Consider the following 72,089-nt stretch of genomic DNA (forward strand, 5'->3'; position numbering starts at 1 on the left):
CTTTGCCCACAATACAAAGTACGGTTCTTCATTAACATTCACTGATTTGAAAAAAGGAGTGACTTTTTTTGTTTGGTTGGTTTTTAAGACACAGGGTGGCTTATTATTGTAACTTGAAACTCAATTCAAATTAAGGACATCCTAATAGGTGATTACAAGGATATCTTGCAGGAAGCTTCATCTCCCTACCATGGGCATGAATGCAAATAGTCATCTTCCTTTATACCTGTAGAGAGAAAGGTGAGTTTTCCAAAAAACAACTCATATTTTCTATTTGAAGAATCCTTTTCTGTAGGTGACCCTCCTCTTTCTTTTACAGTCTTTTTGACTATAGTGGAATTTACATGGCTAAATTGGATTAGATGGATAAGCACTGTTTGGTTTAGGATTCAATTAGCTGTGGATGCATTGACAACACGCGGCATGTAAGTGTCCTAGGATGTCCGGTCACTCACATGTGGCTGGCAGATGAGATGCAGAAGATATGTGCTTTTCCGGAGCAACAGAAAACTTATTCAACCTCATAAGTTATAGACATCTGGGTCTTAGCATCAGAATCACTCCTTTAATATCCTAGTCATATAAATACTGCTCAAGCATACACTAATCATATACTATTTGCATAACAACCTACTCAGCAATATATGTTGCTATAGCAGTGTTATGTGATTGATTTAGGGGGAAAATAGCCTTTAGATTTTGTAATATTTTAATTTAGCCAGAGTTCCCACAAGATGTGGTGGTTGTCCTAGATATGACTGAAATATAAAAGACTTTCTCATGCTTTACATAATAAACTATTTTCTCCTTTAAATCCTTATAGGAAAAAATAGTGAGAGAAGCCATAAATAGGTGATGCAGCTTTCATAAAACACATTGACCCTTTCTTTTGTTTTGTTGATCCTTCAGATGTACGAAAGTTTTGGCAACATAGTCCGTGCAATACAGATGACTTCCCTGGTGAAATTCTGACTGCCATCAAGAAGTACTGCTGGGAGCTCTTGGTCGCTGCTGAATGGGACACAAAAAGCAAATTTTTAACATGAAATCCCTGTATGAGAGCAATGAAAGTTCAAATAAAAAGGATTTGCTTTTGCAGTAATGCCTGTTTGATTTCATTTGTTTTGGTGTCCTATTCTTCTAAGTCAGCACGGTGAATTTCACTGCCAATTAGGAAAATTCTTTCTCCATTTAACATTAAATATCTTTTAGGCACAGTAGAATCTAAATAGTTTTGTAAGCTAAAAATGTGTCCTTGTCCAGTTATAAACAGGTTTTCTCATGCATTAGAGAAGGCATAACTTCCTTTTACAGTACATTTCATTGTACTTCTGAGTTGTGCTTCTATGTTATTCAATATAAAACCAGTTCCTTTTCTGGTGCCTAAAAACTAGTATGTTCTGAAGTGAACATATTATGAAAACCTTTGCCTGTGTTAGGAAGTTTATTTCAATTCATTCAAGAAATAAATATTTTATTGTGAATTAAGGAAAACTGTACCATTTTTAGGAAATCTTGGAGGAAGCTTTCTCCTCTAGTCAATATTGTTTTGCTACTCATCAAATCACCCAATGCTTTAGTATTTAAAAAAACAAACAGAGGGGTATGTATTGAACCTATGTATACAGAGACTTTTTGTCAAATACTGAATAGTCCAGAAAGAAATTAACAAAATATTTTAGAATTTTTTCACTTTCTGACTTTAAAAAAAAATATTTAGGTAGAATGTTACAGACATTTTTGAACAATAAAATTTGAAATGAAGTACTATTCAATTTCAGTATATACCTTACAACACCAGGTAGAACACTGGAGAAAATAAAATCTGGATTATATTCCAAATATTTGCTTCTGATTATCTACATGTAAAACTCATGTATTCAGATGCAGTGGATGTCCTGCCCTGAACCATTTTGGTTTGTTAGAAACGTTGGATCGTAATTCTCCAGATTGTTTCATTTTGGTGCTTTTTTGATGTTGGTCTACAGGTCCTTACATGAAAAAATTAGCACGAGGATTGTTCCAGAGTAATTTATTTGCAACAATTACAAGAGAAATGAATATTCCTAAGAGTTCCTCAGCCATAGCTTTACTTCCTTATGTGTTGTAAAAGGCCCCAGTTTTGGTACATGCTTACAGAGCTCCACACTTGTGCAGAAGTCATTTTTCCTGGTGTGGGCATGATGATGTAGAAACCAGGTTCCCCAGCAATGTAACATACAAGCATTTACACAGTAGAACAAACCCAACTTGTTGCTGTCATTTTAGAAAATCAATAAAATAATATTATTATATTTCATTTGTCACTGCAAATTCATAACAACACTACTTAACATTTATCTAGTGTATTTACAAATGAGTTACATTCCAAAGCACTTCATAAACTTTAAATAATTAATGTCACTTGTAGAAGGAAATAAAGTTTGGGTTTTTTTTACTTCATGACATTTACAAATCAACACAGCAATTGTAACATACAGATGCCTCATGCATTGCAAAAAAATCTTGTGATGCTCTTATTTAGCTGGTTTTCAGATATATATTTCTCTATATCTCTAATTTTAGACACAATGGTTTTTAAAGATTAAAAAAAAAAAAGAGTTCTTATTTTCTATACAATACATTTATTCAATGGATATATATCTCCACACAGGTAATTCAGCTTTTTGGTTTCTGGATAGGCTAGTGAATATTGAAGTCTTCTTTACTATTTTTTCCATGTTTTTGTGGGTAGTATATTCTGGTATTAACACATAACTGCACTAAAATGTCACAAAACTAGTGTTAAAGATTGAAAAAAGTGCCAAGATACTAATAAATATATCTCTCCTTATCCAGATGCAAGTGAGAAATCTTTCAAAGTCAGAAAAGGGGTTATAAACAAGGCAATACTGCAAGAGTTTTGTAGACATGCATTTTCTTCTAATGCATCATGTTAGCAATTAGATATGTTAGTAGGTCTTTTTCTTTACATGCAAAGCTATTTAAAAGGAAATCTAGTGATGTGGACTTTGAGCCAGAAATGTATTTGACTATCTTTATGTCTGAAAGCATCTGAGGATTCCCAGTTGAGGTCAGTGAGCCAAAACATATATTGCAGTCCAGAATGGAGACTCTTGCTTTGTTTGAATCACTTAGTTGATAACCATAATTCATGAAGTGGATATGAAAAGCAGTAACATGTCTTATACATGTTCAATAAAACATTGAATTTTCAACCCCTAAATTTTGGGCATGCTTTCTCAAATAATATTTTAAAGACACTTAAAACTTATTCTAGTTAAAAGTTATTTTAATCAATAACTTAAGCCAGTATCAATATTGTGATTGAGGTACTATCAGAGGCATTGTGGCAGCTTGTACTACAGATAAAATCATCATTGCCAGCACAACCGTTTTACAGCTAAAAGTCGTGCAATTTTGAGGAAAACCACATTTTATTAAATATAATTTTTACACAAACCTTGATACATTGCTTTACTCATTAAATAAGAAATTTGCTCAGGCACAGTGCATAACTAAACATTCCTGAGCTGTATCTACTCGATCATTTCACTTATTTTGCAAGATGGAATTTAAATCAGTTTAGTTATGAACACTAATTTGTTTTTCTAAATGCTTATGCTTTTTCATGCCACTGTGTCAGAAGACATTCTTCACATTTGGCTATTCAAGTTAATTTCTAATTAATCAAGCTCAAATATACACAATCATGTCCAGCGAGCTGCCAGACATTAGCACTGTTTTGTCATAGAATCATAGAATGTGTAGCTTAGAAGGGACCTTTAAAGGTCATCTAGTCCAACCCCCCTGCAATAACCAGGGACGTCTTCACTAGATCAGGTCACTCAGAGCCCCATCAAGACTCACCTTGAATATCGCCAGGGATGGGGTCTCCACCACCTCTCTGGGAAACCCGTTCCTGTGCTCTACCACCCTCATATTGAAGAATTTTTTCCTAACATCCAACCTAAATCTCCCCTTTTCAAGTTTAAAACCATTGGCCCTTATCCTACTGCTACATGCCCTCCTGAGCAGCTCTTCCACAGCTTTCTTATAGGCACCTTTCAGGTACTGGAAGGCTGCTATAACACTGCCCCAGAGCCTTCTCTTCTCCAAGCTGAACAAGCCCAACTCTCTCAGCCCGTCTGCATAGGAGAGGTTCTCATATATGAGTACTCCCAAATCCTTTTCCTTAGGGTTGCTTTCAAGCACTACATCTCCTAACCTTTATGGATAATGGGGATTGTCCCAACCCAGGTGTAGGACCCTGTACTTGGCTTTGTTGAACCTCATGAGATTCACCTGGGTCCACTTCTCCAGCCTCTCCAGGTCCCTCTGGACGGTCTCCTGTCCCTCTGGCACATTAACTTCAGCACTCATCTTGGTGTCATCAGTAAATTTGCTGAGGGTGCTCTCAATCCCACTGTCAATATCATTAATAAAGATATTGAACAGCACCAGTCCCAGCACAGACCCTTGAGGAACTCTGCTTGTCACCATCTTCCATCTGGACTTGGAGCCACTGACCACTCCCCTCTGAATGCGATCATTCAGTCAATTCCTTATCCACTGAACAGTTCACTCAAATCCACGTCTCCAACTTAGAGAGAAGTATATTGTGGGGGACAGAAATCCAGCAGATGGCTGCATATGAGCTGCTTTAGGCATAAGGCTGCTTCTGTGCTGCCATTTTGACATGGAAAAGCATCTTACTAAGCAAAGACAGGTAGCCTTCATCTGGCAAAAGGTAATGTTTTTAGTATTAAAACAGATGGTACTACCTTTAGGTAGCTTTGACACTAGACCTCATTTCTACCCTTATCCCCAGGATGTATGGCTGATTATAACAAAACAGTGTGAATCATTGTGGATCCAATACAATATCCAAAACTGAAAAAGTCTTCTGGAATACCCATGCGAGCAAGATGTGTAGAATTGAACACTACTAAATAGAGAATCATAGGATTATCTTCCTCTGTAAATTTTAAAAGTCTTTTACAGCTGTTCCCATACACCCTTTGGTTTCTTGCCATCTTTTCTAACTGTTGAAACTATTTATAATTCCTAGTTAAATTCCAGGAAATGCTTCAAATATATATATATATATGTAATTGCTTTCTGTTGCAGTTTTGTGAGGCTGTGCTGCTGAGACAGTTTCTTTAAGCAGCAGTTAAGAGTCTTCTGCCAGTCTAAACTATAAACAATGAGCAATTCAAGGCCAAAGTCGCGGCCCGAGAGATAGTCAAGCGCCTCTGAGAATCACATAGAGGAGAAAACAACCCGGGAGCAGCTGCATTTTGCCACTGGAGAAGGGAGCGAGAAGATGAAACGAGCTGTGCAGACACCAAGGCCAGAAAAGGGCGGGGGACAAGGCAGCCCAGGTGCCGGAGAGAAAGATGACCCTGTAGCCCATGGAGAAACCCATGGAAAAGACCGAAACCCCACCTGCAGCCCGTGGAGGGGCTTCACGCTGGATGGAGCAGGTGGAGACATAGAGGAGATGCTGTGACCCTACGGTGGAACAAACCCCTGCCAGCACTTGCAGCCATGAGGAGGAACAGAGACACAGAGGTGAGTGAGAGAGAGATTTGCACCGGAACAGGTTTGCTGGGGGAGGCTGGTGACCCCATAGAGGACTGGGACTGAGAAACATTGTGATTTATGACTGCCCGCCATAGCAGTAACCCACGCCACGGCAGCTGGTGAATAGATAAAGCCCTGGGGAAAGGATTCACGTTGGAGAAGTTCATAGAGGACTATCTCTTGTGGGTGAGACCCCACTGTGCAGCAGGAGGAGGGTGTGGAATGAATGCGCCCACCCTCCGCCCCTGGCCGAGAGGGAAACCAACTTGCAAAGGGCTGACCGAAGCCCCCATCTCCCAGTCCCTGCCCCCCTGTACTGTGAGCAGGGGGAAGAAGGGAGTGAAATCATGACTAGAGTGAAGTCTGTTAAGAAGGGAGAGGGGAGGGAGGTTAGAGGTGTTTTAAGATCTGGAAAAAGAAAACAGCTCATGAAGAAGCAACCGAGAACCCCATTTTCCCAGTCCCTGCCCCCTGTACTGTGAGCAGTGGGAAGAAGGGAGCAAGATCATGGCTAAAGGGAAGGCTGCTTAGAATGGAGGGGCGGGGGGAAGGTGCTACCGAGATCCCCATTTTCCCCACTCCCTGCCCCCCCTGTACTGCAAACAGGGGAGAAGAAGGGAGCAAAATCCTGACTAAAGCCTGCTAAGAAGAGAGTGGTGGGGGGAAAGTGTTTTAAGATCTGGTCACACTCCCAAATCCGTTTTTTTTTCACTGTTCTTTGTAGTTGTAGTGTAGTGTAGTAAAGGAGTAGTTTCTCTCTTCTTCACTTTGTGTTGAGTCTATTTTGCTCACGTCGTTGATGACAGAATGATCTCTCCCTGTCCTTATTTTGACTCCTGAGCCTCTTAATATATATATTTTCTCCCCTGTCCAACTAAGGGGAGTAGTAGACTGACTTTGGTGGACATCTGGCCTCCAGCCAGGATGAAACCACCACACTTTCATATTATTTAATTGCGGATAACTGTTATATAGTATAATATATTTTGATAAATATAACAATAGTGAGCCACATTGTTAAACAGCACTTTTAATAGAACACTTTAAGACATTTAATATTTTTAGAAAGAAAGTCTGTCAGTGATCAACATTCTGAGTTATAAACAATGCAGAAAACCTGCCTTCCTGTTAATAAGACTAGCATATGAGTGGATTAAAATAAATTATCAGTTTCATCATTAGGCTTCAGCCTGAGGACAATGTTCCACTGGCTTAAAGGTTTATGTCTAGCTACATTTTTCATTTTTAAACAAGCTGTCAAGGCTGAATGCAAAGATTCAGGAAATGCCTTAGGGTCTTAACCCACCTGATCATTATACACCAGAAACTGGCCAAGCCAGAAGCCATTATTACTCAAACAAAATTAATTACTGAAAAGTTGTTTTCTGGTTTTACATATTGCCTAGAGAAAAAGTAGATGCATTTCCTCAGCAAGCTTGGAGGAAAAAAAAAAAAAAATTAAAAAAAAAATAGCCTGGTGTGTTCTTTGACGTTTGAAGCCTTTCCACCTGCTGGAAACAAAGAGGTAGATATGCTAACAACAACAAAAAAGGTATCCTGTTTTACAGCCTCTGATGTGTGACTGCAACATATGTTCCCTGTTCGGTGAGATAAGGAAGTGGTTGTTCTGCCCAGGGGGAATGTGGGGGCTGTCCGTGGTGCTGAAACACAGGAGTGAGCGCGGCTTGAGCCGTTCCTGCCTGGATCTGAGATGGAAAACTGCGAGCCTATCTTCAGATCTGAAATAGCAGGGAAAGCCTGGACTGTGCGGACTTCTCCAAGTCAGACATGAATAATGCATAGAAGCGTTTGTGCGCTTTTTCTTTGCGTGTTTGTTTTTGCTAAGGCTGAAATAAAAGCTTGCGGTCTCTTAAATGAGATCAGCCATTTGCTTCCGTTTACACATAGGTACTGCTTTCGGGAGTTTTTTATATATTTACATAATTAAATTTTAATATGTGAAAATGCCTTTCTTGATGCAATACTTCAGCAGATTAAGGAATATTTCCTTATTTTTATTTTTAGCCTATGTAAATACATTGAATGTAAGATAAATAAATAATGAATTCTGTAGACAGTTCAGCGCTCCAGCCTTCACTGAAATCCCTATTTGATTAAGATGTCATGGATCACATGCTGCAGTCAATTAATCTTACCACTTTCTTTGCAGCCAAAACAACACAGTATAATATTTGGCTTTTAATACAAAATAGATGTTTAAAAAATAATAACTAACATGTAACCCCCATGCTGAAAAACCCTTTGATCCAGGAATAATGTGATCTAAAGGCCACCTGGAAGGACAGACCCTGAAGTTACTGTTTGTATTTATTGTTGACTTTTACAAGCGTGTACAATTAGGGTACTATCATACCAAGATGACAGAAATAACTTTGAAAACTTCCAGTGCAATTCCATTTTATTTTCATTTGGTTTAGTTCTGTTGCTTAAAAGTGTCACTTGCTCTCCAAATTCTGTACAAATACATTCTGCACTATAAAATATGGAGTTGCATTACTATTGGCTGTTCAATTTCAAAGAGCAGTTCTCCATCTCCATAAATATTTCATAAACAAGTTTGTGAGAAAAATTCCTGAAAATAAATCTTGTTTATTCATTAACTTAATAGTAGAAATTAAATAATCCATTTAACTTAATCTTCTATAAACAGGAAGGTTAAAAAAAAACCAAAAACAAAGCCTTTGTTAAGCATTACCTATCGAAATATACAATTAAGAACAAATTAATATCAGACCTAAAATTGAACTTTTGATTAATTGCTGATATCTTTTCTGTGTGCAGATACTTATTATAAATCTGTGCCATAAGGTTAGCAGTCATAAACAATGTAATTTAGTTGAACATGTCATAGTGTAAAAAGAAATATCTACTTACTTTGTCAAAATTAATTATTGTTCTGGTTGTGCAGTAAGTTCTAATAAACTGATGTCTGAACTAAGAGGAGTAAATCCTAGGAAAAATATTGCTGTTCTGCTAATTTCAAAAGGCTGGGACTTTTTTGTCTGCCTTTCACTATAGGTATTGTCAGGTTTACAAATAAGATCTTCAAAAGCCAAGAGGTATCTTGTTCCACTGATACTGTGGAACTCTGAAACCTCATAATTCTGGAAAAAACCAGACATATTTTATTAAATTATTTTCTTTATAGCTTGGGACATTATCCATCAGACACATAAGAAATCTTAAATGCAATATAAAAGAATACATAGAAATACATACTTCTTTGCAAAATGCTTACACATAAGGCAAAATCAGCCACTATTTTCTTGCTATGGTATGTGTAAAAATACAGGGTATTTTGCTCAGACACCCTGATTTCAATGGAAGTTGATTTTTTATTTCTATTTTTTTCTCTGTAAATATTTTTTTCTTCCTTTCTTTACAGTAAAGTATAACAAAACCAATGTAAGCACATTTCAGGATGACCTGAGAAGCATCTCATTCTGAAAAATACTGTTATCGCATACAAATACTGATGGTATCGGTACCTTCCTCAATCATTGTCAAGTTAAACTAAGAGTTGGTTCTTCCCTCCTCTTTTCTTTTTCTCAATGTATTCCTTGCAGATCAGATATTCAGAAACTTTTTGCAGTAAATGTGGCAAACACCAATCTTGATAGTGGTAGATCCCAGAACTGTGTAAAGTCATGTATCATTTTGAAGTCAGTTTGAAAGCTGCAGGCTGAAAAAAAAACCCACTATTTAAGCCTGTTTGGACTATTTTAGACTACTTTGACTATGAAAGTAAACATCAGTTCATCTACCGTTACATGTGATCCTGCCGAGGACTTGTACATGTTACTACAATTATACTAATAAATACAATCAGCATGATTGAATATACTTCCCATAGGTGTTATACTGAGTGCCAGGAATCTAAATGGATTCAGATTCATTCTTTTAGCTAATTTATATTCTTCATAGAACTTTTTAATTATATCATATTGTCACATAACAAGAAAACGCAATTATTTATGTATTTGTTAATTCATTTTATCATTAAATAAAGCATTGTGACTAAGCTACCATACTTATTTCAGGATTTTTTTTTTCAATCACACAGACTCATTCCATGTACTTAGAATATCAGATAGTATTAATTTATATGGTCATGCATTCTTTTACAATCTATAACTGACATCACATCTACATTTATCTATCTGAATATGCTAAATCTCAAGCACTGCCATCAGTGTACCCACAACTTTGCAAATTCCTGCAAGAGTTTAAGCTCCCACAGCGAAGCAGAAGCAATACTCTTTGTTCCCACAGTGCTGTCCAAAGTGAAAGACACTAGTACTGTTGGGTTTCTTTGGTTGGTTGTTGGTTTTTTTTTTCCTGGAATTATTTTATGTGACTTTAGTACTGAATCAAATGTTAATCAGTAATAAAGTGAATACATTTTGACAGCTCCTTAAAATTCTCAGGACTGTTCCTCCAAAATGAAACCATATTGCTCACATAAATTGAACTCTATCTGACAGCTTGCTGACTTTCTGTCAAGGAACATAAACTCACTTCTGGGGGAGCTGAAGTTTAAAGAATAAAAAAAGCACAGTACTGAGTTTTTTAAAATGTACATAGCAGTCTTGGATTTCCCCAAGAATTTGCATACATGCATCTATACAGAATTTGGGTACACCTTTGTGTGAGTTTTCAAACATATGAGTGCTCAAAGGCTAGGCTTTAGACAAGATATTATAACAATTTTATCACCTATATTAGTAAAGTCAAATAATTTACTCAAAAATATTTTAAATAGTTTGCACTGAATGCACAACACGTATTGTGGATATGTTACAGAGGCATGTTACATGCACAACATATACTGTGGATATGTTACAGAGGCAATCTGACCTGCTTAGACAGCCAATATGCCTTTTAAGGGCATAAGAGCCACAGCATCTTATGGGAGACCTTTGAGACTATTTACCCATAAATCTGGGTGATACCAAAGAACACAGTCTACTGAAATTCCAGCTCTCTTGCTTTCATTTCACCTGCAATAGATACATTTTAGTTCAAACTAACAAATACATAAATCATTATAGTAGCAAAGGTATTCAGCATCCAGAATTCCAAAGTAGGCACAAACATAAAATTATACAGTGACACCAAAACACCATTCATAAAGGAACAAAGCATTTGTGCCAGGAGAACTTTTATTCAGTGATGCGCCCTACTATAATAAAATAGTGGATTCTTTTACATTGAGAAACAGCTCTGTCCTTTCAATTGTTTGAGGCACAATGATCTGAGCTGCAGGCTTCTGTGTCAGTCATGACTCTGTTGCTGTCTTTTATGTTTGGTGATGCTGCAAGCCTACATACAGCTTACTATGGAAAAAAATACAAAGCATTACTATTACTTCCCCCTATTACTGTTGTTTGAACATCCAATATCCTCTCAATTCACAGCATTCAAAGTATATTAATATTTTTGCTTACATGACATAGTAGCTACTGCTACATTTTAATAATCAAAATAATTCAGATGGCTATAAATAATAATGATGACAGTGGCAAACAATTCATCTGCATTTCAATTTGAATGCTAGCCTCAAACCAAACTGTCCTTAAAAACATCCAGTACCGATGGATGGATGGATGGATGGATGGATGGATGGATGGATGGATGCATGGATGGATGGATGGATAGCAAAAAACCAAGCAACATCTCAGGCAAAAGTTAGGAATTACAATTCTTGGTGAAATAGATAACAAATCAGTAAGTCAGGTGATAGTGAAAAAGTGAAACAGTAGAAGAATCATAGAATCATAGAATGGTCTGGGTTGGAAGGGACCCCAAGGATTATAAAGCTCCAACCCCCCTGCCAGAGGCAGGGCCACCAACCTCAGGCCTGGATCTACACAAGGTTTTCAAGGGCCCCAACCAACCTGGCCTTGAACACTTCCAGGGATGGGGCATCCACTACTTCTCTGGGCAGCCTGTTCCAGCACTTCACCACTCTTTCCATAAAAAACTTTCCCCTAATATCTAATCTAAACCTTCCTTCCTTCAGTGTTAATCCATTCCCCCTTGTCCTGCTATTGTCTACCCTTTTAAAAAGCTGATTCCCCTCCTGTTTGTATGTTCCCTTCAGGTACTGGAAGGCTGCAATGAGGTCCCCCCGCAGCCTTCTCTTCTCCAACCTGAACAAGCCCAGCTCCCTCAGCCTCTCTTCATAGGGCAGGTGCTCCAGCCCTCTAATCATCTTTGTGGCCCTCCTCTGAACCCTCTTCAACAGTTCAAAATCTTTCCTGTGTTGGTGCCCCCAGATCTGGACACAGCACTCCAGATGGGATCTCACAAAGGCAGAGTAGAGAGGGACAATCACCTCCCTGTCCCTGCTGGCCACCCATCTTCTGATGGAGCCCAGGATACCATTGGCCCTACGAGCTGCAAGAGCACACTGCTGGCTCATGTTAAGTTTCTCATCCACCAGAATCCCCAAGTCCTTCTCAGCAGGGCTACTCTCAAGGAGCTCTTCTCCCAGTCTGTATCTGTGTCTGGGATTCTTCCAACCCAAGTGCAAGGCCTCGCACTTTGCAGTGTTGAACCTCATTAGGTTCCCCCGGGCCCATCTTTCCAGCCTGTCAAGACCCCTCTTTATGGCTTCCTTTCCTTCTGGGGTGTCAACCACACCACTCAGCTTGGTGTCATCTGCAAATTTGCTGAGGATGCACTCAATTCCATCATCGATGTCATTGATAAAGATATTAAAGAGCACTGGTCCCAAGACAGACCCTTGGGGGACCCCGCTTGTCACCGGCCTCCACCTGGACATAGACCCATTGACCACCACCCTTTGGCTACAGTCTGTTAACCAGTTTCTTATCCACTGGATGGTCCACCCATCAAATCTGCAATTTAGAGATAAGGATGTGGGGGCCACTGTGTCCAAGGCCTTGCACAAGTCCAGGTAGATGACATTGGTTGCCTTCCATTTATCTACTGATGCTGTCACTCCATCATAGAAAGTCACCAGATTGGTGAGGCACGACCTTCCCTTGGTGAAGCCGTGCTGGCTGTCCCGGATCACATGCTCTTCCCTCATGTGCTCCAACATGTCATCCAGGAGGATCTGTTCCATGATCTTCCCAGGCTCACCGGCCTGTAATTCCCTGGGTCTTCCTTGCTCCCTTTCTTATAAATGGGAGAGACGTGACATTTGCCCTCCCAAGTAACCATTACATGTGATGGAGCCCTGCTTTCCTGGGAATGGCTGAACACCTGTCTGCCTATGGGAAATGGTTAACAGATTCCTTGTCTTACTTTGTTTGCACACAGTTTTTTTCATTACCTATTAAGCACTCAACCCATGTGTTTTCTCAGTTTTGCTCTTCGGATTCTCTCCCCTATACCACTATAGGTGTATAAGGGAGCAGTTGTGTGGTGCTTAGTTGAGGGCTGGAGTTAAATCACAGAAGCATTGCTGTGAGTATGAAATCGAGGTATACCTAATCAAATGAATCAAGGTTAAGTGTGAAAATACCTGTAGAGTTACAGAACTTTAAAGAAATCCTTTTGGATAGAATTCTGACAACACAAAAACCAAAAATAGGCTGCTCTTATATTTCCAACTATAAATAATGCTTAACAGATAGACAGTAGTTGTGTAGTAAAGAGAGCAAAGAAAGGCAAAAAGTTAAATTCTATTTATAAACTCCAACAGTACAGCTCCTCTTTAATAAAAAATGTAGGGTACGAGATCCACTGCAGCCATTAGAGTTTCATGGAAAAACATAGCAATTTTCTTCTTCCCTCAATCAATTCGCAGAGCTGCCCTGACCAGACATTTGCATTTCATGAGTAAGAAAAAATGTCAGAAGTGTTGTTATACTAATTCCCACAGGGTTCCTATAAAAAAAAAAAAAATCAGACCCACACGTAGCTTAAAATGAATCACTGAATCTCAGATGCATAGCTCTCTGCCAAAGAATCTTCATTCAATGGAGTTTGCTAAGAAATTCAGAAGAATCTTATATAGGTATTTCTGGAAGAAAAAGTATCAGATCATAGAATTATAGAATCACAGTGTGTTTTGGGTTAGAATGGATGTCAAAGAGGGTTTTGACAAATTTCTGGGCAACCTGTGCCAATGCATCACCACCCTCACAGGGAAGAATTTATTCCTCGTATCTGAATCTACCTTTTAACACCCTTTAGAAGTTTAAACCCAGTCCCTCTCCAGCTCTCCTATAGGCCCCTCCAGACACCAGAAGGCTTCAATAAAGTCTCCGCAGAGCCTTCTCCAGGCTGAACAAGACCAATTCTCTCAGCCTGTCTTAATAAAAGAGGTGTTCCAGCTCTCTGATCATCTTTGTGTCCCCCCCCTGGACTTTCTATAACAGTTCAATGTCTTATAGATATACTAGGGACCCCAGAGATGGATGCAGTACTCCGGCTGGGGTATCACCAGAGCAGAGAGGGAAGATCACAGAATCACAGAATCACAGAATCACAGAATCACAGAATCTTAGGGGTTGGAAGGGACCTCAAGAGATCATCGGGTCCAACCCCCCTGCCAAAGCAGGCTCCCTATCTCATATTACACAGATAGGCATCCAGACGAGACTTGAATATCTCCAGAGAAGGAGACTCAACCACCTCCCTGGGCAGCCTATTCCACTGCTCCGTCACCCTCACTGTGAAAAAGTTCTTCCGCATGTTGGTGCGGAACTTCCTATGCTCCAGCTTACAGCCATTGCCCCTAGTCCTGTCCCCACAGACCACTGAAAAGAGGCTGGCCAAATCCCCCTGCATCCCAAGTCTAAGATATTTATAAACACTAATTAGGTCTCCCCTAAGCCTTCTTTTCTCCAGGCTGAACAGACCCAGCTTACTCAGCCTTTCCTCATATGGGAGATGTTCCAGGCCCTTAATCATCTTTGTGGCCCTTCTCTGGACTCTCTCCAGGAGATCCCTGTCTTTTTTATACCATGGAGCCCAGAACTGGACACAGTACTCCAGGTGGGGCCTGACCAACGCAGAGTAGAGGGGGAGGATCACTTCCTTCGACCTGCTGGACATACTCTTCCTGATGCATCCCAGGATCCCATTGGCTCTCTTCGCCACCAGTGCGCACTGCTGGCTCATAGCCAACCTGTCATCAACCAGGACCCCCAGGTCCTTCTCCACAGAGCTCCTTTCCAGCAGGTCATCCCCCAGCCTGTACTGATACAGTCGGTTGTTCCTCCCCAGGTGCAAGACTTTACACTTGCTCTTGTTGAACCTCATCTGGTTTCTCCCAGCCCAGCTCTCCAGCCTGTCAAGGTCTCGCTGGATGGCAGCGCAGTGTTCCTGCGTGTCAGCCAATCCTCCCAGCTTTGTATCATCGGCGTACTTGCTGAGGGTGGATGCTATACCCTCATCAAGATCGTCAATGAAGATATTAAACAGGACTGGACCCAACACCGAGCCCTGGGGAACACCACTAGTCACAGGCCTCCATTCAGATTCTACTCCACTGATCACGACCCTCTGAGCCCGGTCCGACAGCCAGTTCTCGACCCACCTCACTGTCCACTCATCTAACCCTTGTTCCCTCAGCTTCTCTATCAGGATGTCGTGGGGGACAGTATCGAAAGCTTTGCTAAAGTCAAGGTAGACGACATCCACTGCTCTCCCTCCGTCCACCCAGTTGGTGATGACATCATAGAAGGCTATGAGATTGGTCGAGCACGATTTCCCCTTGGTGAATCCATGCTGACTACTCCTCATAACCTTCTTCTCTTCCAGTTGTTTGGAGATGGCATCCAAAACAAACTGTTCCATCACCTTTCCAGGGACAGAAGTGAGGCTGACTGACCTGTAGTTACTGGGATCCTCCTTCTTGCCTTTTTTAAAGACTGGAGTCACATTGGCTATTCTCCAATCTTCAGGCACTTCTCCTGTAGTCCAGGACCTATTGAAGATGATAGAGAGTGGCTCCGCAATCACCTCCGCCAGTTCTCTCAGCACACGTGGGTGTATCCCATCTGGACCCATGGATTTGTGTGCATCCAATCCTTTGAGTCGCTCCTGGACTACCCCTACCTCAACTAGAGGTGAGCCGTTCATTCCCCAACCACTGCTACTTTCGCCTAGTATCTGTGGGTCCCGAGAAGCCTTCGGAGTAAAGACCGAGGCAAAGAAGGCATTCAGTATCTCCACCTTCTCATCATCTCCCGTTACCAAGATACCCGCCTCATTTAACAAGGGACCTACATTATCCCTGGTTATCCTTTTACTATTCACATACCTGAAAAAACTCTTTTTATTATCTTTTATGTCCCTTGCCAGCTTAATTTCTAAGCAGGCTTTAGCCCTCCTAGTTACATCCCTGCAGGCCCTGGCAACATCCTTATATTCATCCCATGATCCCAGACCCTGTTTCCACAGTTTATAGGTCTTCTGCTTCCCTTTGAGTTTACTTAAAAGCTCCCTGCTTATCCACGCAGGTCTTCTAGCTCTCCTTCCCGATTTCTTACTCAAAGGGATGCACCTATACTGTGCTTGGAAGAAGTGCTGTTTGAATGTTAGCCAGCTCAAAGATAGCCTCCGTTGACCTCCTCGTCATGCATCTTTTGATGCAGTCCAAGATATGTTTGGCTTTCTGGGCTCCAAGCACGCACATGTTGAGCTAATCAACCAACAGCCCAAAGTCCTTCTCTTCAGGGCTGCTCTCAGAATCACAGAATCACAGAATCACAAGGTTGGAAGAGATCTTGGAAGATCATTGAATCCAACCACTCCCATCCTATGCTAAACCATATCCCTAAGTACCTCATCAACCCTTTTTTTGAACACATCCAGGGATGGTGACTCAACCACCTACCTGGGCAGCCTGTTCCAGGCCCTAACAACTCCTTCAGTAAAATTTTTTTTCTAATATCCAATCTAAACCTGCCCTGGCACAGCTTCATGCCATTTCCCCTTGTTCTATCTTCTGTCTCCTGGCTGAAGACACCATCGCCCACCTCTCTACAACCTCCCTTCAGGTAGTTGTAGGTGGTGATAAGGTCTTCCCTCAGCATCCTCTTCTCCAGGCTAAACATCCCCAGCTCCCTCAGCTGTTCCTCATATGATTTGCTCTCCAGCCCCTTCACCAGCCTGGTTGCCTCTCAATCCATTCTCCACCCAACCTACAGTTGTGCTTGGGATTACTCTCGTCCATGTGCAGGACCTTGAACTTGGCCTTGTTGAACTTCATTCAGTTCACATGGGCCACCTCTCAAGCTTGTCAGGGTCCCTCTGGATGTCATTCCTTCCCCCCAGAGTGTTAACCACACCACACACCCTGGTGTTGTCAGCAAACTTGCTGCAGGTGTACTTGTCTCCCACCAAGTTGCTAACCAGCACTGGTCCCACTACTGAGTCCCGAGGAGAGCCACTCATCACTGGACTCCATTTGGACATTGAGTTGTTGATCACAACACTTTGAATGCAACCATCTGGCCAGTTCCTTATCCACCAAATCCGTCCATCCGTCAAATCCATGTGTCTCCAATTTAGAGACAGGGCTATCATACGTGAAAGTGTTAAATTATGACAATCAGTAAACATTGTAGCAGTTGTTCTGATTTTATATTAATTGAATGACATAAACATTGCTTTATGTTACTGTCACATGATATCTCATCATTCTGTGGGTTTGGTTATTTCCAGAATGGGAAAAAAGACCTGTCTGTGGAAATTCCCAGGGGAAAAAAACACCACCAACTCTTTCACATTCATTCTAAACAAACCAATTTCAGCAATTTATTTATTAGTCTTTTCTGAAGGTGGGAGGATAAGGAAGGGGTGTATGGAAGTATTTAAAAGTACCCTTTGATATCACAACCACCAAGCAAAACTCTTCAGATGTTTGTTAGAATTCTGGGCTTTCTAATTTCTAAGGGTCAAAGAGGGGTTAAAATTCTCCTGCTTTCCACCCAGGTCAGATTTTCTCTGCATGTTAGGGAGATTATTATAGTCTTTCAGATTAAGATACTTTTTTTCCATACCAGTCTGAAGTTTGGTCCTTAATATGATGTAAGTCAAACAAATATTTTCAGTTTAGGCTTTTCACCTTTGCTCTAAATATCATACAAAAGGCTTTTATCTTGCTTTTTTTGTAGACAGGAGAGGCACTGCCTATAGCAAAAAGATTTCACTCTCTTTGAAGCACTCCTTCATGAAGGTGCTTTGTCCTGAATGTACAGAGGTTCATCTTCCTGTCACTATTATTATAGTTCAATTTTTATGATACATTGATTAGCTGAATGTTCTTAGATGTTTCCTATATTTTTCCCAGACAAGATTATATATCATTCTAGTAACTCTTCTTTGTACCATACCTAATCTTTGTATTTTTTAAACATAGTCCAAAACTAGTCAGAGCTGTTTGACCACAATCTTAGAAATAGCATACAGGGAAATAAAAGGAAAAAAAAGAAAAAAATAAAATTGCTGCATATCATGGCTTAACATTTTTCAGACAGTGACATCTGTGACTGTTTGCTCAACTTCTGTGTAGATTTTAGCTAACTCTCCTCATACTAAGGTCTGATGTACCCTGGGAGCAGCACCATTAGGTCCAAGGAAAAGCATCACTTAGAAGAGGTGGCCAGAAAGAGCTGAAGAGACATTATGCATTCATAATCACCTGCAAATTGCTGTCTCCAGCAGCCATTATCTTCTTCTCTGTCAATTTTCTCAGAATCCACTAACTTTTGGAAATTATATAGACCAAACCTCCATGCTGGAGGGTATGAAATATCATCTTACCAAAAAGGTTTTGAAGTGGATAGAACAGCTTCTGGACTGCTGACGCTTTCTTCCTTTCCAATGGGATACAGAGGATTCCCACACCTTGAAGGAGAAGGATAGATGAGCATGGCTAGGTAACTAATCCTTTGTTTTGCTCATAGGTGCATAACATTAAGCATCACGGATTATAAATTATGATATTTTATGTCTTGAAAGGTGAATAAGTGAATCAATGTGTTAGACTAGTCTGGGCAAAATGGGATTGAGCCCCAGTTTGTCATATTTGTTTATTATATTTGTTAATGAACTCATGAAATAAAGTATGAATCACAGATTTTGTTGACTTGTAAATTTCAGAGATGGAAATGGACCTTGACAGAGTGTCTTAAAGTGTGAGTATTTCTAATGGAACATGGACTACAGTGTTTTGGTTAAACATCAGCAGCGGTCTTGAAGTTCTTCTGAAAGCAGTGAAGCAATTCACAAATTTTGATACTTTACTCTTTTTTTACTTTGTGTCTGGTATTTCTACAAAGTTCAGCACAAATCCAGAAAAAGAAATATTTGAAACAGAGAGTAACATTCCATTTTGCAAACATGGAAGCGTCAAGAGAATTCCTCTAGTCTTTGTAAATTTTCCATAAAAATAACATCTCCTCTGAAATTTCATTTAATTGTATGAAAGGAGCTTAAAAATGGCCCCATTACATTCTGTGTTCTGTAAACAATGTACTCTTTGGTTGGCTAAGAATAAAGCGTGAAATGGTTACCTGCAATAAACCTAAAAGACAAGTTTTTCTGCATTATAGTGATGGCAATCTCAGTAGTTTCTTTCTCAGATTAAACACTAAAAATGTTTAGGAATATCCTTGTGTTTGGGATTATTTTCTCATAGGATCAGTTAGAAAATGAAGACCTCAACCTGTAACAAGATTTTACATATGCCTAAAGCAAGTTTAGTTCATTTTTGGACATGCATGATTTGCTTTAATTAGCTAGGCAAAAAGCATAGCAAAAGCTTTGCCAAATTTTCTTTATATTACAGAAAAAAACAAACTTGTTATTTTGTTTTGTTTTGTTTTCCTATTTAGTTGATTTAATTTATCATATCCTGTTTTTTTTAGAATTTTCACCTGAAGTAGCAGCCCTGACTTTTATGTTTATCCAGCTTCTACATCTTTCTTGTGTGTTTAAATTCTCTTTGAGAGAATTCAGAAACAAGCCTGAACATAACACCATTTTGAGTGATTCTATTATGATACAGCTATCTGCTCCTTGATGTCACTTCTGAAATAGAAATGCTTAAAAAATGAGATCAGTTTACATAAAAAAATATCAAGTAGTCAGTGCTGTAGGAAACATCCTGACTTTTTAAGACTACAACACTTTATGCTTTTGAAACAATTCTCTCAGCCTCTATAAGGTATTTGATTAGGTAACACATTTATTTATGTTTGAATTGGCAAATGCAGTCACCCAGATAATTAAGTAGCTGAAAATTATTGATCTGTGGGGCATAATGTTGTCAATGTCAGACATGTTTATTAGAGTAACATTAATACATTCTATTCCCTTGTAAAATTATGTGGTTCGGTCTTAAGACCACATCTCTTTCCAATAGTCTTCAAAGCTTCGATAGAATCATATTTCCTTCTATTTGTGATGAGTGAAGAAACTTACAAATGTTTAATACAAATTTATTTTTAAAGCCTGAAAAATTATCCCTTGATACACACTCAGCATGATACTATATCTTTCATGAGCAGCCTGGCCCTGAATTTCACAGTAGGTTTGCAAAAGATATAGTAGCATCAATTAAGAGGCTTTGGCCATAACGAATATTTACAGCTATTAATATAGACACATAAAAATACTGCTATGAAAATTTCTTTAATGCAATGTTCCAGCAAAGGTACTTGTAATGCTGGTTTGGCACATGTGGTGGTTTGACCCTGGCTGGAGGCCAGATGCCCAGTAAAGCCGCTCTATCACTTCCCTTTTCAGCTGGACAGGGAAGAAAATATATATGGAGAGGCTTAGGAGTCAAGATAAGGACACAGAGAAATCATTCCAAAATTAGTGTCATGGGCAAAACAACTCAACATGAAATAAAAGAAAGAAAACTCTTTAATTTATTACACTACACTGCACATCCAGTGACACCAGAGTTGGATAAAGTGCAAACAGATCTTAAAGAACCTCCCCCCACCCCTCCCTTCTTCACAGACTCAATTTTATTTGTGATTTCTCTCTCTTTTCCCTCCCCAGGGAGGCATAGCAGGGGTGGGGGGTTGTGTGGGATTGGGGGGAGCTATGAAGGTATGAGGGTATTGGTCAGTTCCTCATGAGTTGCTTTGCTTCTTAGCAGGGGAAGAGGAGGGAGGAGATGGGGCATTCCTCACACTCTTCCCCTGCTCTAGCGTGGGATCCCACCCATGGGAGACAGTCTTCCACAAATTTCTCCATCGTGAGTCCTTTCCCACAGAGCTTCAGCTCTTCACCAGCTGCCCCAGCGTGGGTCACTGCTGTGGGTCGCAGTCATAAAATCACAGAATGTCTCTTAGCCTCTCAGGCCCAGACTGCTCCAGCCTGGTCCCCCACAGAGTCACAAGTGTCCCCCCCAACAAACCTGCTTCAGTGTGAGGCCTCTCCACAGGCTGCAGGTGGGATCTCTGCTCCACATCATGTTCCATGGGCTGCAGTGGAATCTTTTTCTCCAGCGCCTGCAGCACCTCCTCCATACTCTTTCACTGCCCTTGGTATCTGCAGCACTTCTTACATTTTCTCACTCCCTTCTCTGGTGGAAAAAAGTGGCTGCTTGTGTTGTTTTCTTCTAAACGTGATTCACAGAGGTGCTGTGACCATTGCTGTTTGGCTGAGGGAAGCTTCTAGCTTCTTCTTGCAGAAGCCACCCCTGTATCTCCCCTTCCTCCACCAGAACCTTGCCACGCAAAACCACAACAGCATGCCACCGTAGATATAGCACATTTTCATCACTAGAAAGAAATTTGAAACTTCATGTTGAAAATAGCCACTGAAAGCAACAGCAAATATTCCTCACTTTCAGGAGGTCTATATTTTGTGACTTTCCATTCAAAATCAGATTACCAGTTATTTACAAAGTATTATTAAAAAAATGCTAATTCAGTTGGGCCATATAGACCAACCAGTTTTTCCAACAGATTTATTCCTTTTGTACATATTTTGTCTCCACATTTCTGCCTTATCACGAACTGTATGACATCAAGCACCATTGTTCTACAGGTTAGCACCCAAACAGTTCTACTAATTTGAAGTAAGGATTATATTTCCACGTGCTGGACTCTATCCCAAGTGATATAAAGAAGGCAAATAGCTGATTATTGTTCACAGTCTTATTAAGTACAAGAATTAAGGAGTGGTAAAAAAGCTCAAGGTTCTGGTTCAAAAGAAAGAGAAGGAAGCTATTCTTCATGTAATTAAGCTGTGGAGCTCCTTGCCAAAGACTGCATGCTAAAAATCCACAGAGGCTCAAGAAGTGCCTGGCTTGAATCATGGAAAAAGATCTGTGGCAGACTACTAAGTGTGAAAACATCTCCATTGAGTCAGAAAGTCCCTGAACTGCAATTTGTTGGAGACTAGAGAAATAGTCAGGGGAATTATTACCTCATACTTGTGCTTATAGTTTTTCGTAGATCTTCACTGCAGACCATTGCCAGAGTCATGATACTGAGCTAAACAAACTTCTAGCCTGAACAACAGCCCATTTTGGTTTTCTTAGCATCAACTGGTACCTACAGTTCTAGTTTTTGTTCTGTTGGGGTAACACTATTGGATAATTAAATTTAATTAATTTTTATAATACTTAAAGTATCAGATACATTCATGCTCTTTAAACACATTCTGTAAAAGATTTTACTTGCATGTCAGTGGCTGAGTATTTTTGACCATTTGATTTTTAACCCATATGATTTTACCATTTTAATTTTTTTAAAATAATTTGTATCATTTCTTCTTGTTTTTCTCAATGCATAGAAGTCTTTCCATGTTTTTTCTCCCCAACAATGGACCTGCAGGTTTTCTTGGTTCTGTACTGTGTTATTCCACAGAAGGTTCATGTGTCTGCAATGGATAAAGGCTTTATTTAAAAAACACACATTTAACAAGTAGCAATTATAGCTGCAACAAAGTTAACAGAATAAAAGCTTCTTTAGCCACCTTTGCCAACCACTTTTGCCAGCAAACTTTCTAAGGCTGGAATGTCTTTCCTCCTTGCAAATGGCTACATTAAGATTCAGGGTTGTTTCAAAGACTTCATTCTTTTTATTATAGGTTAAGATTTAATACAAATTTTAGTGAAATATTCACATCTCAAGTAACATTACAGGCTTGTACATCCAAAATATAGACACTGAAAATGACTGTATCCTCATTTATCTGATTTTTAACACCATAAGCTCCTGTTTTCACTGTGATATACATTTCCACCAGACCACTCAACCTAATATTGAAATGTGGCATGTCTTAAATGTGACAAATTCAACACCCAACACATATATCAATCCTGTCTGTCATTCACAAACTAGGCATCTCTTCCACCTAACTCACCTCTAATGTCTCAGCTAACAGGCATACTCTGAGCACACCTCCTTCCACACAGACACAGATAAGAAGAAAAGTCAGTGACAGTGACTGTTTTTATATACCAACACATCTTGGTATATAGGAGACTTCAGTTTACATTTCTGGTCTGGAATAGACTACTCAAGACTAGAGATTCGCAGATAATTGTTCTATATTCCCATTATACATAGTGAAGTGATAAAGTTTTAAACATTCTACAAAATGTAAGATCACAACCACCTCTTCTTCCTCCATTCTTTTTTGAGAAATTTCAGCACCAAACATGCTTTCAGCCATTGTATGGATGTCCATCTCCTGTCTTTAGCTTTTCCCAGTGGTTATCAGCCGCTCGATGTGTATCAGCTCAGCATTTGCCTGAATTCCGTCCCTTGACTCATCTTCCCCCATGCACTGGAGTTTTTATTCATATAGCATAGCATCTCTAAGTTAGGCATTGTGGTGCTTAAGTCCTCTTCTATGTTGACTTGAGTCCTTACTGTCAAATACTTTCGGTGAAATCAAAATCATTAGCTTTATTCCCTGCTGAGAAATTGCAGCCCAGGTAAAAAATTTTGATCTTTGATTTTCACTCCTGAGTGCACTTAGTTTTCTTAGGCCTGATTCCAGTTTTACCATATAAAATAGAAAAATGGCAAAATGGAAACACCTCTGGAGGCAGCATCAGCCACATACAACATAAGAGTAGACGAGCACTCATTTGCAATAATCTTTATAGGTGTATTCATCTGACATTAGGATGCATTGAGTACTCTATAGCTGAGTCAGACCTAGGTCAAGAATGTAACTTTCTGGCCTTGAAGCTCACAGTATCACAATAATAATATTTTTTTAATTTGTTCCCCACTATTGTTATTTCTTTATCTGTTGGTTGATTTATTAGTTTGGTTTGGTTTTGTTTACTTTGAGTTTATTAGGGGTTTTTTTCCTGAAGAAAGTTAGTACAGTGGTCAGATCACATCTGAGTTGTTCAGTCTGGTTCTAAGTTTAATTATGACTGATAAAGAACGCCACAGAATACGACAGTTTTATGTTGGAGAGGAAAAAGCCATAAAAGCTGAGAATCTAACATCTAGATATAATCTGATTATCAGTTAAATTTAGTCAAAAGACTTCAGCTGCTTTTTGTCTAATAAATAGCTCTGTCCCGTTATTTTTCACCTGCTACAAAAATGTAAAAGCCAAACTCAGAAGCTTTTATGCTCTTTAGACTCACATCTCAGCCTCACTAGTGTCTGCATCAAATTCTCCCACAGAGTTAAGACACAACTTCAGGGTTCTGCCTTCAGATGCTTATTCTTTTATACTCCCAGATGTGAGAGAAGAGTTCACTGATGGGTTTTTCCCCAGCAGGCTAGTTTATCTTTGCTGTGCTCTTACCAAGAAGAAATATACTGCCCTTTTTTAACTAACCTGGAATATAACAATGCTGTGTCTTCAACTTCCTTCCCAAATTTTTCTGGTTGCAACCATCCAGCCAATTCCTTATTGACCAAGTGGTCCATCCATCAAATCCACATCTCTCCAACTCAGAGAGAAGAATATAATATGGGAAAGCATTCAAAATGGGTTTTTTTTGAAAATGAAATTAACAAAAAATTCATACCAAGAAGAAAAATACTTCAGAGTATTAGACAATACTGAACTTTTCCATTTTTTCATCAAGATTACTTTTTTCTTTTATATTTTTTGTCAATATTTCCAGAATAATAACTCCAACAGGCTGACCTGTAAAATTCAGTATTGCTTGCAATATCTACCGTGATTTCACTGCCAAAGACTGTAACTAAATATTTACAATGTTTTCTAATCATACTGCCAGATAACTGCTAGGAAACACTCTGAGTTTGTTTTTCACTTGTGTTATTTATTTGTTGTGTAAAGAATGATTCATGTCATGCCAGTCTGAATTCATACTCAGTTTTGTGATAGATTCTTCTGCACCAAGTAACATCACTGTTCTCTATCGGCTTTAAAACTGGTCTGAGCTAGCACACCTTGAGACAACCCATGCAGCCAATCAAATATATGGCACCTCATGAAGGATTAAGGAAGAAGCGACTCTCCATCCTCATCACTATCTATGACACATTCCTATTTCAGAACATCAGGGACCATGGTACCATATGCCTCATTAAGGTATCTCTTCTTATTCTCTCTTCTCTTTCGGAAAACATGACAGTTGTAGGATACTGTTATATATCCAACAGATAATTGGTACAAGGTTCTAAGTTGTCTTGATCTTACACAGACTTGGAGCTTGTCAGCATACTGTCACTGCATTCCAGCAGAGCTCTTATTAGTTAACTGTGCTTGACAGCACCTCAGAAACTGTGTATTTTAAGTTTAAGCAGCTTGACATGATAAAGGTTATCACTTTCTTTTCCTGGATAATTACTGTCAGCAGTGATAAACATGTATTTCTTCTCAAGTCCATCAGAAGACTGATGGGAATAAGTCAAGAACATGTCTCTTTATAGTTTAAATTTTAAAGTTCTTGACACTTTGAAAAATCACTTATTGTTGAAATCCTTGGCTAATAATCTAATTTTAGGCCTATATATGCACACTTATGTGTATATTTATATATGCATCTTTGCCTTTTTGACTTTTATCTCTCATTTTTCATATTATGAATGAAGACATATTTGAATCAGAGAAAGAATTCCAAGGACCATGATTGGAAATTTTTAAAAATTCCTGTGCTTTATTTATTTATCTATGTTTCACTCTATCTAGTGCTTCAAACCTCAAACATTACAGTTCTTTCCTGTCAGAAATAATCTCACTGCTGCAGGACTTTTTTACTTAATGTCTCTGAAGAAAGATAGAAGGAAGAAACAGGCAAGGTGATCAACAACCTTATATCATTTTTGGAGAAGAGGAGGCTGAAGGGAGACACTATCACCACTTACAACTACCTGAAGAGAGGTTGTAGAGCAGTGGGCGATGGTCTCTTCAGCCTGGTGACAGGAGATAGGACAAGGGGAAATGGCATGAAGCTGGGCCAGGGCAGGTTTAGATTGGATATTAGAAAAAAATTTTTTACTGAAAGAGCTGTCAGGGCCTGGAACAGGCTGCCCAGGGAGGGGGTTGAGTCACCTTCCCTGGATGTATTCAAAAAAAGGGTTGATGAGGTACTTAGGGATATGGTTTAGCATAGGATGGGAATGGGTGGACTTGATGATCTTCAAAAGTCTTTTCCAACCTTGTGATTCTGTGATTCTGTGATTGTGAGTTGCACTGCTGTTTTTTAGGTGCATTGATCTGTACTATAGTCTGATACCTGCATATGGTCATGATCTGTGTAATTAAGCTCAAAATAAAGGGGATCTTTCATTTTATTTTAGTGGGAGGAACAGATGACTGATAGAAGTTGTCACAGGGTTGAACTGCCGAAGGATTGGTCATGTTACTTCAAAAAAGGATGATCAGTCATTCTGCTCTCAGGAAGAGCATTCTGCTGTCATGGAGACCTGCATAAGAATGAAAAGCAACTTATGCAACATTGGTGCAGGAGTTTGATGTGCATTTCCTGAGAAAGCTGAAACTGAGAAAGAATAGTCAGCTTTAGGAATCAAACTTCCAAAGAGAACCAAAAAGTGGATTGATTGAGGCAAATTTGTTCACCTGTCTGCCCTCTGCGTCCAGTTCCCATGGCTTTTAGTCATATGTTTTAGCATGTGCATTGTGTAGGCCTAAAGTATGATGTGTAAAATGAAATTTATGTCATGGCATTATGACCAGTCAGAAATCCATTTGGACAGTTTTAAGTGAAAGATCATGTGACTACAAACTGGTAGATTTTAATAACTCAGTTACTCAAAACAAGGAGGTTCCTTTATGATAAAACAGTCTTTAAAAACATCAAAATGGAATCTCAGGATCCTATACAGCAAACAGAGAGAGAAAAGGGAAATCTCTCTTTCAGCTTATTTTATTGGGGCAGAAATGTGAGAGACAGAGATAGGGGAGAAAGGATAGCACACATATTATGGCGATGACTGATTTAGGAATTACATCTGATGGGAAGGAATAGGTTTAGCTTTCAATATTTTAATGGTGTCTAGGAAACTTCAATAACATGGCATATTTTTAATAACATGTGTGAGTTTCTTTATTTTTTAATATTATTGCGCATGTACTTTCATTTGGTATGGAAGAATTTATAACAAGAAATAAAGCCCAGCCTGTTCTGTATGCAATCTGTTAGTTTTACCTGCTGTGTTTACAGAGTAAACACTGGGTAGTAAAATAAGAACCATTGTCTTTGCTCAGAAATGCTCTCTACAGTCACAGGGGAGTTAAAGAATGAATGAGAGTAGAATTCGCCTCTTAAAGATAGCAAAACTCATGGGATGATGCTCATATCACATATTTTACAGTATATTAAGTATTTCTCATCTACCACTATAAAGAAGCTTGTTCATAGCATATTTGACATTGAAGAAGGCCAAATTAAGTGCCATCAGGGGTTTCCTGAGGGGATTCTTCCATAAAACTGATTATTTTCATAAAAAGCTTAAAATCTAGAGACCTAATGTGAATCCGCTAGCAAAATACTTTAACCAATTCTTTGCTCTGTGGACATGTGCCAATGACTATGAAGTTTTCTTGAGAAGGTAATTAAAATATCTCTGAAAGCAGCTGGCTACACATTTCAACCACTTGATCACAAAGTTCTCTGACAATTTACATAAAGCAGTATTTTAATGGAAACTGAAATTAGCTATTCTCCCTCTACTGTCTGATAACTTCATAAGCCTTGCCTTGTGTATTTGTGCAGTAGGGATTGAGCTGAAATACTTAGCCATTTCGAGGGAGAGATTTTCCTCAATTTTTGCAACATTATAATAACTGTATGTGGTAGTCGAACAGTAACTAGTAAACGAGTGAATTTCAAATAAAATAATAAATACATTGTTAAAAGAAAATATCTTATTTTTTAAGGTGAAATTCATGGATTAAAAAAAATTATCTAAATTTTTTTCACCATAGCATACTCAGAAAATGTTACTTATCTTTCTCTGTTTATTTCCCAGTTTCTTCTGAAATTGAGATGCTTTTTAAAAGCAAAATAAATGCTTTTTAAATTGCAAAATAAATGCAACTATATTTTGATTTGGTTTGATTTATTCCTTTTCTCTCAATATTGAACTAGATTTGAAATAGCAAATATCACAACATGTATACAGAAAGGCCAAATCCAATCCTTATTTTTTCTTTTATATTTTATTGATTTTTTTCACGTAAAAGGTCAAAAATTCCCATGTGCAATGAACATTAATTCAGGCTAATTCATGAATTATTTAAAACAATTTTAAAATAATATATAAAACTCAGAAATACTGAGCCATTAAGTTCTTCTTAGTGATGAACAGTTATTCAAACATGCAATTCTTTCTGATGGGATCACTCAAAAAAAATAATTATATAAACCTAATGCGTTCACAGTCTGGTTCTAAAAGGGGAATATTAAATCAGAATTAATTAAACAATCTTTTTACTAGTAATGGCTAGCTAGCTGTATTGAACAACATAAATTACACTGTTTAAAAACATTTACTGAGGAGAGTGACTTGCAGAAACATTTCTCATGGCCTATGGTTGGGTTTTGGTAAAGTGGCTTGAGATCCCATAAGGCAAGTAACAAAGAAATCCCCAATATCATTATAGACTGGGAGATGAATGACTTGAGAGCATTCCTGGGGAGAAGGGCTTGGGGATACTGGGAGGTGAGAAATTGAACATGAGCCAGCAAATTGTACTTGTAGTCCAGAAAACAAATTGTATCGTGGGCTGCATACAAAGTATGACCAGCAGGTCAAGGGAGATGATTCTGACCCTCTGCTCTCATGAGTACTGCATCCAGCTCTGGGATCTCCAGTACAGGGGAGAGATGGACCTGTCAAAGCAGGTCCAGTGGAGGACTGTGAAAATGGTCAGAGAGTTGGAAGACCTCTTGTATGAAGAAAGGCTGAGAGAGTTTAAGTTGTTCAGGATATCAAGAGAAGGCTCCTTGGACATCTTGTAAAGTCTTTGTTACTGGCCTTTCAATACTTAAAGGGGCCTTACATAAAGGGAAAGTCCTATCTAACTAATGTGATATCTTTCTAAGATAAGGTCACCTGCCTAGTGAATAGAGGAAAGGCAGTAAATGCAGTTTTTTTGAGACCAAAAGACAAATTTGATATGAAATACGAAGACTATTCCAGATTTAGCCACTGGGCATAATCTAAACTTTCTCTTTACCAATAATGTCTTGTCTCCTGGCAAAGTTTTGACATTTGTTACTTTATATGCCTCTCATGCTATAAGTAATTAATTCAATTAAATCATCTAAACAGACAGTAGAGAGCTTTGTGTCAACTTTACAATGTATAATGGACTATGTCATATGTGACAATGCCTACCAGGAAGAGATTCTCATGGGTGTTGAATGCACTTTAGTCATATTTTCAGTAACAAAAAACTACAAAGGAGCGAATAATAAAATTAAATAGATGATACAAAACTCTTAAATTTTAAAAAAGTTACATTAGGTGGAACGAACTATTTAGATCAAGCCCACAGATAAGTATTATTGTTTTTCCAAGCAGGAAAAAAAACTGTTTTATGTGATACAAGAGCAGTGGGGGGTTTTCACTTTGGTCAGGGATCAAAGAATGAATTATTATTCATGCAGCTGTATAAGAAATATTTATTCATGCTATGTAGCTACTCCGTCTGTCCTTGAAGGAGTAAATAAAGATATAGGTGTTCCTAATTCTATTAGGAACATATAGAAGGAATCTTGAATTCTTTAATGTCCATTGATTGATACAGGATTGTAGGTTCTATGAGTCACAGTAAAATTACTGCCACTGTTCTAACAGACGTAACAGGTGCAACTGAAAGGAATAGAGATTTCTTGGATACCATTTCCTACTTGCTATGTTTACATTTAATTATTCCACATCTGATGCTTTGCTCAGAGTTTAAGTTCATGGTCTTGCATCTTGCTGGTAATTTCAGTATAGGAGTACTAGACAACCTCGTGGTTTCATCATAATCACGGTTGGGAAAAAAGATAACTATTTCAATACAGGAACATACTTGGCCTGTTTCACTGCTGTTTCCTAAGCAAAATGTTTTGAATATGCCTATACAGAACTACATAGTCAGCAGCCAACAAAAAGGAAAATGAATTTCATAAACAAATTTGTTCTTTCTCAGATTCTTGTTCTGCCTAACAGACAAAAATATGAGGACAAACACATAAGTTTGTCTTCTGTTGTTATTTTCCTTAAGAAAGTCCAAGGCTTCATGGCAATTAAATTTTTATTATTATATTTGATCACAAGACAGCATAATGACAATATGCTATGGTAAGATCAGAAGGTCATCTAGTTATCTTTCTCTTTCTGACTCAGAATATATAAAAAATTGCTATTACTGGCCTGAAGCAAGAAAGTATGAAATCCTGCTAAGTGACATGCAGCTTAACACCATGCAGATGCTTTCACTCCTCTCCCTGACCAAGGGATGGGTTGAGATAAAGCAGTTTAATAGGATAACAAAGGAAGATCATCATCATCATAATAACAGCAACAATAATAACACAAGTGATGCACAAATGCAATTGCTCACCACATGGGGAAGGAAAATAATATAATCCAAAGTCCAGCCTATTTCTAAGCAGCAAATCTGCCTCCCAGCTAGCTTCCCCAGTTTCACCCAAAGAATGACATTATATGGTAGGGAATATGCCTTTGGTCAACCTGTCTCAGCTGTCCTGGCTGCGCTCTCCCAGCTTCTTGTGCACCAGGCAGGACGCGAGAATCTGAAAGTGCTAGACTTGGTGTCGACACCACCATGACCTAGAAACAACTAAAAACATGAGTGTGTTATTAACATTATTCTCATCCTAGGTCCAAAATGCAGCACTATACTGGCTACTAGAAAGAAAAATTAACTCTTATCTCAGCTGAAACCAAAACAATAATATCTATTTTTTTCTCAGTTCAGACATAAATAATATACAAAGGGAAAAAGTAGATGCATGGTTTATGTACATTCATCCATGACTTCAGTGTCATTTCACTGTACAGTGACACATCACAGCTTTCTTCAATAATCTCTTTCATCATAAAGAACTAGATACTGACTGAGCAAAGTCAGCAAAATCTAGCTTCCTCTGTCTGTACTCCGGAAATAGCCATATTTCTGGGGACCACGGAAAGAAAGTATGAAAAGATTCAGAAATGCTTAATCACCTTGATCAAGTTAATCAAAGGACTAAAGGTTACAGAACAAGCTGTGGGCTGAACAAAGAAGGGACAAATTCCAACAACTCTGTTCCCCATTTCAAGAGCATACACATGCCACCAAGAAAGGAAAGGAATTTACTTTCTGTTATAATGGCATTAATTTCCTAAATTGATGTCAAAGACCAGCAGCTTGTGATTCTTGGATGATTTGAAAAATAGACCCTGTTTTTTTCTCTGTGGTCTAGTGGTAAAAATAAGGCAAAGAATATGAGGAGAAAGAATAGCCTTTATTAAAATGAACCCAAGTATATTGCCTCACCCCATAATCTTGCCCTCTTAATTCATGGATAGTGTGTTCACACTCTGGAATTCAGATGGTTTCTTTTTGCTGCAACTTTACCCCAAGCTAATTGATGCTGCAAATGCTCACTCTCCTGAACTGCAGGATTATGCAAATGTCAATGGATACTTAATAGAGTCTCCATCAAATTCAAGAAGTATAACGCCCAGGGGATTGCACTATCTTAGGGTAAACAGTGAGGTTGTGTCCAGTTGAGTCCATCTCTTATCTTCTGTGACATGTTGCAAAGGCATGGTAAGAAAGCAGCATCAAATTGAAGCAACTATGCCTGATCCAAGTTGATAGCTGCTGTTGCAGTCCAAGGAAAACAGTTGTGCAGGTCTGGCAAGTAGCAGGCAGAAACAGTAGTTAGAAAATGCCTGAGGGAAAGAGGAAAGTTAAAAATTCCTCTGAGAGCTAAAAATGTCTCCCTGCCATTCTAGTGACATTATATAGCATATGAAAAATACCCACATGAGCAAGCCTTCTGTATCACTTGAATTACCACAGGATGCTCAGTAAAGTCATACTGCAAACCCAGTTTCACATTTCCTCACCTTTTGTCCCTTTTCACTCCACCACATTACTGTAGGTGTAGGCTGGACTGAGCATTCAGATGCATAAAGAAAAGTTCTTTAGAAGGTTTTGGACTACTATCATAAAAAAACTGCTGAAGTGCTCTGACAGTCCTCCTTTTCTTGGGCATACAAATATTTCTATGCTTATTTGTAAGAAGATTGAGTTCACGTTACAAAGAAGCTCTTTGCTCACAGAATTTTTATTAAATCCTGTTTTCTGCATGTCGCTCAACACTAAAGGACCTACTTTCTTTGTGTCTGTCATCTATGTCCTGTACTTGTGACAACTTAGGTGTATGCTATTAAATGAAAGTAGGAAAAGTTAATCTATGGTAACAGCTGATAAATGTTTGATATTTAGAATTTCCTGAAAATGCTAAGTTATCTAGACTCCTTTTCAAAATCATTAATGAGATGGACAGGAGCTACGTGACACAGGAGGTTAACTAAAACAACACAGGAAGAATCTATACTCCTGCCCTATATGCTAATCTCCTAAGGACTGGAAAAGTTGTTAAAAATATATCAAGTGAGTAGAGATTGCTACTTCTCTGAACTGATGAATTGGTATCAGAGCAGTAAATGCAAAGACATTGAAAATTGAGTCCTTTCATACACTCCCCTTGAGCCTTTGTCTGCTCCTGAATAATCTTGTTATTTATGCATTGTTGCCAGCTCTTCAATGCCAAAGATCATGCACCATGATAACAAACTATGAATGAGGATTTTTAAAACATTTTCTTTTAAAATTTCTAATCCAAATAATAAATGTTAGGTCTTTTTAATTTCTTTTTGACCCTTGACATTTTCACTATCATGTCTTTGTCCAGAATATGTTGCAAAGAAACTTCTACATTAAGTTTTTTTATACTCCTTTAGTTACCTACATAAAATAGACAAGAGAAAAGAAATACAGCATGAGCAATATTTTACTGATATTTTAGTAAAAGAAATCCATGCTAACATTAGAAAAGAAAAATTGTTCTTCAAATTAGTACTCATTCTCATGTTCAACAAAGCAGGCTTCCAACTCTCTCATTGCAAAGTAAGCAGTGTACAGTTTTTTCTGGAAAGTTACATTTGGGCTATTCATAAATTAAACCCTATAATACGGTAAATGATAAGACATTTACATGGATTGTCCCGGGAATCCTTCCAATTCTGATGGAAGAAAATCTGCTGGTTTAGTATGATGATATATGATTGTGACAGCCTGCTACGATTTCAAATACATTACTGTTTAAAAAACAAAAAAAGAGTAAAAATTGAAGATTACAGAAATGAAAACAATTATAAATTCAAATTTAATTAGGACATTGAATGCAAAACTGTCTTTCAGAATAACATCTTTTCATTTTTTAAGCAAATGTAAATTTTATTTCATTGGATTTTAATTCAAATCAACATAGAAATAAATATCAAAGCCCGTATTTACTAACATCTGAAAATTCCAACATATCACCAGAGCTATAAGGTATGTTTTTTTTCTTTCTAGAACAGATTCTCAACATGTTCAACATCACATTTTTGAGGCAATAATTTAAGTCAAGAATTTGGCCAGGACATTAACTCAGTTTAGTCATAACTTTAAGCTGCATCTATAATTGACAATGTAGAAGGAGACCCATTAAACAACTCAGTCATCACTGAGAAATATTAATATGTCCAAGCTACATTTATCAGAAGTGAAGGATCAGAAACTATCAACACCTGGCCAAAAGTGTGGAAACTGGTGAGTCCAGATGGCTGGGATCTTAACCTCCAGAAGAAAGACGATTAGAGAAAAAGACAAGCTTTCAACAGATGTTATCACTCAAATGAAGGAATTCTTTTTCAATACTGTTTTTCTTAACTTCAACAGAACAACCTATATTAGTAAGTTAAGTGTGATTCAATACAACTGGAAATGGCTAAATCATGAGTCCTTTATAGTACTGTTGAGCATATGGTATTTCCAATTGCTTTCCTCTTTCCTCAGTTTTAATAAATATTTTCAGTAATATTTTTATTTTATATACACAGAGAGTTGTAAACATATTCAGTAGATATAATTTGTAATTTAGCATATAAAATACTTTTAATAATAGCTTTTTATTTATAGAGTTGATGCAAAAAATAAGGAACTAAATAGAAATCAGTAAAAAAATACAACTACTTTACTGAGATCTTCAAAAAGTTGCATGCTAAATTCAAATGTGCACGTCTTTTAAAGAAATATTTATTGGAAAAGGAAATACATTTTATATAGAATGTCTTGTTTCAAAAATTTCAAAAATACTGAAAAATATTATAAAAGCAAATTATTTTCTACTTAGATTGAATACAGTTTTTTAAAAAGAGTTTATTTTTTCAATTTTAATTCCATTTTGCTTGTAGTTGACTGAAAAAGCTTAGTCCTCATCTACCTCAAAGTAGAAATGAATCTAGGTTAAAGAGCATTTTTCTATATACATACAAAAGAGGATGAGAGTCATGAAATATCACAGGGTGAACCTACTTTGAGTTACCATGTGCAGTAGTTCAAATAATACAGCCCCAAATTAATCATCAATACAGGCAAAGACTGTCAGACTACAGAAGTCATAGATTACTTGAGTAGACTCCAGGTGTGTTATGATCCCTTGTGAACATCGAGCTTTGTGAGTGCCTTATCTTGTCTTTCATGAAGAAGTGAGTTTCAGAAGCCAGGTCAGAAGCCTAGTACATCTCATCATCTGCAGAAGCCTACTAATGTGTGTGTCACAAAGAAATCTGCTGAATCACTTGCCAAGAACTGTCAATTTTAGTGTCAGCACCAGATGTCATAGCAGTAAACAAAACACCTCCTTAAACCTGGAAATAACTTTTTATTGATCTTTGTTTAACTTCTTGACAGATCTGGTGCTGCCTTTGATCCCCCTATGACACATTTAATCATAATACTGAGTCTTTGGAATCCTAATCCCTTTTCCATTCATAGGCAAACGTATTTGGATCCACTTGGTAGCCTACAGAGGAAACTGCAGATATCCAATATATAGTTACTTGATTACAAAGTCCCTTGTAGCTCTGTGCAACTATTTCAGCAAATTAAAGACATCAAAGATTTGACAAAATTAAAGTCAATCTTAGACACTATAACTCCAGCAGGATTTACAGTTGTGTTTAACATGTGATGACAAGAATTTGGGCAGAATCAAGTTCCAGTTTACTACTGCTTAACTTAATAGTAGAGGTTCTGGACCTTGTTGAGCTGCTTTTATTATTTTAAAACTAAATAAAGGTAGAAGATTTTTGCATTATACTTCCAAAATAATACATTCTGACATAGGGAGGCAGTTACTATAAAAGAGAAATAAAATGTCTTTGGGGCTTCTCAGTCCTCCACCAGGGCTATAACTGATGCTAGGTGCTCTCATGCTTCAGTGAGAATGGGCACATTTTTCCTATAGGCTTTTTTTGAAAACTCCAAGTTACTGCCACTCTCAGCCTATATGACCAGCCGAGTTTTTAGAACAGAAAAAATAGCTGTTACAATTAGATTGCTTGGCTTCTTATATTCTTTTACATATAAAATTTGATTCAATTAATCATAATGTGGTGGGGCTTTTTTTAAATCAGAGTGCAGAAAGTCGCCTATATCACACTCAGATTTCCACAGCAGCATTAGACACTTTATTTCATAGACTTTGCTTATATACAGCAGTGTGCTTGCATTTTCCAAGATTTCCCCATCTTCCCACTGAGGCACAATAATTGACATTGCAACAATTTACTGCAGAAACATTTGAATTCCAGCTTTTTAGAAACACTAATATTCTTCTAGATCTGTGCCATCACATCAAAGCCAGAATGATTGTGGTCTATGGCTTCAGTGACATCTGTTTTGCACATCATCTGAATGAGATTCCTTGGGTGAAAAATGTACTGCAGTGGACAAGAGCAGCCAAAGCAAAAGTTGTGGGACACAGCAAAAGTTGACAAGAGCTTCTGGCTCCTTTCTGGTTCCTTTTCCAAAACCATCTCTCTGTTTCTACTTGCCAGAGAAATAACATCTGTGGTTCAGGTTAACCTCATCTTAAGCTTATTAGAATCTCTCAAATGGTAAAATGGAAAAATAATTTGTCCACTATTAAGAAATATCCTTACAAAAAGCTCTGGGCACCTTCATAACTGTTTAAAAAAGTTATGTAACTAAATGTGTAAAATACATTTTCAACCTCTGATTACTAGAACAGGTTTAGAAACTCAGCTATCTGAAAAATAGTCATACAACTTTATATTCAACCTCAGTAAGCTCTATCACTACATTATCACTAAAATTTTACAATGCAATATACCCTAGGTGTTTATACCTTATCAGACCCTTCATTTCTTCTTAGCTGACAACTTGCCAATGCAGAGTAGCCAGGATGAGAAATACCCTTCTTGTGTAATTCAGCACAAAGTCATTATGGAATAATATTGGTAAACAAAGAATGCCATAGATCTTGGAAAACCTGAAAGCTGCATCTGCATACTTTGCTTATAAATACCCTTGGGCTTTTTCTACAAACTAGAATCAAATTAGAAAGCAAAGCATTGCAAATTATATAGAAAAGTTCTGCTTCTCACAGTCATCAAACCCATTGAAGCCACAAAGTCACTGAAGCAACTGAAGTCATGGTGATGAAACAATTAGGCAATGTTTTGACACAGAGTGGACACAACCAAATCAGTACACTACCAAAGCTTCATTTTCAGTAGCTGATCCACAAAGAACCCACAAAACCCTTAAGATTCAGCAGTAGCAGCTCAAAAAAGTGTATTGCCTTGAATTTTCCACCAATACATAAATTAAGAGTTTTTGAAGGGAGAGTTTTGCATTTCTCATACTTGATCATTCTTGGTAATGTTGTTTTTGTTTTGATTTGAACCAACAGATGTAAGATCCACAGTGTGTGTATGTCTGCAGCTGCAGATTTTGTGCCTCATGCATATTTCATAAACAACCAGCACTGAAATGAAGAAAAATTGCTTTTTCTGAGTCAATCTGAGGCCACATATTTGTTTAATTTTGGTACACTTCTCCCACGCAAGGAAGTACTCTCAAGGAAAGCAAACAAGGATTTGAGAACATGTGAGATATTTAGATGAGCACAAATATACTAAACAAATCAGACTCTTTTCTAATAAATAGAACAGAGAGCAGGGATTTAAACATATGAAATTGTTGTGGTACCTCATATTGGCTCCCTTTAAATTTTCTTAATAGATTTGAGTTTCTGGTCTTCTCATTATCATGGCCGCAATTCAACAAAGTGCTGAAATACCTGAGTACTCTATGTTGTCATATGGTGAATATCAGTCAGGATATTTTTTAAGTATCTTTGCCACTATCCTTGGAAGTATTAAAGAGATGCATAGATGTGGCACTTAGGGGCATAGTTTTTTAGTGGACGTATCAGGGATATTTTTATGGTTGAACTTAATGATCCTAATTACCTTTTGTAACCTAAATAATTTAATGTTTTTATGATTCTACAATAAAACAAAAATCGGGTTCACCGATGGAGTTTGTGAGAAAAAGTGCCACTGCTGTGAGTGTGTTGGCGCAATCACAAGTTGTCGCGTGCTGGCAGCCTCAGTATTTCTTTCTTAAGAATCTTCAAAGCAAATATATACGTAAGTACCCCACTATTTAATAAAGAATGTTCATAGATGATTCAATTACTATAAAAAAATTCTGTAAAAACATAACAAATGCATTAGAATCTATATTTAGAATTGTTCAAAACCTGAAACACAGGCTTGATTTTTCAACTTTTATATTCTAAACATGCCTAATAACAAAGAAACACATTTCATGAATGTCCTAGAAGAATAAATTAATCATTGGAGGAAAAAAAACACCCTGCTTGAAAACATAAAAACAGAAGAATTCATTACAAAAAAGTTTGTGGTTTGGGGGGGAGGGTGGTTTTTTTTAATTGTGGATGATTCAGTTTACATATCTGGGAACATTTATGTGGAAGTGAACTGAAAAATCTCATATCTGAATTCTCCTCTTCACATAATCAAAGTTTTAGTGTACTTCTTCAAAAGATAAACACTATCCCAGATCTAAGTGGGGAGCAGTATGACCAGGCAAGGAGCACAAATTCTGGTAAAAAAAGACATTGTCCCTAATTAGTCAAAACTCTCTGGTTTTAACAGCTTTCTTTTTGGGACGCATTGGATACCCTGCTTTCTGTCATTGTATGTGTAATTCCCACTCCCAACCCACAGTCCCAATGTTACACCTGTGTCCACTGTCTTCTGCTGCTCTGCCTGTTCCAGAGAGACCCCCGTGACTCCAGTTGCCTGTGTCCATACTCTGGATGCCTACTGTAAAGTTTCAGGCATGGACCCAGAACATTTCCACTTACGTTAAGGAGCTGCAAAAGACAAACACAAGAACTAGTTTTGTCAGGCATGAGTTTTTACAGTGTTTGATTTTTCTGCTCCAGTTCTCAGCCCAGGAAATTTAAGACTAGACAAAACCAGGTACAATACATTTTCATCAACTCAATGTTTGTCTGTGCAAAAAGCCCCATGCTGTCTCAAAAATACAGAATACATTGACACATGCATAAATAAACTAACAATAAGTTTCAGAGATATCTAAGGATTTTTTCATTAGAAACATCTGAAAGAAATATTCAGGAATCATGTATGCTTCATTGGTTAATACTACGTTGACATAATATTTTTAAAAAGCCAGGATTTTATATTTTTTTTAATTCTAGCTCAGCAATTAAGGTTTTTAATACCTGACATCTTTAAATATTATATTTTTCTTGCTCCATATGTCAATATTTTATTTTTATGGTTTAGGGTTTTTTCTTTAAAAAACACTATTGTAATTAAAAATTTCAACTCTGTCTAAAATTGTATTTATAGGAATTTTATTGAAATACAAAATGAACACATGAAATAAGTACCTACATTTTGTACCTGTGATATCAAGATGTTCGTTGTACCTTAAGAAATGTCAAGAATGTGTACAATGAGACCAAAAGGGAAAGAAATAATGAAAAATCAGTATTTCACTGAATCACAGAATGGTTTGGGTTGGAAGGGGTATCAAAGATCATGTAGTTCCAGTCCCCCTGCCTATTTGATGGGGGCAAATAGGCAAAGACATACTCCACTAGACCAGATTGCCCAATGTCCCATCCAACCTGACCTTGAACACTTCCAGGGATGAGGCATCTAAAACTTCACTGGGAAACCTGTGTCAGTATCTCACCACCCCCACAGTAAAGAATTTCTTCCATGTATCTAATCTAAACCTAACTTTTTTAGTTTAAAGACATCATCCCTTGTCCTACTATCACTACGCTCCCTGATAAACAGCCCCTCTCCAGCTTTCCTCTAGGCCCTGTTCAGGTACTGGAAGGCTACTATAAAGTCTCCCCAGAAACTTCTCTTCTATAGGTTGAACAGCACTAACTCACTTATCCTGGCTTCACAGGAATGGTGCTCCAGCCCCCTGATCATCTTTCTGGCCCTCCTCTAGACTCATTCAACAGCTCAATGTCTTTCATGTACTGGGGACCCCAGAGATGGATGCAGTACTCCAGGTATACTGTCATGAGGGCAGAGTAGTCCTTTGATCTGCTGGTTATGCTTGGATGCAGCCCAGGATATGTTTGGCTTTCTGTTTTGCAAGCATGGGCTATCTACTCAATCAACACCCCCAAGTCCTCAGGGCTGTGCTCAATCCACCCTCCACCCAGCCTGTAGTTGTGCTTGGGATTGCCCTGACCCATGTGCAGGACCTTGAACTTGGCCATTCTCACAGGTCCACCTCTTAAGCTTGTCAAGGTCCCTCTGGTTGGCATCCATTCCCTCCAGCATGCTGGCTACACCACACACCTTGGCATCATCAGCAAACTTGATGCTGATGCACTCAATCCCACTTTCTATGTCTCTGATAAAGATGCTAAACAGTGCTAGTCCCAGTGTCAATCCCCAAGGAACTCCATTCATCACTGATCTCCAATTTTCAATATTTTACATCTTAATATTGTGTTGCAAGCTTTGGTAAAACTAGTAGTTAAACATAGAGCTCAGTGGAGAAGGACCTGGGAGTCCTGGTTGATGACAGGTTAGCCACAAGCCAGCAGTGTGCCTCGGTGGCTAAGAGAGCCAAGGGGATCCTGGGAGTGCATCCGGAGGACTATAGCCAGCAGGTCAAAGGAGGTGATCCTCCCCATCTACTCTGCCCTGGTCAGGCCCCACCTGGAGTATTGTGTCCAGTTCTGGGCTCCTTGGTATAAAAAGGACAAGGATCTCCTGGAGAGAGTCCAAAGGCAGGCTACAAAGATGATTAAGAGCCTGGAGCATCTCCCCTATGAGGAAAGGCTGAGTAAGTTGGGACTGTTCAGCCTTGAGAAGAGAAGACTAAGGGGGGACCTAATTAAAGTCTTTAATTATCTTAAGCAGGGGATGCAGGGGGAATCAGCCAGCCCCTTTTCAGTGGTCTGTGGGGACAGGACAAGGGGCAATGGCTGCAAGTTGGAGCACAGGAAGTTCCGCACCAGCATGCAGAAGAACTTTTTCACAGTGAGGGTGACAGAGCACTGGGACAGGCTGCCCAGGGAGGTGGTGGAGTCTCCTTCTCTGGAGGTATTCAAGACCCACCTGGACACCTATCTGAGTGATATGTCCTAGGGAGCTGCTTGGGCAGGGGTGTTGGACCCGATGATCTCTGGAGGTCCCTTCCAACCCCTACAATTCTATGATTCTATGATTAAAGGAGTGGTGACATGGAAGAGTATCAGTTTCCTACTCATCCAACAGGGTCACTGAACCATACCATGTATCTTCTTGGGTAACATACCACATCTACTTTTCTACTCTTCAGAATTGCTAATGAATTTAAAACACACTGAGATTCCAATATTACTATTTTTTTAAAAAAAATGTTCCTTGATTGCTAAATAATATTATTTGAGTTTAAAATTGAAAATGGCATTTTAAACACTTTCTCAGTTTGAAATTTTGATATCTTTTAATAACGATAGGAAATCTTGTGTATTGCCTTCTAGTTCAGTATGTTACCTCCTTATAACAAGGAGCTTAGATCCACACCGTGGCATAAACAAACACTATTATTTCAGTGATTTCACTTTTCATTGTTAGGGTTTTAATTATTTAAAATAAATCTTTGAATGGTGCTTTTTTTTTGCCTGATTTATTTTTTCTTATTATTTTAATAGCATTTTTTTAGATGAAGATGTCTCCTAGTTACAAATATAGGATTTGACAATACCTGCTGATCTCATCTACACATCATATAATCTCTCAAATATACTTTCTTAAATCTGACAAATAGGAGTAATATATTCTTCTTCAACTGCAGAGTTCAAATATTGAGTACCATTTCTAATGTTCACGGATTTGTTGTCACTAATAAGATTTTTGGTGTCAAGGTTTCTTCATTTAGTGAAAACACTTTCTACATACTTGAAACAAGAGAAAATACTGTTCCTGTTATTCCATTTTAAAGCATTATGTAGCATTTTATCATGCAAGAAAAAAACAGCCACTCAAGATGTTTATATTTGTGTAAGTCAAATTTTTAAATGCTAGCAAAGTGCTACTCATTTTCCCACATTTCCCTTTTCTATAATAAAATCATTGCAGTGTTGCTATATTATTTCAAAAACATTCTTATTTTAAAAATACTTTTCTCATATGTTCCCTTGGAAAAAAATTGAAATAATAAAACAATTATGTATGCCAAGTCCCCACTTCCCTGAACAGTATTTTCAAGTATTGAAAGGAATCCCGTAGTTAATTCTTTCTTCCATTCCCTCGTTAATCGTTTTTAACATCAAACCTATTCATTTTATCATTAAAAATACCATGGATTAGATTCAATACACTTAATTCTAGACATCTATATTTAAGATCTCAATGTGAAGTACTTTGTTCAATTACATTAAGCAAAAAGAATCTAGCATTTTTAGAATCATAGGGTCATAGAATGGTTTGGGTCAGAAGGGAACTTCTAAGATCATCTAGTACAAACTCTTTGCCAAGGGCAAGGACACCCTCAACTAGACCAGGTTGTTCAATGACCCATTCAACCTGGCCTTGACCACTTCCCATGATAGGGAAGTCATAGATCCATAACTTCTCCAGGTGACCTGTTCCAGTGCCTTACCACCCTCATCATTAAAAACTTTCTCCGTTATACCAAATATAAACCTCTCTCAGTTTAAAAACATTGCCACTTGTCCTGTCACTACAGGTCCTGGTAAAAAGTCTTTTTCTATCTTTCTCATAAGCTCCCTTTATATACCGAGAGGTTTCCATAAAGTGTCCTTGGAGCGTTCTCTTTTCCAGGCTGAACAAACCCATGTATCTCTCAGTCTTTCCTCACAGGAGTGGTGCTCTAGCCTTCTGACCATTTTTGTAGCCCTCCCCTGGAATTACACTGGCAGCTCCATGCTTTTCTTTTGCTGGGGCTCCAGCACTGGACATAGTACTCTAGGTAGGGTCTCACAAGAGTGGAGTAGAGGTGGAGTATGACCTCCCTGGACCTGTTGGTCATGCTTCTTTTGATGCAGCCCAGGACTTGGTTGGCTTTCTGTACTACAAGCACACATTGCTGGCTCATGTTGAGCTTTACGTCAATCAACACCCCTAAGACCTTTTACTTGGGGCTGCTCTCAATCCGTTCATCGCACAGTCTATATTGATGTAAGGGATTGCCCTGACCCATGTGCAGGACTTGGCAGTTGGCCTTGTTGAACTTCATGCAGTTCACATGGGCCCACCTCACAAGCTTGTCAAGGTCCCTCTGGATGGCATCGCTTTTCCCCAGAGTGTTGACCACACCACACAGCTTGGTGTCATCACCAAATCTGCTGGTGGTGCACTCAAGCCCACTATGCTATTCATGAAGAAACTGAACAGCATTGGTCCTAGTATGGACTCTTGAGGAACATCATTTGTTACTGGTTTCTACTTGAACCCTGATACACTGACTGCCACTTTTTGAATGTGGTCATCTGGCCAATTCCCTATCCATCTCACAGTCCATCCATCAAACCCATCTCTCCAATTTAAAGCTAAGGATGTTGGCTGTAAGGGACCATGTCAGACTCATAAAAAAATCAAGTTTGATGACATCAGTTGTGACATTACAATATAAACATGTACATTGCCTTTTTCTTTTTTCTACCCTGGTCCTTAACACTATCTTTTATGATCAAAAGTTTTACTTTTTCGTTATTTCTTCTCTCCTATTGGTATTTATATTTTGAGAGGAGGTTAAACTCCAGTAGAAACAACAACATGTAACTTCATTTCATTGACAGAATTGACTAACCTAAAGAATTCATAATATTTTTGCAGAAAGATTTATTTAACAGATACACACAAAAGAGAGAAAAAGGTGTAACAAGAAGATTCTGGCATTTTAATTTTGAGATCTGTCATTTCTGTGCCCTGTATGGAAAATGTAAAATCAAACCAAAAGACACAAAAAAGACATACATCATCTTTGCCATATATTTATTCACTCAGCAATGATTTAAATTACTCTGACCACAAAATGTCATTGTAGATGTTTGTCTGGATTTTTGCCAGCCTGAATGTAAAATGGCAGTGGGAAACTGGAAAATCACCAAGGTCTTTTCAGGTATATATATGTGTCTTCAACCAAGATGGAGTTCTGAACATTACTTTGATCAAGTCACCAGATAAGGAAACATAAATTTCTAAGCCCCTGTAACCCATTGCCAAGGAATTCATCCGCCGGTTACCAAAAGCCCAGTTTTGTGTAGCCCAGCTGAGAGGCTTTCTACCAGAGAAAATTGTTGCTGATGTGTAACAAAGTGCAAAAGTTAAAGCCAAGAAAGATAAGAAAAGTAAAAAAAAAAAATAATTGAAATTGTCAAGACAATAACAGCTGTCAATTAAAGGAAATTTTAAAAAACTCCTGACAAGGTTTCTCAAGGAATAAAGTCATAAGAAAAAAAACCCAGACAATCAGAAGATGGGCACTTAGCAAGATTGAGGATCATCCCTTTGTAAGGAGTCAAGAGGCAGCACTTCTGCAGCTGACTGATGACTGCCTGGCCAGCAGAGACTCATCGGGTGTCTCATCAAGGCCAGTGAGCAAATTAATGCTAAGCCTCGTAGCATGACTTTGCTATCTGCTCTCTATATGAGACAATAAATGATTGGTTTGAACATTTAAGTTGTGCATCCTGCTTGCAGGATCTGTGTGAATGGTAAAAGATGCTTGAACAGAAGTTACTCAATTAAGGAGGTTACAGTTCCACATTTTGCACTGGGAAACAGCTTCTGCATGTGGAATATATCACTCCTGAGCTTTTAATTTACTTGTACACTTTGATACAGTCTGTGTATTAACACAGTGTATGGTAGTTCTGGTCCAGCATTTGATTGTTCCTCTGACTAAGACCACATCAAGAGTCTCTTTGCTCTAAGAACAAATGGGATAGACATTTCTAGACCCCTGAAAACTATATAAAACCAAACCCTAGGAAACTAACAACATGTCTGCATGCTTGCACAAGCACTATTGTTTCTTCCTGGTAGATTCTACAAAGTTGACATTCATTTCTGAGGTATTTGCTGTGACTTCTGAAAGTTTCAATTATGTCTCACAATCCTGACAATATTTTCCCTAACTATAGTTAGTTCTTTACATGGTGAAAATGTTTATTTTCTTATGCCCCTTTCCTATTTTATCCATTTCCTCTTAAATCTCTTCAACAATTCCTAATGTGGCACTAATGAGTTCAGATCTATATTTTAACCCCAGGAAGTTTCTAACTGTGAAAGAAATCCCAGGTAACAAACAGACATTTCAATAATCTTTCTCTCCACCAAGTCTCTATGCAGTAAGAGTTAAAATACTTGGTCTTCCATGTATATAATATATTGGTAATTCTATAGTAATAGTTGCTGTAAAATCTACTAGTTATGTGACAGCTCGCCAAAATAGTAGTAAAGGACCTGTAATAAACCTGAATCTCTTTGTATAATAGAATCATTGAATGTTTTTGATGGGAAAAGACCTTCAAGATACTGGAGTCCAACCATCTATCCAGCCTTACTAGGTCCAACACTAGATCACGTCACCAAGTACATTGACTTCTTTTAAACACCTCCAGGGATGGTGACTCAACCACCTCCCTGGGCAGCCTGTTCCTCACAACCCTTTCAGTAAAGAATTTTTTCCTAATATCCAACCTAAACTTCCCCTGATGCAAATTCAGACCATTTCCCTTTGTCCTGTCACTAGCTACCAGAGAGAAGAGACCAACCCCCACCTCACTGCAGCCACCTTTTAGGTAGTTTTAGAGAGTGGTGAAGTCTCCACTCAGCCTCCTCTATATTAAACATCCCAGTTCCTTCAGACGGTTCTCATTAGATTTGTCTTCCTAACCCTTCACCAGCCTTGTAGACCTTCTCTGGACACACTTAAGCATCTCAATGTCCTTCTTCTAGTGAGGGGCCTGAAACTGTGTACAGTACTCCAGGGGTGGCCTTACCAACGCTGAATACAGGGGAAGGATCACTTCCCTACTCCTGCTGGCCACACTGTTCCTGATGCAGGCCAGGATGCCATTTGCCTTCTTGCCCACCTGAGCACACTGCCAGCTCATCTTCAGCCAGCTGTTCATCAGCACCCCTAGGTCTCTCTCCTCCAAACAGCTCTCAAGCCACTCCTCTTCAAGCCTGTAGCTTTGCATGGGGTTGTTGTGACCCAAATGCAGGACACGGCATTTGGCCTTGTTGAACCTCATGCAATAGGCCTTGGCCCATTGATCCAGCCTGTCCAGGTCCCTCTGTAGAGCCTCCTTACCTTCTGGCAGATCAATATGCCTGCTAATCTTAGTATCATCTGCAAATTTAATGAGGACGCACTCGACTCCCTCATCCACGTCACTGATGAAGATATTAAACAGATCTGGCTTCAGTACTGAGTCCTGGGGATCACCACTGGTGACTGGCTTCCAGCTGGATTTAACTCTGTTTTACTCCATTTTGTGTACTACTAAATTAGAAATTTCTGGTAGTTCTTAAGAATTTTAAGCATGTATATGTTTGTGTTTAAACATATATTCCATTGCATACACCTAATTAGAGGCTTTTTCAGGCTTTAAGAAAAGAACTGCAGCTTTGACATCTAAAACATTTTGCCAGTAGCTGTAATCAATGTTGTGTGTTTTATCATCTACTAAATAGCCACAGGCACTGATCAATATAGTAGCAGAGCCACTCGTCATTAATCTCAATCTGTTCTAGGTCAGCATACTGAAACATTTAACTGTTAATTTTTAATGCTCATGTGATGAACTAATATATCCTTTTTATATTCCTTGGCATTGCACTTTTCCTACTCATCCCCTAACACAGGATCTAAGCTTCTTTCTGCTGACTTCTATTTGAACCCCGAAATAAAATTCAGCATTGTTAAGGTTTTGCTTTTTCTTTTAACAAATCTGTTCTCAGCAGCACTGCAGTAATTTTACATTGCCACAAGAGCAGTAAATGCAGAGGGTCTGCTGGCATTCATTTGACTTAAATTTTCTAATAGTTGTTAGTATTCCATATATTAGCGTTCACAGGTATAAACATGAAAAAGGTATGGAATTCATAAACTGAAAAGCCATCTCTGGAAAACACAGGTTCAGGAAGCTATTCTAGCTCTTAAGTGTTTTCTGCCAATAGGGAATTGCCCTGAACCAAGGAGCATCAAAAATAGCCAAATAGCCAGTAGATCTTCTAGACCTTGTGAATGGCATTCATTTCATGTAAACTTTGTTAAAGCAAGACAACAAAATTGAGAGGTTTAGGATATGTTTAGATCCAAAACAGAGGGGTGTGCCTGCAGAGGACAGTGCCTCCTTTTCTTAGTTGAAAGTCCAAAAGACCAGAAAAACTAGCATATAATGACAGTTTGGCAGAATGTCAGATGGGTTGTCCAGCTTTACACAATCAGCTCAGCAGACACTAGTTTTTCTTTTTTTGAAGTCTTAGGAACTCGCAACAAGTGCATGGATTCACCTCACACAACTTTGGCCATTAAGAATGATTAATTAATGGGATTGTAGTATGGATTTCTCTGTGGAATCAATCATTCTTCAGCAATGCCTCTCCAATTTCCTTTCCAGTGATTACAGAAGGTAATCACTGGAAAAGATAACCAGATTAATTTATAAACTTAACATTTGGATGACTAAAATTAAGGTGAATTCAAATCTTCTTGGGCACCTGTAAGGGCTGTTCCTGTAGATCAATCCTTGGATGTTTTAAAGAAAATAAGTAAAAGATCATTCACACGTTTGGAACACATGTAAAACTGCTTTCTTGACTGCTTTCAAAAACTAATGTAAACTCTAGTTACCAGAGATTTGAAATAATATCATAGTGTCTTCAAATTACTGAGCTGCTTCTAGAACTTGAGTCCTATGCTTGACTATAAAGACCATTCAGTAGGCATGTCAGACTGTTCTGCCAGGAGTGGAATTATATTCCCCAGATTTTCTGAAAGAAGCTCAGTGGTATCAGAATGATGAAGATGTTTAATAATTTGCTTGGGATAACAGCAGCCCAACATCATCCATACAAAATGTAATTTTAGACACCTTATTTTTAAAGATTAATGAAAAGTACAGTTGGTTATAATAAAAAAAAATTTCAATTTTCTTCTAAAATTGGCAATGATGTACTAAGACAGAGGACTTACTTAGGTATTTCTGCTGATAAAAATAACCTAATATAGCAATAGATGCACACAATTAAACTGTCATGATTTAACCAGCCCGAAAGTGATTAATTTTGAGTAATTGTGCTCATCTATTAGGCTTTTAATTAATTATCCTAGAAAGCAAAACAAAGAACAGTTTATACATATGTGTGTATCTATATTGAACTCCACTTGAATTGACCGTGACAGAAAGCTGAAGTATCAACATTTCACATTAAAGGCAGAGATAGATGGATCCTTCACCAAATTAGCATCAGAGAACAATAATCCTGTTAGACAGGGACTCTTACTTCCCAATAAATTTGAACAACGCTCTTCTGGTTTTGACTGAGAGAATTTTCTTCTACTAGCTGATATAGTGCTGTGTTTTGGATCTAATATGAGAATAATGTTGGTAGCACACTGATGTTTTCAGTTGTTCTTAGGTCATTGTAGTGTCTACAATAAGTCAAGGACATTCAAGCTTCCCACATCCTGCCAGGTGCACAAGAAGCTGGGGAAGCACAGTCAGGACAGCTGACCCAGTGCAGTGTTTTAACCCTGGCTAGAGGCCAGACGCCCACCAAAGCCGCTCTATCACTCTTCTTTCCAGTTGGACAGGGGAGAAAATATATATTGAGAGGCTTAGGAGTCGAGATAAGGGAGAGATCATGCCCCATTTAGCGCTGTGGGCAAAATAGACTCAACACAGAATAAAAAACCCCATATCTAATTTATTACACACACACACACTGAAAACAGAGTTGGATAATGAGAAATAAAACCAAACCTTAAAACGTCTCCCCCCACCCCTCCCTTCTTCACAGACTCAACTTCATTCAGGATTTCTCTCCCTTCCTTCCCCCCAGGGGGCATGGAGAGGGATGGGGCATGGAGACTTTGGTCAGTCCCTCACAAGCTGTGTTCCTTCTTAGTGGAGTGGGAAGGCATCCTTCACACTCTTTCCCTCCTCCACATGTGGTCCCACCCACAAGAGACAGTCTTCCACAAACTTCTCCAAAGTGAGTCCTTTCCCACAGGGCTTCAGCTTCACCAACTGGCTCAGTGTGGATCCCTTCCATGGGGTGCAGTCTCTCAGGCCCAGACTGCTCCAGCCCAGTCCCCCATGGAGTCACAAGTCCTCCCCAGCAAACCTGCTCAGGCATGGGTTGCTCTCTCCACAGGCTGCAGATCCTGCCAGGAGCTTGCTCTAACATAGGCTTCCCACACATGTCACAGTGTCTTCCATATGTCTCCACCCACTCCAGCATGGGGTCCTCCACAGGTGGGATCTCTGCTCCCCATCATGTTCCATGGGCTGCAGAAAGACAGCCTGCTCCACCATGGTCTTCTCCATGGTCTGCAGGGGAATGCCTTTCTCTCCAGCACCCGGAGTGCCTCATCCCCCCTCCTCCACTGACCTTGGTGTCTGCACAGTTTCTTACATCTTCTTACTCCCTTCTCTGGTGGAAAAAAGCAGCTGCTTGCATTTTTTTTTCTGTTAAATGTGATTCACAGAGGTCATGGCTTGGTTCAGCCTTGGTTAGCAGTGGGTCTGGCCTTGAGCCCTGCTGGTATTTACTCTGTCAGGTCTAGGGGAAGCTTTTAGCTGCTTCTTGCAGAAACCACCCCTGCAACCCCCTCCTCTACCTTGCCAAACTGCAACACCCGGACTGACCAAAGGGATATTCCCCACCACATAACCTCATGTTCCCTCTATAACTGTGGAGGCTAGCCAGGAGGGTGGGATCTCTGCTTGGAAACAGGTTCTTTCTTTTTTTTCCTTCCCCACATGGAGAGCAATTGCTTTTGTGCATCACTTACTTTATTATGATTGTTACTGTTATTTTTGTTGTTGTTGTCTTCCTTTGTCTTTATGTGAGCTCATGAGGGTTTTTTTCCCTTTTCCTGGGTGAGCAAGCAGCTGCATGGTGCTTAGTTACCAGCTAGAGCTAAACCATAAAAACTGCCTACTGTATTGAGACCCTGGGATTTTTTGTTGGGTTTTTTTCAATTATATTGTTGTAGTACTAGTAGTGGTGGTGGTAGTAGTAGTAGTAGTAGTAGTAGTAATAATATGCTTCAAAATGTACTGGGTTCTGAGGCTTAAAAGTTTTCCAGATACAAAGAGCCCCTGAAGTTGATAACATTTCTGCCAGTAATGGTGGAAGTATAGAAACTATCTCTGAGAATTGTACAACAAATGTATACAAGTATCCTCTTTATTTCTTATGCTTTTTTCTTATGTTATATAGAACTTTGGTGTAACCAGCATATCTTCATCAATAGTAGTAAGCAGCAGGTCCAGGAGAAGGAAAGCAAATACACCTTGGAGATGCTATAGAGCATATAGCAACAGAACCTGTTTAGCTACCCAAAGCAACCTGTATATGATAAGCACTTGTCTTCCCTACCTCAGGACCACCTTCACCATTCTTTCATAGAGAATATATATATATAGAGTATGCCTGCATCATGCACAAATTCCTCAGCCAGATCCAAGCCTAGATGTATTGAAGTCTCCTAAACACAGTTCTCTGTCAAAGCTAATTAACTGCTACAAAAAAAGAAGGGGCAATTAGCCTGGGAGCCACCCTTCACTGACACAGCCTTATCTTTTGAGGTATCAAAATTTCTGAACCATGTTATGATTTTACTATAATAGTACTATATAACAAACTAAGGTGTCTTTATGGGAGGGTATTGACTGGAACACACAGGGACTTCTCGGCTGGATCTGCAGTGCTGCTCTACATTAAATGTAGGGTGCAGAAATGTGACAGAACATTGTGTCTCTCTAGAATGATACAGAAGAGAGTGGCAGTGTCACCCCAGGCCTCAGGTCTTCTACCATTTCCTGAAACCAGAAGAGGTACATGCCTGCAAAAGGTACAGGAAAGAGGAGAGGACCCATGATGCTGAAGTTAATGCAAGAATGAGGAAGGATAACATAAACTAAAAGGTTCAGCCATGAGATTCATTTATCAAGTCTTGGGATCTCAGTTTTAAAAAAGTAATATCCTCAGTTTTAGCAAGGTTCTGTTTGTGCAAGTGAATGTGTACTCTGGGAAAGATATCTGTAAATTTTATACTGTATTTGCAGTATAGGTCAGTATTTCTCCGGTGGCTTCATCCATCCAATAGCACATGCCCTTGATTTTCACAGGTTCGATATTATCAATGCATATAAAAAACAGATGCAAAAGAGTAAAGTCAGAGACAGACTCTTCTCAATGGGACCCAGTGTCACAACAAGAAGCAACAGGCATAAACTGGATTATTGAAAATTCCCGTTTAAAATAACAATAAGGTTTTTTTTACTGTGATGGTGGTCAAACGTATCAAGAAGTTACCCAGACAGACAATAAAGTGTCTGACCTTGAAGGTACTCAAACCCCAGCTGGACACAGTCCTGATCAACCTGGGCAGGCTGATCCTTCCCCGAATAGGCGTTAGACTAGACAATTCACAGAGGTGTCATCCAACCTCATCTATTGGATGACTCCACATTAGGTCAAACATTCACAACCTCCACTTGATACAGCAGGCACTAGTGGTTTTCGTTCTTAGAGTAAGCATGCCTTACATAAACTAAGACATAACATGATTATGAATCAGGAGATTCTCAAATAGTTTGCCAGCCTCAATTTCAGATTAAACTTGCTGAAAAATTTTATTCAGGTTTCGAATTAGGCTAAATGAATAAGAAAAAATAAAAGATTGCATAAAATGCTTAAGAAAAAAAACTATTTGAGTGCAATCATTTAAGAATAATGAAGATAAATCTAATAATTAGGTGACACAGGTGATTTGAAATAATAGGAATAAAACATCAACAGGGAATACAAGCAATTTGATTTATGTCTTGATTTTGAGTTTCAACAGAAATACAAAAAGCAAGAATCTAGAAAAGCATAGTACAGGATAAAAGAAAGTATATAATTATATCCTGAGCTCCACTGACCGGCATATCTGTTGTACCACAGTGCATAGATGGTATTCATTCCTGTATTATTCTTAAGAGAATGTTCTGGCCTCAGAGAAAACACTAGTAGAGTTGGTTTCTTACCACATGCCTGGGGAAAAATGTTCAGCTCAAGAACAAGTATTATCATACCTAATAAATACATATTTTAGAAAAGGAGTAATGGTTAAGTAATAAGCAGTAGGATTATTATTCACTTTTTTTGTCCAATTGTAAAGCTTTTTTGATGTTCTATTTAATTTTCACCAGAAGCTGTGAGGCGACACAGCCAGGACAGGTGACCCAAACTATTCCAAACCATATAACATCATGCCTAGTATTAAAGGGGGCTCACTGTGGAGAAGCAGTGGCTTTTAAGTGTGTGGTTGATGTACCACGGCGTGAGAAAATTGCATTATGTATCACCTGCTTTTTATCCCAAGGTTAATAATCTTACTGTTGTCTTCAACTATATATTGGGTAATTAAGGAGAAGATAAAGTCAAATTCCATTCAGAGAGGCAACAATCATAAAAGAAATTCTGACTATTAAGAACTAAAATTCACCATGAGGACAATCAAATATTATAGCAGGTTGCCTAGAGACACTGTTCTTGGAGATGTTGAAAAAGCAACAACCCAAGCAACATGACCAAATACCCAGCTTCAAGTCAGTGGGTGGAACAATTGATTTCAGAAATCTTTTCCAACACATGATTTTTTGGTTCTGTTACTCATCCTTTAACTGAGGGATATCTCCTCTTGAGATGTCTCATTATTCTTGGGACTGTAACTCCATTCCTGCCCTTGAGTCTTCCTCTATGTATACATGAAGACCTGCAACCATTTGGATTTTTTGTTGGCACTCAGAAGTGTTTGTCTCAGCTAATAAAAAGCAATATTTGTTCTGTTTGAGAAATGTTTCCCCTATTTCAGTGTGACCCAGTGTAATGAGTGCACAGGAAACAATAATCCACAAGCAATTAGATTGGTCATTTATCTCTTTCTAATATATGTCGGTAATCAATAAAAATTACCAACAAAGCCATTATTTCCAATAACAATGTGCCCACTTTAATTACAAAGAAACTGATAGTGAATAGCATTCATTTAAGGCTGACAAATTGGGATAGGCATTCACTGTATATGTTTATTCCCATACATTTTATCACAATGAAGAGCTGTCAAAGGAGATAAGGAGACACTGTGTAACTGAAGATACTGAATGATTCAGTAACTGTTGTCCATAAAAGCTTAATATGGGCTATAACACATTTTATGAAACCTACAGAGACAAAATATTCTATTTGAAGAAACACAGCAGACACAGGGCCTGAAATTGAAATCATAACTCTAATTTTCCCATTATAGACAGTAGAACAGTACTAAGTATGCTGTTAAAATTAAAACACACTTCTTGGGCCTGTCTGTAAATCAGCAATTTTCAACACTGGTAACTGTGGCTGTTGAACCAACAGAGACTTTGAGGGTGGCCACCAAATAAAAATGAGTTGTTATTAATCAGTTTTTCTGAATTAAACAGCTACTACTCTTTCTACTGTGAACTGATGATCTTAAAGGTCTTTTCCAACCTTGTAATTCTGTGATTCGGTAATATGCTGCCATGATATGAAAAAATACCCACCCAAATCAAGCAAAACCCAAGAACACTATAAGACCTTGAAGAAGCCATACTTTCACATTCCTGTCCTGGTTACTTTCTATCTAACTTTTTACTTAGTGTGGGAGATGATCAGTTATGACCTGGAAAATATGCAGTTATACACAGATCCAGATAAAGTCCAATATACACAATCCATGTGGTGGAGGTTTGCACAAAGTGCACCACCAGCATATGCCAAATTAATGGCAGTAATGACCTGGAAATATGAAGAGACACCAATGATCAATGGATTGGATGGCCACTTCTGGAAATACAAAGAAAATCTGTCTTCCTCCTTATGGGCTTGTGTCTCAGCTGTGAAAAAACTGTCCAAAAATATCCCAAAACCTGTTCAAGAAGCTGCCTCAAGAGATCCAGCAACTCAAAGAGGACCTGTCCAATTCCCTGTGTGCGTGGACCAGTAACTCAACTGTCAGGAGGCATTCCTTTGCTCAAAAGAGAGGATATAGAGGACACATAGTATGAGAGACCCTGTGGTTTTCCCTGAGTGGCCACAAGAAAATATGAAGTGTGATAGAAAAACTACCTTGACCCTAGAGATAGGTTTGACCTGGCTGACAGCTAAGAAGACCACATATTTAGCAAAGACAACCTGCTTAGTTAACTCTAGGGATATACCAATCAAGATGGCCCTGACCAGTCCAAATTTCCGCTTACAGTAGAAAGAGACAAAGTCCCTGTAGTGAATGTGAACAACATGTTGAGAAGACAGTCTGGGCTATCCCTGATTCAGGCAAAGGGATTGCTTTTGCTCAAGGACCTGGGTGCACTTGGTGGGTAATGCGGAAAGATGGGTAAGTCTGATGCGTATCTTAAGGGGATCTGATTTTGGCTGAGAAGAGTCAATAATTTAATATGTATATTATCACTACTACTATTGTTATATGTCATAGCAACAGTATTACAGTAAAAATCACTCAGATTAGTGAAGAATGAGCTTTAACGAACTCAAGTAAGGTGCAGTGGTCGTAAGACCAGAACTAACTTCAGGAATGTGTACCCAGCAACTTCCTTGAGATTGACATCTTCAGCCAGCGGACAATGAGCAGGAACTGTACCAGATACTTGAGCTACAAGCTCCAGATGCAACATGCAATAATCCAACATCACACACCATCTCTCCTGCCCCAGGAGACTGTTACAACAGACGGAGCACAAAAGTAATGAAGAACATTAACTCAATGGACATTTTAAAAGGATAGCCCATAGACTAAAAGAATTATATATGTGTGTATATATCAGAAGATAGGAAAAGCGATGGTGATCAATTGTAGCATATTGGGAAGTACAGGGTCTGAGCATGACATAGATAGTATTAAATAAGAACTGGATACTGTCCTGGTTTCAGCTGAGATTAAGTCAATCCCCTTTAGTAGCTGGTGCAATGCTGTGTTTTCGATTTAGTAGGAGAATAACATTGATAACACACTGATGTTTTTAGTTCTTACCACGTAGTTGTAGGTAGTATCGACTTTCCAGCTTCCCATGCCCTGCCAGGTGCAGAAGAAGCTAGGAGAGCACAGCCAGGACAGCTGACCCAGGCTGGCCAGAGGGATATTTCCTACCATATGACATAATTCTCCCTATATAACTGGGGAGGGTAGCGGGGAGGCAGATTCTTGGCCTACAAACAATGGGTTGTTTTTGCATGTGGTGAGCAATTTCATTTGTGCATCACTTCTTTTACAGATATATTATTATTGATGTTAATATTATTAGTCTCTTCCTTTGTTATCTTATCAAACTGTCCTTATCTCAACTGCCAGGTTTTTTTTTCCATTCTCCACCCGTATCCTTGGTGGGGGGAGGAGTGGTCAAGTGGCTGCGTGGTGCTTTGTTACTGTCTAGGGTTAAACCACAACAATACCTAAAGTAAATATTTCCATACCTAAAAATACTATCCCAGCCTCATGTAGCAAATTAGTTCTCTTTGCTTTGCAATAACTGTTTTGAGTTTGGAAATTTCTATGTTTTGATGAAATCAAAATAAGAATTTTCCTTCATCTTTCAAATTGAAAGAAGAATATGTTTTGAACATGACTATAGATAAGCTGCCATGCTATGAATTAGAGAAGAATAAAATTTTTAAAATTTAAATGTTTAAAAAAGAACCCATGGCAAACCTCTAGGAAGCAGTCGCATTATTGGGAAAGTACAAAAAACACACGTGAATTCTGCACACTGACATTATTTTTGTGGACGTGTGAAGAGGGAGGAATTCCCCCAAAGATGCATCAGGAGAAGAAAAGTTTATGGCACAGGGTAAAATTCAATAATATAGTGTTTCAACAAAATTACCGAAGCTGCAGTCTTCATATGTCCATCTAACAAAGAGATTGGCCTATATAAAATACTTCTTTGAGTACCTAGAAGAACGACTTGCTTGCAAGTAGATTTACTCAATTAATGCTTTATGGGAAAGGCAACTAACTAGGAATAGTGCATTTATTTTCAGTTCCAAATAGTTGTACTTTCTGATACAAGCTCGTTACCTCACTTACTTTTTTCCTGATTTCCTCTCTTCAAAAAAATGATGATGTTATAGCAGGGCTCAGCATGGCACTTGGTAGATTAGGGTTTAAAAGTCTGAGTCATGAAAGCAGAGACCTTGTATGACTGATGCCAATGATTACTCCTGCCAGACTAATTGGCCAGATTCTTGATTTTCTCAGCTTCCTTAGCTCCCATCCAGGACTGACTTTTGCAATGCAGGAGCCTTGACCCTAGGAAACATTAGTTTTCTGTTTGAACTGGAGCTGAAGGAAGCCTTCATTACACGTTCTGACTAAAAGTGAATATGCAAGGCCTTTTCCTTGATCTAACCAAATACTGCGGTGATCAGCATGTCATCTTTTGATGTGGAAAAGAAGGTAGCTTTGTGCAGAAGGTCAATTAGAATTGAATACTTATACATTATTCCAAGCAATTTCAGCTAAGAAAGTTAGTAGTTGGGAAAGTTCATAGCTTTGGAAAATGGCTCACAGCAGGTCTAATTCACCTTAGAAACAGGAATGCAGAAACAATACCTCACAAATATGTGAGGTCTAACAATCAACAAAAAAGTGACTAAGGGGCAGAAAAATCCTATGTGGGACACTGTTTTAGTCTTAGTGTAGAATTGACTTTTACTTGCAGAATATCTTTGCAAAAAACAGATTTGGATAATATATTGGGCTTTTAGGAAGAAAAGATCTCACCAAAACAGTGTCTATTTACCAGTAGTAGGTAAGGAGGTAGTTTTGCATGGGTTAAAATAAGGTTAAAATGAAGTTAGGAAAATTGCTCCAAGAGAAACAAGTAGTATTCAGCCTTCTAAAATCTTTATAATGGCACTAATGGTAAATATAATATATTTGTTTACTCCCCCTGCCACAGATCATCCAGCAGTGTGGACCTGAAGTAGTCCATCAAAACCTTAGCATATCAGAGAATCCATATGAATGTAAAGCACTGGCAAGTAAATAAACATCATCTGGCCTTAAATGTACTTCTTATGCTACTCCCTACAGATTCATGGCATTTGTATTGATTTTTCCAAACAAAGTAATAACCACAGCATAATATTTTTCTCTCCTGTACTACTTCTTTTTTTATTTGCAAGAGTCTAAAATATTTTCCTAGTAACATAAAATGTATATATAACCCAAATGAATCCATTTTGTCAGATCATTAGTAATACAGACTGTAGGGCTGGTAATGAGGCATCTTTTGTCCATAAAAATCTGCGAACTATCTCAGTCAATGGAATTTGAACTCATGCTTAAATCTTGGAAGATCAGGAGTAGTTTAGAAAGATTGTGAAAGATAATTTTAAATTGCAGAACTGAGTAGGCCATTCTGCTAATTACTTCCTGTCTTCAAAAAGTAGTGAGTCTTGGCCTTCTGAAGGATAAAAATTGAAATATTTATTGAAATATTTTGCAATGAAATTTCACATATATCATATATATTATATATATATAAAAAATATATAAAGCACCTATCACCATATTGATAAACATGCTTTGGAACCAGTCTTTAATCTCTCAAAATAAGGAGGGGTGGGTGGAGGGGTGGTATAAGTTTAAAAGAATGTAAAAATTTTTAACAATTTAAATTCATTAGTATTTTAATGGCCATAAATTGTCCATTTAACTCAATAGTCCTTTAAAATCGTTAAAAATCTATGTTCACATAGGACCTAAAACAGTCCCATGTTATATCCAACATTAATATACTGCTGTTTGCCAGACTGCATCACCATCACTGCTTCAAGTATCTCATTTAGTTTGTTGCCTAAGTTTCTTTTTCTGCATATTCCTAGTTTCCCATGGACTCATATATATTGATATGTTATTTTTGTACTGAGATCCAAGGACTTTTCCCTTTTTTAATCTTTTTGCATTCTGAGAATCATGCAAAAACACTAAAACTGTGTGTGTTTTTGTGGGTAGTTTTTTTTTCTCTAAACTAGTTCTCTTATACACTTAAGAGGAGATCTTAGATTTACTAAGGCTGATTTTTGCCATTTGATCAGAACAAGATAATCTTTAATTCTGCTTATAAATATACAAAAGATTCCCTAATCAAAGTTATCTTTTAGGACTGTTCAACTTCTCTAGCAAATTTTAAGTTTCTTCCTCTACCAAATCTATTAGAGCAGCTGGTCTGTGAGGATCAAGGGGGTGTAGCAAATCTGTGATCTACAGTAGCTAGACTCTGGATATCAATATGGCTTAAAGTCTGGAAAATGATAGAGAAAGGATATTGATTTAATGTCATCTTTGGAAGCACACCCTTACAGCAGACATGAATAGAGCAGATACCAGCTCTGAATTCCTCCCTGGTTTAGGGTTTAGATTTAATAAAAAATAGAACTGTAAATCACTTGTAACTTCAACCACTTAATGGTAGATATTCAGAAAAGGAGAGCTACATAGTTAATTCCTAATCCTCTCAGATGCTCAAATGATTGCAGTTTGTAGAACTGGCCTTGCTTATGTAAAACAAGGTATAGAAGAAAGTGATAGGCAATTAATAAATTGAAAATGCATTGCTACCAATGGATATGCATTTCTTTTGCAGTATAGGCATTACCTTACAGCTATTTGTCTGTCCTTCCCATTAACCACTTTACAGTTAAACTAATAAACAGAGACTGAGCTTCAGGATTGGGCTTTTTTTAAGAAAATCAGATTCAACATTATCTTGTCAATGTGTAAAATGCCCAGAAATGATCAAATATCAGCAAAAGTGCCCTAGAAGGAGACACACCCATGTGCTTGCATTGCTGCTGCTAAGCAACAAGAACAAAAATCCCAACACAGGTCAATTCTCATTTAAAGAACCAATGCTAATTTCATTCTGGTTTTGGAAAGAGAAAGGAAATTAAAGCAAAGTGATATACGCTTTTGCAATGCTCTTTTTTTTTTCTTTTACTACCTTTCTAATAAGAAAGATTTACTTTAATTAATAATAAGTGAAAGGAAATAAAGATTTGCTTCTGTCTTTAGCCACATGGAACAGAGGTTCACATGATGATTATACAATAAAGTCTAAATTAGTGACCAGACTGAAATATTTCTCTTGACAATAGAACTGTGACCTTATCAATCTGCATGCATTTCCCCTTTTTCGGTTTGGATTCTTGAGTTGTTCCTCTGATAAGATCAGTGAAGTAAGCCTTTGCGTACAAACCTTGATTACCTCTTCATGAGATGAGAGGACCTGTTCTCTGCAGAAATGCAAGTATGAAATTCCACTAAAGATTTTAATGTCTCTTTCAAAAAAATCAATGTTTAGGTAGAAGCATAAATTCAAAGAAAAAGAGAAAGCAAATGCCCAATTTAAAATATAAGACAGCACTCACCACATTGCTCTATGGCTGGTTTCTCTCATATTATTATGTTACAAATGATACCACATGTTGATATAAGCAAAATACTTTTAGTTTTCAGAGTTTCGGTCACAAGCTGTGTCTTAGTAGTGTAAGTGTCCCTGCTGTTGAGTAACACCTACTTTGGTTGATAAGCTTTCTGCTCTACCTATTTTTGAAAGCAATTGCTGCAGTTTCAGTATTTGGAGTTCTAATGTCTGCTTGATTTCTGTCATAAAATGTTCATTTGTAAAAGACATGCATATAGTGTCCTATAGCACTGGTGTGGTATACAAAAGGTTGTGAGAGTTGTTTTGCTGTTAGACTGCAGAAAAACCTAAGTAACACAATGCTACATGCCTTGCAGGCAAATGCCTGTTTTGCTACATGGTAAGTACCACTGCAGAGCAGACAGCAAAATAACAAACACCTTGGCAACTGCCTGGATATCAAAAGCTAATGGATGCCCCCTGCTTGCTGATAATTTCAAAGACAGATTGGACTCTGCCTGGCAGCTTTTACACAATGAGTGAGAAAGAAAATCTTCTGAGGTGCTTTATTCCAAAATACTTTGGTATGGAAATAATTTTAGACAAGTTAATTGTAGCAGCAAAGTCAGTGTGCTGAGTACAACTTGTATTTTCAGGTACCTGTCTGGAAGAGGAACACTGACTTGTTAGTTTGAAGATCTTCACCAGAAAGACTTGTGACAAGATTCATAAAGGATTATAGACGTGGTAACATTAAAGTGAGTGATAGTTGCCTGACTAACCTAGATAACTAATGGCTGCAGTATCACTCTTTCTCAGGGTTTGTTTGACTTTTGTGGAGTTGAGGGAAGGAAAAAAAACCAAAAACAAACCAAAACCAGAACGTGACACCATCTGGCAAGATTTTGTTTATCAGGGAAGCACTGGATATCTGAAAACTATCTGAAAATCTTTGGGAACTTTTAGTAACAACTTGTGCCAAGTCACAATATGGGTGCTATACAGACACCAGTGCAGTCCATGAGATAACTATGCTGGTCTGAAAAATTCGAATTAATAAAACAGATAATCTCATGACATCTGAGATGAACTGAGAATCTTATGTTTTCTTCTTAGAAAATTGTCTTGCTGCTTATGAGTTTTGATAATGAAGGAACATATGTGATTATAAAAATATTATTTACTGCCTGAGTGGAGAAAAATCTACTTTTATAGGCTTATTTGCAAATACTTCACCAGCACTTTGCAATAAATCAGTTCTATTTCTGTGAGCTAAATATATCCAGAAAAAGTGCTTTTTTTTTTTTCCTTTCACAGCTGCACTGACAAAGAAGCATAAGGTAATATTAGCCATGGGGATTTTTGTTTTACCTTATTTTTAATTTGTCAAGAACTTAACATATAGGTGACCTTTCTATTCTCTGAAGGGAAACAAGCATGAGTGATATAAGGAGGTTCTCAAGCCACAGTGTGGCTTGAGTGTGATGTTCTGACCCATGTAGACTTCCTCCTGAGATATCTGCCAAATATGTCAAGCTTAGATGAAGTAATTAGGAAAAGAACAGAAGATGAATGAGCTGCAAAGACTGATGCTGAGCCAAGGTAAGACTCTGCTATACCTAGGAGAAACAGCTTTCGGTGCTTTGAGAACCACGGTGTTCCTGAAAGGGAGAGAAGGTTCATCAAAACTTCTCAGCAGCATGGAAATCCATCACAAGTTTACCTTCTCATAATTCCAATTCAATATCTTTGTCAGAGAAGAGACTACTCAGACACTAAGGGACCTGAAGATCAGCTGGGGATTAGTCCATTCTCCACTTGGATGTGAAAACTTTAAATCACAGGTTCTGTTAGTCAGTTTCCTCACCAGAGCTGCCGAACAGAGAGGAAATCATAGCTGGTTCACTGTTTTGTAGACAAATAAACTCCACTATTTTCATTAAAGGCTTGCCTTGTTTCCTACATGTGCTAGTTTTTGCTCTTTCAACACAATTCCCACAGTGGTGTACACTGAAAAATTCCTTTTCTAAGAACCATTTACAGACAGTCCAGCACCATCAACATTCACTCTTACAGACAGAGACTGTTATGAAAAAAGTAAATGAGGATAGTAAATATGACAGAATTTGTTAATTTATTCAATGTTATTGATAAATGATCAGTGTTAGAGGACAAATTCATCCAGACAACCATGGACAGGATGCATTTCAGGTAATATTAGAAAGAAAAAATGTACACAATGTTAGATAAGCTCTCTAGGTACCTTCTGGGATCAACAGAGATGCTTATTCTTAGACTGCACAAGTACTTTAGACTGTCCATTTCGTGTTTGATGGAACAGTGAAATGAAATCAATCCCACCCTGGATCACCAGAAAAACAGTGCCATTCTAAAAAATGTCACTTTAATTTAGACCTTCATTATTAACAACAGTGCATAGTTTAAAATACATACATCTGCTATTTGCATAGTTGTTTTATCTTCCTAAGAAACTGAGACTCAGAAATATATTGTCTTTATGTTCAGAAAATTATGACAATAGTGATATAAACCAAAATAATGCCAGTTATCGCCTGTACAGGAAGAAGGTTTACTTCAGCTTCAGACTTCAAGTAGCCTCATATGTGCAGAGGAATGGGGCAATCTTGTGTAGTCCTCAGAACTGCTTATTTAGACTCATGGGAGGTGTACAGTACATTGACAGTACCTGTCTTAGCATCAAAGCACTTGTTTTAGCATTGTGCTTCCCATTTTCAGAGATACTCAAGAAAGAGAAAGGAATCCCTGTGACCTATTCCTATATGTCTTTTGGGCTCAATATTTTTGTTACCGAGTGGTGTGGCTTGTATGTGTAGTTATATACTTGTTAAGACTATTTGTCTACTGTATGTTGTGTTTATATAGTCTTATTTCCTGAACAGTCCAGCTCCAGGATCTGATTTAATAAATTATGCTGCACATCATTCTGGGTGATTAGAAGGGTTGATTGAGCTAACAGAACTGTAAAAAGTATAGGATCAAGAAAATATTTAAATTAATATATTATGGCATAATGTATATGTTTCTGTTGTATGAAAATATTTTTGACCTAAAAATATAACCCACAAGAAGATACAAGCTCTAGGAAGACATCACTTCATTTTAGAAACGATGACATATCTGTAAGCATTCGGGATAAGAGAAAACACATATATTGGGATATCACAGTTTAAACCAGTGTCCTAAGTGGTATCTGCACTATTTTCCTTATTACAGTAATTTAATTTGAGAAGACTTTGAAAAGTCTATTTAATAGATTTAATGGGAAATCTCATTTCTATTCCATAATTATATATTTTTAAAAAAGATTTGTTATTCTTTCTATCTGAAGCAGGAAAAAAGCACCTTAAAATTCCATAGAAATCTTTTTAATGCCTGTCTGGAATAATGTAGATATTTCAGCTCCAACATATAGGTTAATTTCATATTTTCAACATGAGTAGGCAATATACTCCTGCAGCAAAGACACTTGACTATGTGTTAGGAAGAGTGTAGCCATCAGGCCAAGGAAACTGACTATTCATCTCTACTTAGGACACATGAGACATCATCAAGTACTGTTTCTATTCTTGGGCTCTGCAGTACGAGAGGGACGTGGATTGATTGGAGAAAGTCTGGCAGCAGGCATCAAGTTGGTTAGGGGGCTGGAGTTTGTGGCATGCAAGGACTGGGAGAGAGAACATAATCTCTTCAGTCTTAAAAACAGGAGACTCAGGGAATATATTAATGTTGTCAGAAGTTTCCTGGTGGGGAGGTATAGAGAAGACAGAGGTCTGAAGGTCAGAAAACTCCATTTCTGAAGACACATAAAATTTGACTGTACAGGGTCCTGAGCACGTTGCCTTAACTAGAACTTCTCTGAGAGGGAAGTTGGATCTAGCCCAGAGGTTGGAAGTCCCTTCCAAACTATATGATTCAATGGCTCTAGATTCTATAGAATACCCTGATGAATTCTTGCAATAGATTGTTAATATTTTAACAAAGCCAGGGTGGGGAAAGTTAGAAAGTCAATTTCTACCTGCAGATTAAAGCCTTGTGACATTATCATTCAGGTTTCTTGCTTTGTTTCAGCAGTATTTTGTCTATTAAAATTCCTCCCCTAAACGACACAGTATTATTAAATGCTTCTGATTCAGCAACTCTATCTGGTTTTAATGGAAAGTTTTGGAACACCCACCGTGAGTGAGCCTTCTTTGCATAGCTAGATCACTGAAGGATAGTTTTAACTTACTGGGCATGACCTTGAATTTAGGCAGTACAGAATCCCTTTGTACCTGGAGGAGTGCCATCTCAGTCAGCCCAGTCTGCTGGCCAACATATGGGCAACGTCAGTGCCCTGTCTCCTGTCAAGCCTCTTGGGTATAGAAGCAAAGACAGAGCAGCTCCTCCTCATTCTCACAGTGTACTCAGGGAGTAGCCACAGGTTTAAGCAGAACAGATGCTTTCTTGCTTCTCTCACCACCGCATGTCCCTCCTATACGAGTGAGTCACTGTTGAAGAAGGCGAGCCCTCAAGATCATCAGGAGAGGAATTGCTACCCTACCAGTTATTGTCTTTCTTGGAAAACATGGATTTAGAGAGAAGTTCTTGTAGCTCATATACTTGCATTTGGAGTTGTCCTGGGTTTGGCTAGGATAATTTTCTTTCTAGTAGCTGGTGTAGTGCTCTGTTTGGGAGTTAGAATGAGAGCAGTGCTGGTAACACACTGATGTTTTTAGTTGTTTTCAAGCAGTCTGGGGCTTTTCAGCTTTTCATGCTTCCCTGCTAAAAAGAAGGCAGGGGCACCCAGGAAGCTGGGAGGGGCGCACCCAAACCAGCCAAAGGGTCCATACCATGGCATTATGCTCAGTATATAAAGGGAGCTGGTGGGGGAGGAGCACATGGCTCCAGGATGTGCAGTTTAGGGATTGTCTGGCTTCAGGACAGCTCTGAGCTGTATGGCCTGAGTTGTGTGGTTCGGTGAGAAACTGCATTTGTGTATCACCAGTTTTGTGCATTTTAGTAAAAAGTCCTGTTATTTTTATTTCTCCCTCCCTTTGCTGTCCCAGTAAGCTGTCTCCATCCCCATCCCATGAGGTTTGCTTTTGTCATCCTTTTTTTTTTTCTTTCCCCCTTTTTTTCTGGGGAGGGGAAGCAAGTGAGCATCTGCATGGTGCTCAGCTGCTGGCTGGGGCTAAAGCATGACAGGATCTAGACACCTGGGTTAAATAATCTAGGTATGATTTGCTGCAGGGTCTGTAAAATTCTGTCCTGCTAAAGGCAGCTCTAAATTAACTTCTTCACATACCTACAGTAGACAGTTTTCACTTTCCAAATGAGGTTTTTGTAATGAAATATATTTCTTTAGCAATACATTTCCACTGCAGAAAGGAGGATGCGGAATGTGATGGAGCAGAGGAATCTCTACGAATTTGGTTATACAGTAAAAGGGTATAGGCCTGTGCTGTGACTCGTAGGGGAGGGCTCATATCTGCTGTGCTTTAAGCTTCATCCTTGAGCAAAATATTCAAAGCTGCCTAAGTTTATACAGCAGAAAATTTTAGGAGTCCAGAAAATTCCCTGTGAGGAGTGGCCCTCCTCACACATCAGAAATTTTCAGAGCTTTGCAGGTGAGACAGTTTAGCTTCACATATTCTGTAATTTTGGGGAAAAAAATCAACACAAGAGTTGTGTGGGCATCCAAAACAAGGCTGGAACTGGGAATCAGTCCACATTGTAGGACTGCATGCCAGTTGGCCTGATGTGGGTTCAACTGGTTATAGTGATGTAGCCAAGAGTGTAAATCTGTTCCTAGCCCTTTCCATAGTGTAAGATAACTAGGAAAGCTTTTCAGATCTTTTTAGGGGAAACATCATTTAAATATTTCATTAGCTCTGACATTTGCAGATCTCTGTGTGTCTGAACTTACTCCTTGACATTACTATATGATAGTTTTTTCGTACTGGTTACAAATTCTCACTTAAGTAAGGTGCCTTTAAGATGACATATTGTTTTCTTTGCATTCAGTTTCTACTAAAGACTTTATCTGAATTTTTGCACTTGGCAGAAACTCAACAGTGTTATTTTATTGTTGTTTGTTTTTTAAGTCATAACACATTTGATGTTTTCAGAAGTATTTTAAAACTGGTTTGGTAGCCAAGCTGCTGTGCAGATAAATCAGTAGTTGCAGTGCATGGGTCATAGCACTTTTCCTGAACCGTAAAAATGGGATTTTAACCAAGAGTGCTAAACATCACAAGCCATTTATTCAGTGTTCACAGCACAGTTGAAAGAAACGTGACTATGTTACCTAATAACTAAATGCCAGAGAGCAAGATTTATTCTAGACTGTTGACAATAGAATGATGGCTTGATTATGCTGGTTTTAAAGGCCATTAAAGCATTTTTGAGGGAGAAAAAGGAGAAGGGCAATATCATAATATGTCTTGAATTTCAACATGCTAACACTATTAATGTCAGACTGTGAGAAAGGATCATTGGATCCAGGTTTGCTAATAGACTTTTTATTTTCATTTGAAGGCTTTGCAAGCCTGATTTTTGCCTTGTCCTATTTAAACAGGGGTTTGTATTCAGAATTTCTACTATCCTGAGCAGCAAGATGCCACATGTTCATTTTGTTACTGAAGAGATGTAGTAATGATATTTAAACTATATGTTTACCACAAGAGGACTATGTAGTTTAAGGACTGTTGTTGTTTGCCTCTGGCATTCCAGGAGATCAAAAGCTGCCTGCCTTACATTGTAGGCTGCTGATAATATATAGCTGGGTGCCCCACATATTCCACATGCTCTCATAGTGTTGTCCCAATACCAAAGTCAGGTGTACATATCAACTGTGGGATGCTTTCCAGAATGGTCCAAACTTCACAGGCTACATCAGCTTTGGAAGCAGCCTATGGCTTGTCTCTGTATTAGGCAACTCTTCTCTCTGGCTGGGCCTTGTAAGTGTGGGACAGATGTCCATGTGGACAGGTGGTGAGGGCAGAAGAGCACTAATACCCAACATCTGCAAACATTTACAATGAGACTGCCTGTCATTAGCACCTTGTCTAATCAGCACAGCTCCTATCGCACCTTCCTTGTCCATCTTTGCTCTCCAGAGCAGTAATGATAACTGCTAATGGTAATTGCAACTGTGGAAAGAGCCTGTCTGTGACCACAGGTTCAGGCCTGGGATTAACATCCTGCTTCATCCAGGGACTGTGTGGAAACCATCTTACAAAGTTTTCTACTGACTTCTGTCTATAAGATTTGTCAACTTGAGCAAGTATAGTGCTTTCTTTAAGTTCATACAATTAGGCTATGTTTTAACCACTGTAATCCTAAGAATTTTATTGGACCCAAAGATCCCTTGAATAAGTATTTTTAATAATCAGCATACCAACTGTGCCTAAAAAACTGCATATGGAGCACTGCATTGAATCTAATATCAAGAAATGGTTATGAGGATGACCTTCTTGAGGGCCCACAGAAATGTCACCAATGGAGGATGCTCAGTAATGAGCTGTTCCCAGTTCCTGCAACATTAAAGCTGAGACAAGCTGTCCCTAAATGGTGTGTTACCTCTCCTTCTTCTCCTGGGGCTACCTGCCTCCTCCACAACCTGTCACAACAATTGGATTGACTAATTATTTGTAAAGAATCCAGACTGTCATTATCTGTAAGGAATACAGATAATTGTATATATCCTGTGCAAGAAATATCCATATCCATTATCCTATGAAGAGAACAAAAATCATATTATAATAGCACATGGTGATTACATTAAAAAAAAAAAAAAAGAAAGAAAGGAAACAGGAGAAAATTTGTGGGCAACTGAAGTCCAGAGTACCAAATTTGATATAATAGTCCCAAAACTCTTCTCGAGACAGCTTCTAGCATATTTGCCCATGTATGCATGTTGGGTTTGGTATATTTCAGGAGATTTTTTGTATGTATGTATATTCACATACATGCACATTTATACATATATACACACACATATATATGCATGTCTATATGTGTGTGTGCATGTATACTGTAACTTGGGAGAATCACTGTTGCAGTTGTCACACAGCTAAACTAGTCTGAATCAGGTTAACATCAGTTTGAAAAATAGAAAGTCACAGAGCCCAGACAACAATTTAAAGAGATTGAACAGAAGAAAGTCTGCAGCTTCATTGTCCTTGCATCCTGAACTTATTTAACACAGTTTGCATGTCAGAAATCTCTGTGTTCACATATGTGATTACAATTGTAAATATGATCTGAAGTCAGGTATTTTTCAAAGGAAGAGCCATTGAATGAGCACAGTGTTGCTGTACAACACCTGAGCGAAAGGGGCTCCAGTGTGGAACTGCAAAGGTGAGGGGAAGAGAGAGGCAGAAGCAGTAGGGAGCAGCTGAGTTGGAAGGCTGATTTTAATTTCTTGGGAATGAAGCCCAGTGCCAGCCAGCTCAGGCCATCAGCATCTTTCTACTCCACACTAGCCTGCTCCACTCCCCTCTGTTTTCTGGTTTGTTACCAATATTTTTTTTCAAACTATTTTTTCCCTATCCTTTACTAATTTGGAACTCCAGAGAACTTTAAGTTTTTCTACACAGTGTTTTAAATGCTCCTCTGTAATTTCAGGGGTGATTTGGGTGGTGGGGAGGGAAGGAGACTCAAAAAGAGTTCCAAAACTTATGAAAATAAGCATGCATAACATATATCTGTGTAATGATATGCACGGTCGTGACTTCTGAGTCAAAACATCAGGTGAGGAAAAGAAGGCATTGCTTCAGAAGAATTCTGCTAAAGTAAACAGCAGAATGGTTGGTGTCTGCATGAGGTTCAAATAACTAACTGAACTGTGCAAAAATTAGATATCGAGAAGAAGACACTGAGAAGTGCCAGTCATGTTTTTTTGTATATGACTGCCAGTCCAACATGCAGCAGTGAGGACCCCAGTAACAAACAGGTTACAACAATGGTTTCGCTTGTGATAATGAGTGTTAGGCCAGATCATCCAGTTTTCCAAAAGCTTATTTTCATTCTAGGTCTTCATTTCAGCACGTTTTAGGCAAACATGAACGACAGAAGAGATTTGGTCTTTTTTTTCCTTCTGATCTGTGTCACTAGAGAACTTATGTGCTCTAATCTGCTCCTTCATCTCATATATCCTCATCTCTGTGCCAGAAAGCCTTTGTTCTGGATCTGTATCAGGGCAACTTCATTGCCAAAACCTGTACCTCTCCATCTTCTAAGAAGGAGTGGAATGAAGACCAGAATATGGCTATGTGCACATGTGCAGGCTCACGTGCATATGCATGCACACACAAAACGTGAAGAAGCAGCTCTGTGTTGCAGAACATTAGGCTAAATTGACTGGGTGATTAACCAATTTTTTTTTCTCCATGACACCTGCAAAATAATTAGTCATCTGTGATGCTGCAGAAGAAGCATGAACACCAGATGTGTACACCCACTGAATACCTTAGCATTGTTTTATGAATTGTTTAATAAAATAACTAAGAGTACAATTTCCCTTAAAACATTCAGTTAATTGCATTTACCATTGTTTTAGAAAAACAGGTTTTCTGTTTTCATAAATGTAGGATTGCTTTGAATTAATATACACAGATGCATTGGCTGATTTGCATCATTAAGTCTTGAAAAGACTATTAAATTTTTGTATCTTCCTATCTATTCTTATTATTTTTCTCAGTAAGAAAAAATTACTGTTAATGGATTAAGTATTTCAGCAAGATTATGGAAGCAACTTTGAAACTGTACAATAAAATTAGGATATATAAATAATAGTTAACAGAATATCAGAAAATAATTCCAGTGAGGCTACTACAGAGCATATGAAGGAAAATAACACAAGTGAAGTGAAAAAATATGGAACACATGATCTTGCAACTGTGCCTGCAAATGAATACATTTATTTAGTAAAACTTCCAGCTGACCAGTGAATTGGTCAGTTTGACTAACCATAACGAATAGGAGTGTTTCTCTCATGGTAGTGATAATTTAAATTGCAAGGTTCAGTCCTGAGTCTGAAACTAGATTTATATTTTTTTATTTGAGTTCTGAGCAATGTGCCACCACAGAGAATCACCTTCAATGTTCTGTAAAGAGAGTCTTTCTTCATCCTCAGTTATAGCACAAGGTGAGAGAGAACAAAAGAAACATACTCCAAGGTCAGTCCTAAAACCGGTATATATTTATGGAAACGTTTAATCCAAACTTATTTTAAAATGTAAACCATGCTTTCTCAAGAACAGAATTAAGAAAATACTGTTTGAAAAGAAAATTTAAAAGGAATGTTTAGGTTATTCACATATTGGGAATATCTTGGCAGAATATTGGTATTTTTCTATTTGTCAGATGGTGTATCTTCAGGAGAATTCACCTGCTAAAAATCAGATCCTAAAGAATGCTACTCCATCTCAAGCCACAGACAGCTATTGAAGATGCAGTAAATATGCTTATAGAGGAATTTAATCTTAAGGCTAACTCCCAGAAATTTAATCTTTTTAAAGACACTGACTTTTCTCAGTATTTGCAACTGCACCAGTGGATGAATCTACCCAGGAAGTAAATTTTTGATCACCTTGCTGAATAATTTCATTTTGCAAAGATTGCATCCTACTGTTTCACAGAAAATGCTGGTTTAGAATAATATATCTGTAAATGATTCCCAAAATGCAGCATCTCAGTGTTGGGGTACTGTAAATTTTTCACTATTGCTGCAATAACATAGAAATGACTGTGGTTTAGAAATGGAATAACATTCTATTGCTTTCTTTTGCTTTATGGACAGCAATTCAGCCACTGCATAGGTTCATTTTGTGACTGTTCAGCACAGTAGGTTAGATGAAGTATTAGCAGTTTAAAATAGACACGTACACTTTCAATTTCAGTGCAGACCATGATTTTTCCTGTCTTGTCTGTTGGCATCATTATGCAATCAAAACAGCACTCTCAACATTAACCTCCTTGGAAGTTATGTTTTGGCTCAAGGACATGTTGAGTGGCTAAACCTTGATCCCATTCCCATTAAAATCAAAGCTTCCTTTGATTTCAGTGGCATAGGCAGAGATCTTAGTGAAACAGCAGGGTATGTCTGGTAAATTACAACAATAACAAGTAGGGATATATTTGTGAGACTACAGATGTCTTCTGTGCTGTGCTCTGAACATTTTGAAAGTATATTACTCACCAAATATAACGACCTTACACAGATTAATTGACCCACTGTTTTGTTCGAACAGTAGAATAATTCTTTTCTGAATTATTTGCTCTAAGTATAATTAGATTGCTCACTCATTCAGCAGTATGTATTCATCGCTTCTGTCTGTGTTTGATCTACAAACAGAAGTAGTCACTTCACCTTTTATAAGCGTTTCCTTCCTACTGCAAACAAGAGCTGAATAATTCATAGTAATTATAATTTTTCTGTATGTGTTGGGGAAGAAGGACTTTGAAATTTTCACAGGTTTCTTGAAGAACTAATAAACTAAAGGTCTTGTTTTTTTAGATTGTGAATATTCACAATTTGCACAGAGATATTAGATTGCACTAAATTGTTTCTCTCCACTGAGTTAAGAAACTAACTAACACAGCGTGAACTCGACATTGTGCAATCAAATGCCCCATTAAAAAAAATGAAAAAAAACCCCTTATAATAATTATTCAGGCTTTTAGGTTTTAAATCTGTTTTTCAGGGAGTATTCGTGCGAGCAAAGCACAATTGTGGTCATGTTTAGTGCCAAAATGGAAAGAACGTGAATACAGATGAGCCAGGAAAGAGAAATGAAGAAGAAAGTACACTTGTCTCATTTTAAAATAAACAAAGCAGCAAACAAATAAATAAATAAGATATATTATTTTTAAAAGAAATCCTGTTTAGTCAGCTTGGCACTTGCTGTTTACTTCAACATAATTCTTCTCCTTCTTTCTTTTAAACTTTCAGCTCAGCTAGTGCCCCATCCATGCCATGATGCTTTCTCTCCCTGCAAGAGTTCCCTTTCTGCTTGCCAGTCACCAGTTAACGCTTGCCACTGACTGCCTGAAAAAGAGTCAAGAAGTGGAAATACAGTCTTTCCAGTACACTGGCAGATCAACAAATGGGAATCACTTCACTTTTTGGAAAGCACCTGCAGTCGTGTCCTTGCAAACAAGGCCCTTCAGTATGATCAGTGAGGATGTTTATAGCTGCTGACAATATTATTCTACCTCTGTTCATGGAGATAGGGACTAATGGGCTCTGCCAATGAATGCTGGAGGCGATTGCTAAGACACTCTCTATCATCTTTGACAGGTCCTGAAGACTGGAGGATAGCCAATGCCACTCCGGTCTTCAAAAAGGGCAATAAGGAGAATCCAAGTAACTACAGGCGACTCTCACCTCTGTCCCTAGAACCACTTGTCCTGGATGCTACCTGCAAGCAATTGGAAGAGAAGTTTATGAGGAGTAGTCAGCATGGCAGGATAGATGGAGGGAGAGTAGTGGATGTCATCTACCTTGACTTCAGCAAGGCTTTTGATACTGTGTCCCATGACATCCCGATAGCAAAGCTGAGAAAGTGTGGGACAGTGAGGAGGGTTGAGAACTGGCTGACGGGCCAAGCTGAGAGGGTGATGATCAGTGGAGCTGAGTCCGGCTGGAGACCTGTGACTAGTGGTGTTCCCCAGGGCTCAGTGTTGGGTCAATGATACAAAGCTG

The sequence above is a fragment of the Gallinula chloropus genome (genome assembly GCF_964237585.1).
Source record: "Gallinula chloropus genome assembly, chromosome: 2".
NCBI classification, from domain to species: Eukaryota; Metazoa; Chordata; class Aves; order Gruiformes; family Rallidae; genus Gallinula; species Gallinula chloropus.